We start from the raw sequence: 71,838 nt of genomic DNA, 5'->3' as shown, positions 1-71,838 counted from the left end.
CGATACGGGACGGTTCAATATCAGTTCGAAATACAGAACCAAAACAAACCTACTTGTTGGGACCGTTCCAGAACTGTTCTGTGACTGTAATGTTCTGCGCATTGATTCGGCGTCGATACGGGACGGTTCAATAACAGTTCGAAATACAGAACCAAAACAAACCTAATGATTACCGTTCTGGAATAGTTCCGAATCGGTTCGGAACACTTTGTGAACGATACTAGAACGATTCTAACTGAATCAAAACACTGCGCATGATCGAACTGTACAGAATTGTGAACCAAAACAAACCTATATTAATATAAAAACCACAGAACCCAGAATCATGGACAGATAATAATACTAATGTACGCACCAAGTAAGGTGATATTTTGATGCGCATTTAAATCCAAATTGTATCCGCCCCGGGAGGAAGCTATTTATTGTTTTCTATCATACAAATAATTTTGAAACCATTCAAGAAGATTACCTCTGATTCCAATATTGAACAAATTTTTCAACAATATACTATGGTCAACTGAATTAAAAGCTTTGCACAAATCGAGGGACAAGAGAAAACATTTTTTATATTTATCAATTTCCATTTGGATTTGCGACATTATATCTATTGCCGTTCTCTGTGTCGCTAGATCTGCGAAAACCGTATTGACCTTTATACATAGAAGGTTATTGTTTTCAAGATAATTCAAAAGCCTCGTATGTACCAGTTTAAGATTTTTGCAAAAACTGGAAGCACAGAAATTGGTCGAGATTAAATCGTTTATTTTGCCACTTTTATACATGGGCGAAACCTTTGCAATTTTCATTTTATATGTAACTCCACTTATTAAAAATTTGGAAATAATGAAAAATTAACGATACTTCAGTTTTGAGTGCTTTCACAATTTTTACAGAAATTTCGTCAAATCCACATGCTTTGACATTTTTTGTTGTAAGAGAGGGAGACATTTTATTGTTGAAGGTTTAAAAAAATCACTTCCAATTATCATTTTCTAGATAAATGAAGTAATTAACAACATTCAAAAAATTTAATGAAAAGTTGAATTGGTAAAAAATTTCAATTTTTGACTTCATTATGGATGTGCGGTATCCAGTCGGGTTGGCATGGGTGATGGTTTGCTCCACTCACTCAATCGACCGCTGTGTGGTTAAAGCCGCCAGGCCGGACGATCGATTTCTACTTCCTATCGTCCAACCTACGATAGGAATCGTACGTTAAAAGGCAAGACCCTTGTTAATCCCTAACTCGCACAAGTTTAGACTTCCGAGAATATCTTACCCCACAAACAATTCAATGGCGTCTTTATACAACGATTTTGTTTTTTTTTTACATATTATTGGGAGCCGGTACACGTGAAAAATTTCAAAAGGTATTGAAAAAAAAACTGGTGCCCAAAATGTCTAATAATGCAAATGCTCGAATATTTTTTCAGTATTTATTATTAAGAAAATGTTTCAGTGAGAAAAACATTAATATGATAGGGCTTCACATTACAACTTAACAGATTTATGGATTGGCATGAATGTTTTATCAATTTTCATTATGGAAGGTAGATGGTTATAAAATTTAGGGCACGAATAGAGAACTCCCGTTTTCAAAAGAAATTAATGAGGGTGTGGCATAAATGTGTCATATTCTCTCCCTCCAACCACACAAATGCTTATTCCTTCAATAAATAATTATAGGGGTCAGTAAAACTTTCTGAAATGGTGCCAGACTATAAAATACCGATTAAATGAATTATATTTCACCCTTCAAGACTCTTGGAAAATATACTGCTGAGTAAACTAATGCTTTCCTCAAACAGAGAAAGGGGGTAATAAAACACTAGTTTGGGTACACTTACATCACAGTTTATTTAGACAAAACTCTCCATGCAAAAAATTTAAACTAAAACAAAAGCTAAAAAGAACAATCTTCTCAAATTACATATCTTCTTCCGAATTCAATGAAAACTAAATAGAAAAAGGAACAAATATGAAATTAACTCATTACTTTATTGATCAAAAAATAAAACTTAAACATGTATATTCTTTATATATCATAATTATAAGGAGTAGTAAACATAATCTTCACTAAAATTAATAGTTCCACTACGGCAACTGATCGTCCAATTCTATGCACCTGTAAACGTGATTTTCTAGCGCTTGCTGCGTGCTAAATCCGAAAAAACATTTTGGACATTTCAAATAACGCTGAAAAGAAAAAAACCTGATGTTCAAAGCGATAGAAAAATTGTAACAGTGTGAGGGTTAGTTGAAACACATTTTTCGACGACATTTGCTAGCCAAAGGCATTGGGCAATAGTATATTGTATATTACTGGAGTTTAATCCCAACACATGTTGACAAGTGTTTCAATCACCAAGTGATCATCTTCAAGAGGAAGATCGAAAGTAAGAGATAATGTGTTGAAAGAAAGTTGATGTTCGAGATACGAAAAGTTTGATCATCACACTGAAAACTTTTTGTTGGAAATAGGTACGTTTTTTGAAAACCATATAGTAAGAAGTACATCCTTTCATTCATTAATTTTTCGTCAGGCAAAATATTTATTTATTTGACACTTTGGTACATTGAGTACATGTGCTAAGTCATAAATAAAAAACAAAAATAAAACTACAGAAGTTGAACAATACAAAAACAATAAATATGGTTCACGTCCACAAACTTTCACAACATAGAAGTATTATATAAAAAATCGGAGAAGCTCTAGCAAATACTCTCAAAATGTCATGAAAAAGTGTCGTGCAAGAATTCCTCAAGACTGTAGTAACACTTCTGTAAGAGAAGTTTCTTCACCTCAATTTTAAAAAGTTTATCTGACTCGATTTTCCTAATAGATGCCGGCAAGTTATTGTAACAGTTTGTTGTATTAAATAGTGGGGAGCATCTAAAGTGAGCCGTTTTGTGTGAGGGGGTTCTTAACAGTTTCCCATGACGGGTGTCTCTACCATGTATATCCGCGTTTGTGACAAATTCAGTTATATTGTTACGGGCAAAAGTGACACACTTCAAGATAAATAAAGAAGGTGCCGTCAATAGGCCCTCTCTTAAGAAAATTGGTCTACAACTATCTTGAAAATCTATATTAAAAATTAGTCTCAGCAATCTTTTCTGAGCAACAAAAACTCGTGGAAATTCCCTTGCACATCCCCAAGAAATGATATTAAAGCTGATGTCAGAATAAGCCACAGAAAAGTAGACATTCATCAATCCAAAATTATCTAATCAATCCAAAATTATCTAGAGTGTTTTTCAATTGTTTGATTGAGTAATATGCGGAATTGAGTTTATTGCAGACCTTCTGAATATGACCGCTCCAGGCCAAATTTTCGTCTAAAGACGTTCCTAAAAACAAGACTTCGCTGGAAGATCGAATACCATTTATTGTGGAAGAGTCACTGCTGAAATTTTTCCTAATAAATGATTTCATTGAAACAGATTTAGATTTATTCAGAATAAGTTTGTTGCGTTGATACCAAGCACTGAATTTATCTATTATTTTATTTATTTTGTCTGACAACTCAACTTCGTTTTTGTCGGCCACAGTAATTGCAGTGTCATCCGCAAACATGGTTATGTGACACTCAGAAAAGAATTCAGACAGGTCATTTATGAAATTGAGGAACAACAATGGTCCCAGGACAGAACCTTGAGGCACTCCTAGTTTTACATCTTTGGGACTTGATAAAATTCCATTGCAGCTAACTATTAGTCTACGGTTTTCCATATATGATTTCACACAGTTCAATAGATTATTTGGGAAACCTAGGCCTGCAAGTTTAATTATAAGAAATTCGGAAGAAATGGTATCAAATGCTTTTGACAAATCAAAAAAAAGTGTTACAACTAGTTTATTCGAGTCAACCTGTGTATAAATGAAATTTAATAAATGGTATGAAGCTGATTCAATTGATTTGTTCTTCCTGAAGCCATATTGGTTATTACTAAAAAGATTATTTTGATCCATGTAATTCAGAATTCTGCTCATTGCCATCTACTCAAAAATTTGACTTTGACATGTTGTCGTACCCGTTTTTTATCAAAAAAGTACTAAAAACGATTTCTTTATACAAACATTTTGCCCGACTTTGATATCATGTCTCTTTCAAAAGTTACAAGGGGGTACGCACTGTATGTGTATACGTGTATGTATTTATATCTGTATGTAGTATATTCAAAGTGAATTCATGTATATATGTATGTTTTATGCTTTGTCAATAACGATTTTGTTTTTTCAAGAATGAAGTATACCTTGATTGGTTAATTGATGTCTACCGCCATTGTAGACAAATCGTCAGGCATGAAAAACCTGCAGACTACCGCCAACAAACTTAGAAAATAGCTTTTACAAAGGTGAAATTTTGCACTCTCTAAGAAGATTAATTGATTTTAGGAATACAAAACTCGACAAATATCGTTTCAGTATGATTCCACAGGAGGCTTTTCAAGTAATTTTCAAGTTGGGAACTTTCAAACAATGCCAGTTAGTATGAATATAAATGAAATGATACATTCTTCGAAACTCAAACATGCATAATAAAGTACCATCAAGTTATTAGTTTCGATAAAAAATAGAATACCAAGTAAGGCTCCATACACTAGGGCATAACAAGACAGACGCTCTTAACGACTTAGTATAAATAGACACTTTGACGAAGATATCTCCAGTAAATAATACATACCAACACGCTAAGGATACTAAAATGAACCAGCTTTCACAATGTTAATCGACATTGCACTTCCATCTAACAAGCCAAATGTTAAATAAAAACTCGCAAAAATCAATTAGTCATACCGTTAATCAGGTTCTGTGGCCAACACACATATCAACATGATCTTCCAAAAGCCTCAAAGATCGGTATTGTAAGCTGCAAATAGGGCATGCATATCTCCTGGGAGGTGGAGACTATATAATAAAAATCAGAGTCATTTTACAAAAGTAAAATAGAATTTACCATCAACATCAAAACAACTCCAAAAATCAATATAATCACAGGGAACTATGAAAATCAAGATATCTAGCAATACTACTTTTCAATGATGATGTTGACTCGAAAAGTACATTTTTCGTACTTTTCAGAATATGTACTTGATGATAGTGAAATTAATCTATAATGGGGAATGTTCCTCAGCAAATGCAAGTTTGAACAAAATAAAGTTGAGTTTAATTCATGAGTTTTTCAAATTCACTTCGAAAAGTATTCAAATTGATGTTTCAAATGTTGGATTTTAATTTTTAAAGGGATTTGTTTCTAATTCACATACTGGCAACGGCGCCTATATCAAGTTGAAATAATTTATACGTACCTAGATATTCTACTTTAAAAAAGGAAAATTATTTTAATAAATCAACAATTGAGGCAAAATATGAATTATAGTTCAATACCACCTCCATAAGCCACATAAACAACAGTTGTTTTGTTATTTATTTATATAGTGGAAGATAGGTTAGGTGCACAAAATGTCATATGTCACAGAATGTCTCGGAACTCGGAACATAAGTAAACAGAACAGCACGCCTGTCAAATATGTCATCTTTGTTTGTCTCATACAGGTAACAGATTCATTGTCCTTTATTAGCTATAACCGATGTTGCCAAATGGTGGAATAGAAACGAATCCCTTCAAATGTTGAATGCATCATTTTATTCCATTTTTTTAAGTATTTAAATATTTTTTTAAATAAAAAAGTTGAAATGATAAGTTTAAAATGCATTGTTTTAGAGCCCTTTTATGAAAACTACTTGATTTTCGTCAGGAGGAACATTCCCCATTATCTGAATCAAATGGGAGCCATTCCTAGCTCTTCAATAACTCAAAAACCATAAAAACCTAACAGACGTTTGATATGTTTCTTGGAACACCCAATTTAATAATAAGAATGATATCAAGAAAGTGGCCACCTGAAATGAAATGAATTATAGTCAAATTTCCATTGAGTGAGTATGAATTATACTGTAGATTAAAAATGTATCAATAACTCGTAATACTTACGTCATGTTCCTGAGGAGCCAAAGGTGGGTTCGGTGTAGTACGTTCTCTCGAGTTCGAGGGGTACACCACATATTCTCGGTTATCGCGAATCATCTCGATTTCTTCCTGTAACTGCTGATTACGTCTTTGCAAATTCTGCAAATCTTCAACCAGCCGTTCTTTTTCGGCTTTAATGACCTCCTTGGCGCTTTTTTCGGCTTCAAAATCGGTTCTGAATACTTCCAGCTGGAAATAAAATTTGAAAAGCTCAGTTATTTTTCAGATTTTTTTTTAAATAGATGTGAGCCAAAATAACCGCTTGCAGGTTGCAAAATCTCAAAGACAATTTTCTCAGTTTACTGTATAAGGAGTCAATGAGCCGGTTCCATAACAATCTAGATTCAGTAAATGAGGCAGATTTTATAGGTAGAATTTCCCACAAGAGAACGAAAATACCCTCTCAATACACATTAACTAACCCTGCCTTTTGGATTTTTCTATTTCAACAGGTTAGGTTTTCCCGGTAACCAGCTGCTACCCCCCCCTTCGAATAACAAGTGTAAAATAGTGCGAGCTAAAGATTAACAAGGTCCTGCCTTTTAACGTGCGATTTCTTATCAACTCACAATGAGATGGAACATTTTCGAAACTTTCACATTTTAACTGACACAGACGATTGAATAACATAGTATCTTTGATTAATTTTGTAGTACAAGAAACATACTTCCACCTATTTAGATATTTGACATAAATCAAGTGAAAAGTGGCATTTCAATTCTTGCTTTGGTACATTGAGTACATGTGCTAAGTCATAAATAAAAAACAAAAATAAAACTACAGAAGTTGAACAATACAAAAACAATAAATATGGTTCACGTCCACAAACTTTCACAACATAGAAGTATTATATAAAAAATCGGAGAAGCTCTAGCAAATACTCTCAAAATGTCATGAAAAAGTGTCGTGCAAGAATTCCTCAAGACTGTAGTAACACTTCTGTAAGAGAAGTTTCTTCACCTCAATTTTAAAAAGTTTATCTGACTCGATTTTCCTAATAGATGCCGGCAAGTTATTATAACAGTTTGTTGTATTAAATAGTGGGGAGCATCTAAAGTGAGCCGTTTTGTGTGAGGGGGTTCTTAACAGTTTCCCATGAAGGGTGTCTCTACCATGTATATCCGCGTTTGTGACAAATTCAGTTATATTGTTACGGGCAAAAGTGACACACTTCAAGATAAATAAAGAAGGTGCCGTCAATAGGCCCTCTCTTAAGAAAATTGGTCTACAACTATCTTGAAGATCTATATTAAAAATTAGTCTCAGCAATCTTTTCTGAGCAACAAAAACTCGTGGAAATTCCCTTGCACATCCCCAAGAAATGATATTAAAGCTGATGTGAGAATAAGCCATAGAAAAATAGACATTCATCAATCCAAAATTATCTAGAGTGTTTTTCAATTGTTTGATTGAGTAATATGCGGAATTAAGTTTGTTGCAGACCTTCTGAATATGACCGCTCCAGGTCAAATTTTCGTCTAAAGACGTTCCTAAAAACAAGACTTCGCTGGAAGTTCGAATACCATTTATTGTGGAAGAGTCACTGCTGAAATTTTTCCTAATAAATGATTTCATTGAAACAGATTTAGATTTATTCAGAATAAGTTTGTTACGTTCACACCAAGCACTGAATTTATCTATTATTTTATTTATTTTGTCTGACAACTCAACTTCGTTTTTGTCGGCCACAGTAATTGCAGTGTCATCCGCAAACATGGTTATGTGATACTCAGAAAAGAATTCAGACAGGTCATTTATGAAATTAAGGAACAACAATGGTCCCAGGACAGAACCTTGAGGCACTCCTAGTTTTTCATCTTTGGGACTTGATAAAATTCCATTGCAGCTAACTATTAGACTACGGTTTTCCATATACGATTTCACCCAGTTCAATAGATTATTTGGGAAACCTGGGCCTGCAAGTTTAATTATAAGAAATTCGGAAAAAATGGTATCAAATGCTTTTGACAAATCGAAAAAAAGTGTTACAACTAGTTTATTCGAGTCAACCTGTGTATAAATGAAATTTAATAAATGGTATGAAGCTGATTCAATTGATTTGTTCTTCCTGAAGTCATGTTGGTTATTACTAAAAAGATTATTTTGATCCATGTAATTCAGAATTCTGTTACTAACAACTTTCTCAAACAGTTTAGAGAGGGAACAAAGTAAAGATATCTGTCTGTAGTTGTCTACCTCAGTTTTGTCGCCTTTTTTATATAAAGGAAATATGAGAGCCGTTTTAAATACATTTGGAAAACAACCTACAAAAAATGACTGATTCATCAAAAACAAGTGGCTCGATTATAAGGTCTACAATTTTTTTCACAGTAACTATTGAGATACCATCAGTACCTGCGGAGTTTTTATTTGCCATTGTTTCCAGAGTACCTAGAATTTCTGTCTTTGTGAATGGTAAACTAGTTTTCTTGATATACTAACCTGGGTTTGTAAAGCAAACATCTCATCTTTGTTTGCGGCCTGAGACTCCAATTCTATATTTCGCTGGTTCAGTTCAGAAACCTTTTGTTTTAAATTGGTGATTTCCACATCCTGTTCAGTCATGCGGTTATTCATTTGGGCGATATGACAGTAAGCTGCCGCTCTACTCTGTTCCGCTTGAGTCAGAGCTACCTGGATATTGGCGAGCTGGGCACGACTGTTGGCCACTTCTTCGATCTGTGGCAACCTCGATTGCAACTCATTTATAATAACCTTGAACTTATTCTCTTTTTCCTCCGCCATGCACCGGACCGTTTCAATAGCTTCTTCGCTCTGAAAAATCAAACAACAATATCGATAATTTTTTGTTAGTCTTCAGAAACACACTTTTTAGACATGATAATACAAATTGAATAAAAGTTGACAACATGGTAAAAGCTTTGTATAAATTTTTTTATAAATTATTAATAAAACGCATGGCTCAGAAACCCATAGCAATTCATTTTATTTGTCAATTAGTTGCAAATACCCACGTTGCTGGGAGTTTCCTCGAATATTAAAGATAAACAAGACTCTCCAAGATGGTCATTACAAAGGACAGATGAGTGCTTCATGATAGCACCGCTGATGAGACCTTGGCAGGTAGAAACAGCGCTGTCTGGAGTTGGATCACAAGTACATCTAGTTGCCTTGCAGTGAAAGCTGCAGTGGACAACAGAAAACAAATCTCACTTGACAGTTGATGAAGCTTAGCTTTGCAATCGACTGCCTTGGGGAGCCTAGGTAAAGGATTATAAGACTCAAAACGTGTCCATTTAATGAGTTTGTAAATTGTTGCCTACATGTTTAAAAATTTTCAATTGGTTTTCACCTGTTTCTGTGTTTCTCGATTTGAAAAGGGCTTTTGAGACAATTGATAGAAATATTCTTCTTGCTAAGCTCAAGAGATATGGTGTAGGCGGTAAGACCTTCAATTGGTTTTATGATTATTTGTCTAATAGAAAGCAGAGGGTAAGAATTAACAATACATTTTCAAATGAAATCACAAATGACAAGGGTGTTCCTCAAGGTAGTGTTTTAGGTCCACTGCTTTTCATAATATATCTTAATGATATTAACTTATTTGTGGACTGTGAATTCATAAATCTGTTCGCAGATGATACATTATTAGCATGTAGTGATTGGATAGAGCTTTTCATAAAATGAATTCCATCTTAGTCAGTGTTAAAAGATATCTCGATATCAATAAATTGAAATTAAATGTAACTAAAACCAAAGCCATGATAATTACTAATAAATTTAAATACAACAAAATTGGGATAAATAATTTAGACATAAATATTGATAACAAGAAAATTGAGATCGTCACAAATATAAAATACTTAGGAGTCCAACTCGACAATACACTTTCTTTTGATAGCCATTTCGACTATGTTCATAAAAAAAATTCAAAAAAATTATACTTTTTTTCAAGAATTGCTAGTAATTTATCAACAGCCACTAAAATAACAGTTTATAAAGCAATTATTCTGCCTCATTTTGACTATTGTGCATCAATCATATACTCTATGAACTTAAATAAAATTAATCAACTGCAGAAATTGCAAAATAGAGGCATATCAATAAATGTCTTCAAAAGACATTTGTTAAAATATATAAAAGAAACATAACTTACATTTAGATAAAGTTGTAAATCTATGTTTTATATGTTAGTTTTGATTGTGAAATATTTGAATTGTTTCGGTATAAATCTTCTAATGTTACCTATATAACTAGCATTACTAAGTAGAAATAATGAATATTATTTGTAAAATAATAGCACGGAGCGATAGAACTATTTATTGTTACTTGTAATAGTTTTAAAATTACTGATAGCATATATTAGTTACTTTTTCTGTTCTATCTTTTCCTATTTTTTTTTTTTATTGTATATTAAGGAAACCTATTTCTGAAATAAAGAAAAAAAGAAAGACTCAGTTGAAATTTTTAGTCATTAACTGGATAGAAACATATAAATCACAAATTGAGTAGAATTTTGTCAGTATGAAAATGCCTGAGAAAGTGAAACAGGTGTATGCAATTCTGAAAGCTGTGAAAATCTCACTATAGAGTGTTCCTTGACCAAGTTATGGATTTTCATCAAATATCAGCTAACTCCATCACATATTTAAATAATTTGATTTAAATGTATTCAACACTGATATTCAATGTGTTACAGGACCCTTTGTTTTCAATAAATAAGTACTTACTTGCTTTTTACAATGTATAAACTGATTGTTGCCAACTTACCGCTTTAATTTTTTCAAGTTCCTTGATGACAGTTTCGTTTTCTTTTGCCAACTGCTTCAACCTCAAATTTTCAGCAGAGAGATTCTCACGTTCTGCTATCGAAAGCTGCAGTTCCATTTCCAACTCCTTGATCTTCTTGTTGGCAACATCCACTTCGAACTCTTTCAAATTGTTGTCAGTGGTTCTCACGAGGTTTTCGTAACACTGGTGTTCCCTGTCACGCAGAATGGATTGCAGTCTGTTTATCTCCCCGTCACGCTTGGATATCTGGTTCTTCTGCTCGGCCATCTTTTCCTCCATGTTGGATAGTTCCAGACAGTGAACGATGCATTCGTCCTTCAACTAGATGGAATCAAATTTTAATTCAAAGTTTGTCGAAAAGGAAATGAACAACCTTACTTTTTCGATGCATTTCTTAGCTTCGATCAACTTTTCTTTGTGTGCTTGGTGAACTTTCTGCACGTCTTCTTGCCAAGCTACGATCCGATCGATTTGTGACTTCATGCTCATGTTGTTCTGAATGAGGACATCTGAAACATAATAATGATGATTTTTATTCACCATCATTGATCAAAAGCTGTGGGTCTTTAACTTTTTGAACTAACTTTATTTTAGCCTAAGTGATGGAAAAGCTTTCAGAGAAGTTCTGCGACTTCTCAAAAGAATTCAATTGTGGTAATCAGAGCCCAAAAAATTATTTTGTGATGAATTCTGAGGAGTGACACACAATTGGTTTGAAAGCTACCTTTCAGAACAATATCAGGTCGTCAAATCGAAGAATTGTTCTTCTGATCTTTCGAAAATTAATTGGGGAGTTCCCCAATGATCCCTACTTGACCCAGTTCATTTTCTTATTCATATCAATGACCTGAGTAAGATTTATATAAAGGGGACTTGTACTATGTTATTATATCAAACATATTCTATTATTCTGACAGGCATGGTACATATTTGATTTTGATCAATGTTGCTCAACAAACTGATGAAAAATGAAGGTTCAAGTGTAAAGCCTTGGGGTAATCCAACACAACATTCAATTAGATCCAATCTTTTTTTATCGAGGACAATGGTTTGAGAGATGGTTTGAGGGATATGACTCAACCCAATGATGAGGTGTAACCCATATTTCCATTAGCAGTAGTTTATGGTCCGCTAGGTAAAACACTACGAGCAACAGCAAAACAGAGTCATAGTCTTTTGTTTGTCATTTGAAGTTTCAAAAATGAAATACAAGCAATCAGCAGTAGATTTTCGTAACCATCTCTAATGCCGTTAGGGTTTCTTTTATCCCTCCAGCGAAGAATAGTTGAATCATTCCTCAGAATATTGCAGGTTCCTAAATTGAAAAAATCTAGGTTTTCCCAGATATTCTCTCTCGTATATAGTGATGACTGTGAGACCTTCGTCTTCTCTCGTAAAACGATCAGTAAATACTCATATCTAGATAGAAACACTGAAATACATCAGAACCTCACCTTTCAAATGCATATTTTCCTCAATTATTTGTGATATTCTCGACTGCACCTCATCGGGTGAAAGCTCGGTGGATATAGTTGGCAAACTTATTACATTATGGGATTCCTCCTGAAAATAGAACCAAAATAATAAGTAATAACTTATAATATTTTATTTATTTATATATTTGAGTGTTTAGTTGGAAGTTTACATTAATTTCATGGCAAAGTATTGTTTGATTAACATTTACAAGGCCAGTCAAAACATTTCATCAATGGGCCACTTACATTCAACTTCAATTTCATCTCTTGAGACTAATTTTAACAATACTGGAGGATTATCCCAACACTAAACCGTTATTTTAACACCTCGACCTGTGTTTCGATCACCAAGTGATCATCTTCAAGAGGAAGATTAATCTTCATTTGTTGTTGGGATTAAATGTTAATATTATTGAAGAATAATAGCTCCCATCTTAAATATTGCACATCTCTTAATGTCGGTAATGCAGTTTACTGTAAGAATGTCATGTCAGTCACTAGCAATGCTGCTTTTTGCTGTATGTAGTAGTTGTCTTTTTAGTTTAGTAATTAAAACGCTAATTCCACAGTATCATCAGATGAATATCATTCGAAAATGAGTTTAAAAACCGACATAGTTCAGGATATTTTTAATAACATTTCACAAAGAAACAGCAAGAAAAATGCAGTTGCTAATAGATCAGGTGTCTTTTACATAAATTAAAAATTCTCGATGATTTATTTGTCAGAAGCGACCTCTCATGGCAATGAAAAGAAACAGAAGAACATTGTGAACAATGTGAATTTTGAGATGTGGACCTTTTGCTTAAATGTTTGCATCCATTTATTTACTTATTTCATGTTATTCTACTTATATATTCTCATTAGTTAATTTCACTGTACACATTCAATATCATACTGTGTATGACACTTCAATGTATAAATCACATGCTCAAAAAAATCCACAAAGTAGCATTACTGACATAGTGCTAGTGATATAAAGCAATAAGATGAACTTTTTTATCAAATAACATTTTCAGATGCAACAGACACATAAACATTTTTCAGTATAGCACGCCTTTCCAAAAGCAAAAGTTTCACGTACTAAATTGTTCAATTCGAACTATTTCATAAAGTGAAACAAATCGGTCAAAATACTTACGCATATTCCTTCCTCAAGAGTCAATCCTGGCAAAGAAGATTTCCCCAACGACTTGGCCTGTGAGGTCTGCAAAGCCTCTCGTCCTTTATTTCCTTTCTGGGAACCCCCGATACTGTCCACGGAACAATCATTTCCTTCCGCTCCCAAACTCAACTGTTCCAAGGCCGAGAGTTCGTTGTTTAAGAGCCGTTTACTTTCCTCTATAACGTTCGTCACGACAGGAGTGAATATTTCTTCGCTATTAAGGATCTCCTGACTGCTCAGCGAATGGCCGAGGACGACGAAGGATTCCTCATCGGAACCAAGAGAGGGGAGAGGGCACGGTTCGGAAGGGATTCTTTGGAACTTTGCAGTGGATTCCTTGTAACCAAGAGCCATTATTCTAAAAAGGTATTGATTTGATTTGTTGGATCTATTGAGTGTTTTTTTATAAATGAGTCGGTGGGTTATCAAAAAAGGTTCGCTTTTCAAAAGATAAGATAAAATATTGTAATGATCCAGCTTGAGAGGAGACAAAAATTATTTCAATTATAAAAATACTTAAAATTATAACACGGTTGGTGCACGAGAGATTGAATGTCTGTAAAAAAGAATATACATTCAAACATACATACAAACATATACATACAAACTCTTAAAAAACACACCAACAAATAAAGACAAATGATATTGCCAAATCTTTTTGGACCATGGTCATACGGTTAATAAAGAGTATTATCTTGAAGTTATTTTCCGCTTGCGAGAAACAATACGACAAAAACGTCCGGTATTGTAAAAAGACAATTCATGACTTTTGCATCACGATAATGCACCTGCTCACTCGTCATTGTTTGTTCGTAATTTTTTATCCAAAAACAACACAGCAATCATGCCTCAGCCACCGTATTCACCAGATTTGGTCCCCTGCGACGTTTTCCTGTTTCCAAGATTGAAGAGACCTATGAAAGGACGGCGTTTTGCCACTATTGAGGAGGTGAAAATTGAATCGCAAGGACATACCAAAAAGTACATATCAGAACTGCTTCGAGGATTGAAAAAGACGCTGTATTATATCTGAGGGGGGTTACTTTGAAGGGGACAAAAGTGAAATTGACGAATAAATAAATATTTTTTGAGAAAAATGAGAATTTTACCAGTTTCAGAGTCAGGAATTGGTCTATTTCATTTCCTGAAGACGGCAACTTGATTGGTGAAACGCGTGTCAACAGAATGTTGCTGTTCTGGTGTTTGGCAACAGTGTTTGTATTGTACGAGATTTTAAATAGAAAAGAAACACGATTGGAAATATAATATACATATTAAAATAATTGGATGAAATTGAATTGAAAATGAATAATTAAGGTTCTGAGTCACATATAGTGAGGAAGAATTAGAAACAGTAGAAGAAACGGATGTCTTCAACATACATCATCGAAGTTCGATGTATGAAAAATAAATATCATTAAAATTAGTATTTATATAATTTATTACAAAAAAAAACAACTGTCCAGTACTTGATGAAAATCCATACAATGTAATCAAATGATTGTCAGTAAAATATATTGATTGTGAGTAATATTTTCCCATAAATTCCCAGAAAACTACTTCATAAATATGGTCAACGGCATGATACTGAATATAATCGATGACCCCGCATTTGATAAGAACATTCACCTAATTAATAAGAAACTAATAGATAATTTTTGTACTGTATAAATATCGATGGAGTTCAGTTCAAATGTTGGTACAGTGTAAGAACAACGATTATAAAAATCGAAAGTATGACCTAGTTTTTCAAATCTTTATAGGAACGAACAAGCCCACAAAGCGTTTTACTAAAATGGATAATTACATTCTACATTCACAGTTAGCAGACTTTTAATCTTTACCAGCAAAAATATATAAATAAAGGCTACCTTGAGGCCATTTCGTTTATTTGATGTTAATTTTATGGGGGAACATATTTTGATCAACATAATATATTGTTGAAGGTTGTTTTAGCAAGTAGCAAGTTACAATTATCAATTAGCAACGAATAGGTATAAAAAACGATAGCATTTATGCATTCCCAATTGAAAAGTCACAATAAAATAGTAACCTGACCAACGTCTTCAGTTCATTCAGGTTGGAGCCCAGCTCCCTTACCCTTTTGGCTGATTTTTGTCGAAGAAAGACAAATGGGTTCATAAAATAGTATGCACGCGCTTGAGCTTTTATAGAAAATAAAAGAGCATCGGTGATGACGTTACAAGCTCACGTTATGCTGTCGGAAAATAATCAAACCGAGCTTTACTTTCAATGTTTATAACTTTGTTCGTTCCGTGATAAACGTTAAGAAAACGAATAGTTGTTCGCGTAGCCATTCCTAATCTCGCGGAAGGCGGTATCGTAGTCACTATATTAATTATTCAACGATTTTCCGATTAATCGGCAAGCATTCGAAAACAGATTCGAATCAAAATACTAGATAAAAGATAACCAGAATATGAACATTCAATCACAGACGAGAATAAATCGCGAATTTACCTGATTACTTGCGAAAATTTCTCCAAAACCTCCTACCACAATCTCACAAAGACAAAGTAAAAAGTGACACAACTTGTGACTTTTATGCGTGAATCGGTTTCTCTGGGAACCCCAGTTTCAGAGGTTCGAGAACGAGAATCGAGATGAAAATCGTTGCGTTCGGAAATCCGTTGTTGGATACGACGATATTTATCGAAAACGGAATTCTGTTCGAAAAATATAACTTAGAAGAGGACGGTCAGAAAGAAATCTCCGAAAATGAAATGGAAAATCTCAACAGAGATATATCAGGGTAAAGAATATGATACAATTCAGATTTTGAATTTTAAGTGAAATATGAATGGAAAGTTATGAAACAAGTAAAAAAGTTAGGTTAATAAATAAGAAAAATCGTGAACAGGATCTGGAACATTAACATCAGCAGCTCTTTTATAAAATAACTAGATTGATTAATGTCTGAACATACTTGAACAAAAAACACAAGTTGAAGAGTTCTTGAAAAAATCTGCCAAAACTTTTATCTAAAGAAATATTGAGTTCAATTCTAAATCGAAAATATACCATTGTGTACCATTGCCTGCAGTACTGTCCATTTTTTCATTAGTCTGTTTCTACTTACTGGCGGCTGCCTGTTGTATCTACATTAACAAACATAATTTAGCCATTCACTTTGGCATTCATGTGTCCAACTAAAAATAGAACCTTATCGAATCTACTGAAATAGTACCAATTAGTTGGCAAAATACATCACAGATTGTGCCACTTTTTTGAATTAGAATCAGTTTTGGAGCTCTTCTGATCAAGAACTCATTTCATTCATGGAAGTGTGTTTTAACATGCCGAACTATTTGAACGTTACAGGAAACATTTTGTTTTTTGCTTTATAAATACTTTTAACCTACTTAGTTCATTTGACATTTCCATTTTTTTGTTTTAGTGTGCACAGTACGTGTATTATAATATTGACTAACAATAAAAATAATAATTATTATTGTCAATTGACCCTGTTTACAAGATAGTAACGTCACATTTAAAGTTCTTATTTTGGAATCAGATGTGAATTTAAAATTAGAAATTGAAAATTCAACATACAATGCATAATAATAATAATAGGCAAGAAATGGAAGTATGAGCATGATAATTATTATGAATTGGAATAGAAAAAGATAAGAATACAAAATCAGCTGCCGAACTGAATATTAGTAAAAAACTGTTCATTTGGACTTTTAAGGAGGAGGGGCTGGATATTATTAGAAAGTTTCATAGACCCTATTAAAGATGAGGTTGAAGTGGCCACGAAAATTGTAACCAGCATTCAAGGAAACATTTTTTCTACTGGGAGACTTGTTGGTTTTCATACATGTATGGAAATGAAAAACATTTTATTAAATATATTATGCATTGCAACTCTGATACTCCATTTATAGTTGGCCTTAAAAATAATCATCAGATGAAATATTGATAGAAGTTGAAAGAACCTTCAAACCTACGTCAATTTCTCTCTCTGACCAAAAACTGATAAAAAAGTAAAATGACTTTTACAAATAGACATATTGACAATTCCCAATTTGACTTACAAATGTTCATTTTTGAGCCCATACTCCATGATTTCTCAAAGGCTTTTGACTATGTTAATTACAGAATTTTGCAGAACAAATTATTCCTTTATGCTTTTAAGAAAATCAGCCCTAGATTAGTTTCGCTCTTGTCTCTCAGACAAAAATTAAATTGATAATGTAGTAAATGAAACGGACAGTCTCTCCAAAATATGCCTGGAGTTCTCCAAGCATCTATGGAAGATAGGTTCAATATTAACTTGCATAACTTGTAAATAAAACCGTTTTTGAAAAAGTAGAATTTAAGTATGAATCGAACTGATTATGTTTCAACTTTACTGTAAGCAATGTGTTCTCTATTTTCGAAATAAAAAATCCAAAATAATGTTTTTTCTTTTAGAAGTACCCAATACAACACCGCTGGCGGATGTGCCCAAAATTCTCTAAGAGTATTGCAGTGGCTGACCAAGAAACAGTGTGAAGCGACAATTTTTGGGTCAGTAGGAAATGACAAGGAAGCAGTTCTTCTGAAAAAACTGTTGCACGATGATGGAGTTGAAACAAGGTAAAAAATTAATTCACCAGTGATGAGATAATACGAATATTACCAAAGAAGGTACACTTTATGCAAAATGTATTGAAATCTTTTCAAAATCACACAAGCACTTGGTTCAAGTAAAAGAAATATATCCTCTATATGCTTTAAAAAACCTGTCTAGCTTCACTTTTGCAACAAAAATCGATCAATATATGCATATTTCCATATTACTTTCTGTCTACAAAATATGTAGTGCAAATCATTTTCACTTGAACACATTCCATAATAATTTTATCTTAAAACAAATGTTTGAGTTCATATCGTTTTAACTTTAATGTACTAATAATATTCTCAGTAGAAAATCTTCAAAAATTCCTGTTAGGCTCCAAAATTGTATCAACAGGAGATAACATTTAGATGAATTATCAGATAGAACCACTTTGGACCTAGATAAGTTATCAATCAACTATGTGGACCTTAAAATAATTGAATGGAGAGTGAATCATCGCTTATTGAAACTATCAACAGATTAATTTTTTAGAAAATGTATATCGTTATATGTTGATTTAGTGTAGTAGATTTGAAATCATAAAGTATAATGATAAAAGTTCAAACTGTTGAGCCACTGTCCTAGAAGGACAGAGCATAGAAGTATATTTCCAATATTTAATTTTTTTTAATAGATTTCAAATCTGCTGACACCTTTTTCAGACAATGAAAGTTAAAACTTATAACATTCAATGAGAAACATTATCATTCACATTCAAACAAACGAAAAATTTCATGATATGGAATAAACACAGTTTTCAATATTTCTCAACAGCTCATTTTTTTATTCATTGCAGATATATTGTACAAAATAATTTGAGAACAGGCAAGACAATCGCACTTATTAAAGGCCAGAGCAGATCTCTGGTAGCTTATATAGGAGCAGCTGAAAAGCTTCCCTTGGAGGACCTTCTCGCCAACAAAAACTTTCACGCTAAAGTGAAATCTTGCGATTTGGTTTATATCGAAGGGTTTTTTCTCACAAACCGAACCGAAACGGCAAGATACATCCTGGATTTTTGCAACAGGCAAAACTTAATAGTAGCATTCAATATTTCTGGGGAATACATATGTGATTTGCTGCCTGACACTGTGAGACACTGCATCGAACATTCTGACATCGTTTTTGGAAACAAAAGGGAGTTTGAGGCTATCAGAAAGGTTATGAAGTTGGACAGTATCGAAGATCTGACAAGCCGTTTGACTAAAAACGGTCTAGGCAGAATAAAGGAGCACGGAAACATAATAGTAATCACAGACGGTCCAAAAAGTGGGACTTGTGTTTCTAGAGAACGTGCGTTCAAGTTTGAAGTACCGAAAATTCTTGAACATGAGTTCAGAGACACGACTGGCGCCGGAGACGCATTTACAGGAGGGTTTATAGCGGGTTTTTGTAGTAATAAAGGCTTGTCAGAGTGCGCTAGAATAGGCTGCTATGCAGCTAACCAGATCATCAGGCAAGTGGGATGTTCCTTGCCTGAGTTTACGCCAAATATACTCGATTTCAGTAATAGTTCCAGTTAATGTAATCCTTTAGATGCATTTATTTATTATAACTCAGTTGTTCAAGTGATTTTTCTTATTGGAAACCAGTTATCAAATCAAACTGAAATTTTTTCAAAAAGTTATGAGCTACAAAAACAGACAACACATGATGAATACATTAAAAATCGGACTTACGTTTAAAATCAAAACTGAAAATGAATCATCTGGAATATACAATAATAAACAAATTGAGTGGTATGTCAAAAATGCCTACTTTGACAGTTGCTTTTGTTCTGTGCCTATAGTGTGACCTTTAACCTTACCATGCCCATGCACAGTTAATTAATCTGTATCAAAATGTCGGTTCTAAAAATATTCTGTAGATAACGCGTAATCTTCTTTTTCACCAGATAAATTTCATCCAATAATCGTAAACACTGTCTTAATTACGTCACTGATTTGATTTCGATAAACATTATTTTTGGTGAAAAAAGAAGTAGTAAATTAGTAACAGAATGCCATTATCATCAAAACATTTTTTACATATTTATTCATCTTAAATACTATATTGTACTATTATCTGTCAATATATTCTGAAGACGCAGCCATGCTTTTTGTGAATTGAATGGCTGCTACAAATAAGATGAAATTTTTTTTTGAACTTTATTGCGAATCGGATTAATCATGGGATACCAGAACATAGGTAATACATATTTTATTTACTTTGTCCAAGATATTAGGATGGATGCCTGAAATAATGGAATAGAACCAGAAACGGATATACCTGACGAAGTGATATACACTGAGGACAACGAGAACACAGCGTTTTGATAATGTCCACTGCAGTCTTTTGCGGAACGTCAGGCTTAAAAACCTTCAGACCACGTCCAACAAACCCGAAAAATAGCTTTGATACAGTTAACTCTGGCTGTGAAAGTTTACATTTTATTATTAATTAAAAATTCATCAAAGTGACATTTTGGACTGAAATTTGTACGTAGTATTTTACATTTATTATTTTAACAAATATTATCTCAGAACTCCTTTAGTGAAGATATTGTTGGCGGAAATAATACATGTTGTATGTGAAGCAGGTCAGTTTGTTTTACAAGTCATCATTACAATTAGCTCTAATATTCAATGTTGAGAACCTGGATGAATCTTCGAGAATAATTATACATGCATACACAGTATATTATCTGTTGGGAGTGAAATCTTCCCTGTCGAAATGTAAACAAATATATGAATTTATTCAATAATTTCTATTTCTTTGCTGCCAGTTTTGGATCTTCGAGAAAGCTGTCCATGGACATATTTTCTGATACATAATCATAACACTGACTCATCAAACAATAACTTTGATTTCATTTATTTTAATTTTTCCTCATTTGTTTAGTATACTTTACGTACGCCACTGCAAGAGATAGATTGAGGCAAAAACGTCAGTCATTTCTGAGAATTTAGTGTCTACTATTTTGAAATTATAGTATAGTTATTGTAAAAAGTAATCTTTAACATTTCTGTAAACGAATTTTGAAATAAATAAACGAAACAACGAACATTTGAATGCTTGTACGACAAAATTATAATTTCATCGCTGTGTTACTGGAGTTCTATTCCAACACCAAACCGTTATTTCTAACACTTCGACACGTGTGTCAATCACCAAGTGATCATCTTCAAGAATAAGAAGAATAAACCCTTAATGTTCCTTTCTTTAGAAGATTCTCACAATTTTTTTTTGTATCAAGATGGAAAATTAAAAAGCCAAAAACTTTCTTTTTGGAAAAATTAACCTCTCCTGAAAATATACCTCTTCCAATTTGAACATGAATCTGGTAAAATAAAGTTAGTTTTGTTGAAATGTTGGCCTAACAATCTGCCGATATTGCAGGCAATTAAATAATATATTTGAATTTACCGCTAAAAATGACATAAAACATCTCGAACACAGAATGCAGGCCAGAGAAGCTTCTCTCTTAAACATCAAAGAGCCACCCGATGAGTGTTTCTTCTTAACTCGAAGTATTCTGTGGCTGCATTCAGGACAAAAAAATCGGAAAGCTGTTGAAGTCGCTTATCCGCATGATATCATATTGAGGTCATATTCGAACAGAATTTGTATTGAAAGGAATCAATTTCAGTAACTTTTGATAAAAAGAAACAATACTGTCACATCACTTGCCGCCGAGAGGGCGCTATCTTTGTTTTTCAAATAGAAAGGGGGTCTTGTGATCTTTCATATGAAATGTATTTCAATTTTCTGTACAATGAACTCCATTAATTTCGATAACCGGCTGCAGAGTTAGTGATGTTCGAATTTCATTGAAAAGTTAGGTAATCACAAACAACACTGCATTCTTCTGTTACTTTCATCTTCATTCAACTCATCATGTTATATTTTTAGTTCATAGTATTGTAAATGGGATGGATTCTCATTTATTGTATCGCTTAAAAATAGGTTTTTGACTTTTCTTGTAATTACTTTTTATTATTCTTCTATTAACAATTGAATTCAACTGGATACAATAGATACAAAACAAACCAGAAAACAAAATTATTCATACAGGGAGAAAAAATATTAGCATCGAACTTATATAATCAACAATTCCAACACATAGGTGTGAAACTTATGTCTTTTGAAGTATTTCTTATCAATGGTTGTTGGTCACGAGCACTTCTTGGCGTGGACTGCAGGAGGTTATTCATTACAGTTTCAACGATATCTGTTTCTCGTCCAGGATTTTTTTCAATTTTGATCTAAAAACAATTCATTTCCGTGAACAATATCTTTCTCTTACTTATGTGCGCATTATATATTTCATTAATGTTTTTGAAATCAGACATTTGACATATACACCGTCTAGTCTATTCTAAAAGCTCTTAAACTTCATTCAGCTCAGCATTTTTTGTTCTAGATGCAGCCAAACATTTTCCATTTGGTTTTTCTCAATATTGTTAGTTGACACAGAATATTTGTTTTCTAAATAAAAATTACTAGTATCTTTGTATATAATACAATGCTAGTATCAATAGCATTACTTGGCAACTAGTGATGAGCATAATCAAAATATTTTGGTAATCGAATTATTAGTAATCGAATTGTATGAATAATCGAATTATCATTCGAATTATAAATCACTCGCAATGCGCAGGAGAATCACTAAATAGACATTGTTAATTTACGCATTTATAGATACGGTCACTGTTCGGAGTAATATAATAAGTATCGAGTCGTGCCGTACATTCGTTTAATTTATATCAATCAAAAAATGAGACCGAGTCCAAAGAAAACTCCCAAACATCTTGATGAAATTATTTTTTTAAATAGTATATGAAGTGTACCATTATATTGAACTGTGATTTTGATGTGATTTTAACTGCCTTAGAATGTTTTATTTTATTTTTATATTGAGAATTTATTTAATTTGATAAGTTTTATTTGTTAATCTATTGTTGATTCTTTTCATTCTGTTTTATGTTTGAACTTTTTATTAAAGTTCAATTTCAATATTTTTGAAAATATCTTAATGCCGACCCTGTTCATCCTTCCTGAATTATTATTCATATATTTCTTTATCCATCCTCGATTGGCTCTGGAACTATCAGTGGTTGAATTATATATATGACAAATAACCAAAGTAGTTGCAGTTCTAATACCATTTAACAATTCGTACTTGCAAACATAACCGCTTTAAAAATTACTGTCATTTTTACGTCAGCCGCCGTTAGTGTCAAACGTTTGATCTGTGATTGCGAATAATATAAAAATTAATTCGAATTATTGTGATAATCGATTCGATATCTCGAATTATTATGATAATCGAATTATCGATTATTTTTAATTCGAATTCGAATCACTATTGGCAACATTGATTTCAGCAATGTTGGCAAACCTTGCGTAACCTCGCCCTAATGTTATTATTGTATTTAATAAAAATTTACTGAATAATTATTATAGTAAGACAATATTCTATTCTCGGATCAAGTTCTAAAAGTCGGTCAAGTATTTGAAGTTGGAGGTTAACTTCTCAGACATTGAATTAAAATTTTTGAAAAACGGTATCCCAAAAATGGCAAGTAATGTTTATACATACCCTGTTCACATTTAAATAACCTCTTTTTTCAGTCTGTTTCTCAGTTTCTGGAAGGAATGCCCTCATATAACGAGAATAACTTCGCAAAGTTCCATGTAGATAGTTCCAACAGATCGCCTTCAAGACCATCAGTTTATGTACCTACCAAGGATTACCCTTCTGAGCAAAGTAAGTTTAAATTGATAAAATTGTAGATATATATATGGCTGATTGTCATAATAATTGGAATAAAATTGTTCAAAAATGAATGTTTTATGTTACTATCTTTGGTTTTTATTAAAGAATGGTAATAGACGAAAAAAAAGTATCTACAAGTATTACAAATGATGCTACCAAAAAGAATACAGTTTTGGACAAAATTAATGAAATGTAAAAAAATTTAACATTAATTATGGTTTCTTCAATATACATAATACGATTCAATCAACAAATTTACCTCTGGGAGGATCAGTTAAATCATTTGTTGATAATACAACAATTACAGGTAAACTTCCCTGACTCGAATGTCCAAGGAACAAGGAGTTGAATTTGAGTTACAGAAAATTCAAATTACGGAAAAAGAAACTAAATTGAGAATTTTAAAACTCATATAAGTACCAGTTACCATTACTACATTATGTAATGGTATACATAATCCCATACAAGTAATAAAAAATACAGTTAATACAATGTAGATTCTCATTTCAGTATAGGTGAGTTGACACTGAACAAATTGTTCATTTGTAATTTGGTTCAATTACTTTGACAATCACCCATATTATTTTTGACAAGATTTACAATATATAAAGAACTATTATTTTTTCAGTTATTGTAACAGAAAAGACTAGTATATTGTTGAAATATATGCACCAGCATTGGGATAAAAAATATGTGAGTATATTTCATCTTCATATATATACAGGTCGGTTTTTTAGTTGATATCACAATTGCTATGTCGGAATTGGCTAGACCCATTTGTTTAAAGGTGGTTGACAATGTTTCGTGGTGTATTTCATCAGTTCGGACTTCCATTGTCTAATATAATATAAATTGATTTGAAATCCTTGAAAGAATCTGTAAAAAAAAATGAAAAGATTTACCGAAAAATAACAATTTTATTAAACAAAAAACTGAAATTACAAATACAAGCAACAACTAAAAAAAATTGTAATTTTGGAATACAACGATTCGGGTATAGCTCAATATATGTATTCCTTGCCAATGGAGGATTTCTATTTGATTTTGCTAAACTAAATACCATATCAGCATATGATAAGCAACTACTGATATTCTCGATCTGAAAAAAGATAATTTTAGTTATCCAAAATAGAAAGCTTTTGTCCAATTAAACTGACCTTGTGAGTATTTCCATTTCCAAAATAGCAATAGTGGGGTCAGCAAAAAAAAAGCAGTGGGGGTACCAATAAGATATTTTTTGCGTTAAATTGCAAGCACTGAAGCAGCATTATACATTTTTCTTTCCAGAGCAGCAAAAAAAGAGACCTGAGCCCTCAATCTAGCGAGCCCCAAAGGAAACGAGCTCGAACAGAATACACAAGAGATAGCTCCCGAGACGCAAGGGGTGTCAATGATTTTTGAAATGCATTATTTCAATTTAAAAATATGGAAAGGTAACTGTCTGATAGTATAATTTCGATTAAAAGGAGTCAATTTCGTTCTTATCCTCAAAATGGTAAAGATACATACATACATATACATCAGGCTTATTGATTTTTGCAATCTGTCTTCGTTGTATATATGTTATGTTCATCTTCTATCTTCTCTCTGACAAATTTTTAGGTTATTAGACGTATTAGTTAATATTTTGTTTTTTTTGAAATATTTTGCAATATTTTAAATTTCTATTTATGTTCCTACTCTCAAGTGAAATCATAAAGCAAGATCCTCAACACATTTTGATATCACCATCTGAGATGATGGTGGGACATCGACATTCTAGGAACTCTGCACGGAAGAATACTCGGAAAAGAATTCCGCATATACAAGTTATAATAGATATTAGATGACCTGTCATATCCAAAACGTTCGTAGGTTTTGACATATTTTGAGCAACAATTTCATTTACAGTGACAGGAAACTAATGTTATAATTTTAAAATGTGAATGTACAAGAGGTCAAGTTACCAAGTTTTGGTAGCCGGTCGGTTTGACGTGTGTGCTTCGTTCGCTCACTCAAATCGACTGCCGTGTTGGTCGGTGGTTCAAGCCCCACGCTGAACGATCGATTTTCACTTGTTATCGTCCAACCCGTGTTAGGAGTCACACGTTAAAAGGTAAGACCTCGTTAGTCCTTACCTCGTACAAGTTTCGACTTCTGAGGATTGTCGCTCATAGTGGTGCGACAGCTGTTTAGCGGAAAAACAGATTCGCTGGAAATAAGGAGGAATCATTAGGAAATTTTCTCTTTTTTTAATGTGATTTGAAGTCTGATATCTTCATTAGATTTTTGTCTTCTAGGGATGTTCCCAGGGGGATGCAATCTCAATGGGATGCTGCCAGAGAATACGCAAAAGTCGTCTGTAAATTATTCATAAGTGTTATCATCTAAGCCTCCATTATTATTACCCTCCATATTAAACTTGGACTCTTCCACGAGTCCAAGTTTAACCTTAAGTCAATGTTCGTTTTATGCGTTTTCAATCTGTTTTTATTGCATTTATTGTTTCCAACAATAGAGACATGTACGTTGACTGAGTTTTTTAATTTTTGAATAAAATGTATTTTTTTTTTAATCAAGTTTTTCATTTTTATTCAACAGGATAAGCCCAGTACAAAACATAAATAATCATTACAAATATAGCAATTAGATGAATAGCTTGAATAAGCATTATAAAATTATATGAAATGAAATATGGTTGCTCCCAAGTATATTATATCTGAGGGGGACTACTTTGAAGGGAACGAAATAGAAATTGTTGAATAAATAACTTTTTTTATATATGTATATAGTAAATACAATCTTTCGTTTGTTCATTTTTCAGATTGTGGAAGGTTATGTACCCAAAAAAATGAAAAGAAGTATTGATTCCTTCACCAAAAAATGTCTTTCAAAAGTATATTAACTGTTTGGTTTTCATTTTTCACTTGTAGAAGAAAATAATGGCATATTTTATTAATATCGTATGTGTATTCTTCTGTTGAATGTATTATTATATTTTATGTATATGGAGGTAAGTCCCATTGAGAGCGATCGCAGAGCTATAGAATATTCCAAATAAATTTTCTGTTAGATTACGATGAGCCCCATGCCGGCCAGTGTCATACCTATAATTAGCTTTAATTAGAGTAGCAAATGGAACATGCCTTTTTGTAATTTCTTTTCATAGATAGAAAGATAGATAATTTATTAGTGTTTTTTACATTCATCAGTATTTATACAAGTTGATACATACCTATTAATAAAATTAGCATATGTCAGGCATCTATTAATATTTACATTAACAATAGATGCTCACAATTTTAAGAATAAGGTTTTTTTTATAAAAAAAAATTTATATTTTACATCTGAGTTACGTCGACGAGCACACTTAAAAACAAAGCAGTAAAATTTAAAATTGGATATTATAAAACAACGATAAACGTCTATATGGTTGAAGAACTTATATCACAGTGCATGAATTCGTTGGTTCTGAAGAAGGGGTTTTTTTATATGTTGTTAGGTAGAGATCTTATTTTTTTGGTAATTCATTGTAAAGTTTCACAGCCCAAAAATTTGGTCCAATTTGGCAATAATTTGTATTCAAATCATTTTTATGCCAAATATTGTGGTGGTGCACATTTTCAAAACATTCATATTGTTTTCATTTTTATAGTTAGTAGTACAGTTCATCAAAATGTTTTATCATGTTACACTTATCCTGACCCTTGGTGACTGGTTTTTTGTTAGGTGATGACATTTTTTCAGAAACAACACAAATTATTCAGACAATGCCAAACGCCAACAGCATTGGAGGATGATAAGCCTCTGTACAGAGTATTTGTATGTCTTGCAAGAGTTGTAGTGAGGGTTGCTTTGAAAATAAGTTTGTACACATGGGGACGAGCTCGCCATCACGTTTGGCGCTTTGTATACCTTACCGGGAATGAAGACGTTGAAATTAGCTGTTTGCAAACAATAGTTAATATAATACTTTGCTTTAACGTCTTATTGACAAAGCTTTGAAAAATATGTATAGTGTGTTTATTTCTGTTCTACTTTCGTGTGTGTGGCATATAAGCGTTTGTATGTGGCGTTGTATGGCGCGCGTGTTGTGCGTATTGTGTGGGAGTGTGCTTGGTGGATGAGTGTATGTGTGGGGGTAAGGGGTGTGTGTGTTGTTTTACTTTATATGTATGTGTGGATTTCTTAATAATAAAATGAAGCCTTCACTTATTCATAAGTATCAATTTTTATTCACATATCAGACTACTTGTTAAAATAGAGACGAATTGTTACAAAGAAAACTTCTACTGCAAAATTACAAAACTCTTCATATTACTCTTTTCTTGGTTTGCAACCATCAGTCCATATGTAGAAATGATTCAAACCAATATCAAGTTACTCCCATAGACTGTAGTAACATTTATACAAGTCCAATTAGATTATGTTGTGACTTGTTTTAACATTTGTTCAATGAAAACATTCTTCAAACACGTATTCCACTTAGCTAGGTGCTGAAAGGCGTCCCCGGAGATCCCACAACGTCGATGATTTCCCCGGTGGAAATCGTGGAAATTTTCACATCAGTTTCCGTGTTAGACAATAACTGCGGCGGGATGGCTAGACTCTGAAAAAAACTATGGTATTGAACAATTTACAGATAATTTCTAAAAACAGAAAAATTATAAAACTGAACACTTGAAAACAAAAGTAGACCATATAAATTCTCAAAGTATTGACAATGGAAGATCAAAATTTAGATATTCTCAGCATATCTGAACCAACAAACCTCTACCTTTGATTTTTTCACTCCCAATTCAAATCTGCACGTTAACAGATTAGCTACAAAGGGGCCAGTGGGTTTTCCATTGCTGTGCCTTCATGCTGTCGTAGAAACACTTTTTGAATTGAAATAAATTCTGCAATTTTCCAGATGGTACACAAGAAGAGGCATTACCATGGAAAAACACCAGCCAAAAAACGTTAAAAACTAAAAAATATTTTTTGAAACTAGACTAGATTGTTTGCATTTTCATAATCAATTTCAGGTAACTGTGAGTTTATTTAGATTGTACTTAGCTTTTAGGACTTGCCTCTGCATGTAATTACAACCTCTGAGGTGTTTATAAGAATTACTTCAATGAATAAAATGAATGAATATTCTCCCTACCTTTCCTGGGTTTTGAGCTTCGAACTGATGCCTGAGAGACTGCAGTTCATATTCACAAGTTGCCAAAGCAGCTTTAATTTCCATCAGTAACACCATATCGCTCCTCATTTCGTTGAAGTGCTGGCATATCTCTTCAGATGGAGTCGGGTTCAACTCTGAAAGTAAAGTAAAACAAAGTATTTTTTATATCTGCAATAGATCAAAAGTAAAACTTATTAATACAGTTTATTTTATGATTTTCACTATAAAAGATTTAAAAAAAACTGCGTCACGACTTTCGCTAGACAATAGCTTTCTCAAGTATAATATCATTTTACACATTATCATCAAGTATCGCCTTCAAGACTGAAAGTAATAAGAACATCAATTAATCAGTTTATTCAATGTAACGAAGACATTAATTACATCATAATTTTCATAATAACTCAAAACACAAACAGACACATTTGACTATTCAAGACACACATATTTGAAAAAATAGTAAAATAAATATAAACAAAAATAACACACATGCTGTGGAGCTGGGCATTGTCATATGATTCGACACTAAACTCATTGAAATCCTGTAAATTTTTTTCACTAGATCCTCATATTTTTGTTACTAGATATACCAAAAATTTACTAAAAGTTTATGGATCTCGCGATGAAATCGAAAGGATTTCATTGAAGCTTGTGATAAAATCAACAGGTATTCAATGAGTCTGGTGACGAAATTAACAGGATTTCAATGGATCTAGTGACAAAATCAATAAGTTAGATTCGTTTGTCATACTGTCACTATATGAATTTGAGGGAAATCTAGTGGCGTTTTGAGGCAATCTAGTGACTCTTTGGACATGCTGACCTGCTGGAGATTTACATGGGAAAACGATGATTTGGGTTGCCTTTCTCTCCTCACAATACTCACATAAGGAGTATTTTTTTAATACTCTTTCAATTTTCAAACGATATTCACAAAAATTTAGTTGATTGTTTCAGATTATTGTTCCTAGTTTGTATTAAAAAACTATGATCCAAATATTTCCGAGGTAGATAGAAACACATTGAGACAGTTTTTGACTCATTTATGATTTATTTATTTTGGAACTTGCATTGTTGAAATCTTGATAGCTTTTATCTAACGCTGACAGTGTTGACTGTAACTAATCTGGAAGTACCATTAGTATACATGATGCAGCTTTTGTCGACAAAATCACTCCGCTATGAGACAAGGGATAATCATCTGGGGCTCATGTCATGGGTTTAATGTCATGGGTTTCCTATGTCAAAAAAAATTATCAGAATAATCTTTAATATAAATACAAGAGATTCCTGCAGAGGAGCCTTTAAAATCAACAAACTACTTACTGTGTCAGCAATCTATATATATGAATCGATAAAATTTATTATCAATCATCCAGGCCATTTTGACATACATCGCAAAACGCATATTTACGAGACAAGACAAAAAAAAGACTTCTCATATCCCATCCATGCAAAATCCCTATATGAACGTAGCACTATCTACGCTGGAATGAAATTTTATAATAATCTTCCGAAAAACATAAAAGATATTGTTGTTGCTAACAGATTTCTGAAATCTGTAAGAAAATTCTTATGTAATCTGCAGCCCTACAATACTGATGAATATTTTCTGGCCTGTGGAAATTTATGAAACAAAATTTTATTCAAAATTGCGCTATGTATGAAGCAATTCATTTTGAATGCTTCATTTTTAGATTTATATGTACACATATTTGATATCTTTACAATTTTCCTTTTGACGTATTTCTCAGACAAAAATTTTCTGCCACTCCTGTGAATGATTATAAAATACTCTGTTGAAATAAATGTATCTATCTATCTATCTATCATTTTATACGAAGGTGGTAACAATGTCTATGTGGAACACCAGTCGTTATGGTCTGTTTGATGTTTGAAAAACACATGGATAAGGATTGAGAAAAGCAAAACTCACCCAATCCCATTTCTTGAAGCATCTGTTCGACACCTTTAGTTTTCTTTTGGCCTACGTTAGCGGGTAGTTTCATCCGTTGCGATCTCAGCGATACGCCGCTGTTTTTGAAATCGGGAAATTTGATGCCGGCGCTTTCGATCGCCTGTAGAATGTGCTGTGAAATAGGTCGGAAAAATTAATATATGAAAATAAAAATTAAAAATTTATTCTAAGAAAAAATGCAAAATTTTCGAGATTGTAACGCTCAAAAAAATTTTTATTTTCACAGCCATTCTAGAAATTTGAAGTCAGTTTTCAACTTTTGCTTGTTTACTTGAAGTTTGCTATAGAGTTGAATCGTACTCCTTGTTATGTACATGTATACAAAGAATTATATCATCAATTTATAAAAATTCAAGAGTTTGATTCAACTTGATAACTTCAGATACGGGGCATGTAATGAAATTTATGAAAATATCAAAAGTTCACTCAGTTGAATATTTCCTTGACAATTAGGAACACCCTGTAATCTATAATCAATGTATAGAGCAATTTCAAACTTGTTGAATGAGATGGGTTACTATTTTATTTACAAAGATTGAACAAGAAATAAAATAATTTTTGAGAAAAGTTTCAGGCTTACAGGGTGTTTTGTATAGGCATGACCGACCCATAACACCTTATATATCATTATGTATTCGGATGAAATAGAACAATTCACCTTACTCAAAGTAGTATCAAGTAAAAATCACCCTATAGATACTGTTACAAATATAGTTTGAATTAAAATGAAATTCTTAAAATGTTACTGAATTGCATGGCATATTCGAAACACTACAATATTTCAAACTGGGAAAGTCTTCAAAATAAAAACACTTACATTGGGGTCGACCCTAGAAGGCCTCAAAGGATTCGCAATTTTTTTCTTGGGTAACTTTTTATCAATCTTCCGAGGAGTTTCATTCTGATTATCGGCCTGACTGATCAGTTTTTGTAGATCCTGAGTTTTTCTGTCACGTTCCTTCTTGCGGGCCTCTATTTTCTTCAGTTCTCCCAGTAGAAATTGCTCCTCTTCGATCTGCAACCACAAATGCATCATAATTTACTAGCATCCAACAAAATCGAGTAAAATTACCTGTTCTGGCTTCCTTTCGTACAATTTTTTTAGCTGTTCCTTTCTCCTACGTTCGTGATCAGCATCATAAGTATATACTCTTTTTTCACCATTCAACTACGAAAAAACTATTGTTAAATATCTTTAAAGTATATTTTTGGGGATTTTCACAATCCGAAAAAAATAAACACAAAACCCAATAATACAGAAGAACAAAAATTGTTCTTGTGGTAAAAGTTATGTTGGTGAAACTTCAAGACCATTGAATGTGTGTTTGAAAGATCATTGGGATTACATCACACAATTAATAGAATTAAAATTGTCACAATTGGAATCAGACGATGAACTTGCAAGATGCAAATTTACATTTACCTTTGCCAGAGTTCCACAGATTTTATAATATCTGTCCTTCAAATCCTCAACAGATCGTTTACTGAACTGATCTGAATCGTAGCGATCAGCCATTACAATGAACCTCAGATCGAACCTTCTTGCCAAATCTATCAGATGATCCGTCTCTTCTTTAGTCCAAGTATCACATTTGAGGTGCTGCTGGTATTCTGCATCTGTATATGACACTATGTCCACTTTCTACAAATTTCAATTGGGTATGATTTACAGAAATTTATTATAAAATTTGATATAATTAATAATAGCATTTAATTTCCATTCGAGACAAACATATGTATAGGAATAATCAGTGATGAAAAATGAAGATTAAAAACACAATTTATAATATTCACATTCAGTGAAATAGTTAGAATACCAACAACAAAATAAATAAACAAATAACTAAATTTCTAAAAATTTCTCTATTTCATGGAAATTCTGTTCCAAAGATTTTTTTCAATCTTGATATGAAATCACAATCATTTTGAAATTTCTCGTAAGCCTGAAACCTAAAATTAATTTTGTTTGTTCCTGGAAAAATAACTCGCCTTGTTGAACTTAGCGAATGGATATTCTTTTGGTTCGTCAGACGGTCGTCTCCAGTGATGGAATGTTGCGTTATCCGTCCGAGCCGGGTTTGTAAAGGACATCCATTTCCACTTCCTCGGTTTCCTCATGCCCAACTTGATCTTAGTCTGCTTGTAACCATTGTTTCCAACTGAAATAAAACTCAAGATAGATTTAATGGAAACTGTAGGACATTCAAAACCATACTTGTGTCTGATGAGAAAAGTGGAGGAGCATCTTTGTTATCATTGTAGAGAAGGGCGAAGACTTCTCTATGCATTCCTTCAGGTCGTTTGGAGACTTTCGGCCCAGTAGAATTGCGTTTTTTGTATCTATCTGGACCTAATATTGTTTCTCTAGTTATTTCTGGAGTTGGTGGTCTCTCCAGTTCCATAATATCCCTTACGTCGGCCATTTCTGTTGGTAATTCTACAAAGATCAGGTGAAATATTGACGAAGACACTGATAATAAATGTATAAATGTTTGGTTTCTTTCAATCAAAGAGTACACCAACTATACTTCAATGTTTAGGTTGCAATTAATATTGAATTATAACCTGAAAATAAACAATCAGTTGACATTGACAGATAGAAACCATAATACGACAGTTGTTCCGTGGTAGGTCCATGTCTGTGACAGAAACCCTCATAGAAACCAGAAGCACAGAAATTTAAAGAATCAGAAGAGACACTCAAGGGAAACACTGATCTGGAAAAACTAATTTCGGCGACCTCCGCCATTTTTTAAGGACGAAACAGGGCCTCTACATCGAAGGGTTAGATCAGTTCATAGAAACAAAGAGTTTTAGTAAAAATATCGGACCGCCATTACTGAACTTCCAACTTTCTGTTCTTCAGATAGTATCTAATCTATGACAGAAAAGTTTATGTGGTCAAAATTTCTGAAACGGTTTGTTGTGTTTCGTTTGTTTGCTTTAACCGATGAGAAATTCGTACTGGCATCTGTGTAAGGAAAACGTACCAATTTTTCCGCGCTTGAGGGTGAAAATTTTGATTGCTTACTTTTCCGTGCCAGAGGTGCCTTCTTTTGCACAGTGAAGTACAGATTACCGAAGTGACATTCATCTTGCAGCTTTATGACGTTAAGATGTTTGATGTCATATTTAGCAGTAGATTCGAAATATTTGCCGAGCAAAAATCAAGTTTTGCAATTCGATCAGTTTCACACTCATTATCATGTCGAAAAAAATTCTAGGTAGACAATTATCATCCCCGAGATTAAGATGCATAAAAATACCACGGTGTAAAATATTTTGACGAGAACACTCGATCTACGGCACTTTTGAAAATAATTAATTTTTCGAATTTTATATATTGAGAAAATGTTAAACTGACATTTTGCATTGATTTTTCTACGAAATTCAGGTCATAAGATATCCTTTGGAAATTTGATATCGATTGGATGTCCGTCTAGGTATACTTTGAGTCATTAATTTTTCCCTCCTCTTTTTTGTTTTTTTCATGTGAAACATCTATAGCCGCACGTAAAACCGAATCTAACCATTCTCTTTCCATTGGTTCGGCGTTACGCTATCTCTCTCGCCACTCTGAGCTCGGATACCAATAATAATAATAATAACTAATATACTTCAGAGAATGCTGCTCTATATTCTTTACAGTATATAAAGAAAACATAAAATGAAACAACGTCATACAATTTGTACATAAATGTTTAAAAATTATCTAGATATTCCTGAAGTGAATAAGGTTCTAACTTGATCCGGAGCTCTTTGACATCTGTTTTGAATTTTTCCAGGCTCCCTAACATTTTAAAGTCTCTGTGGTAATATACTGAAAACTCTTATAGATGCATGGTATGGATGTCTTTCTGACACCGAAAATCTACTTTTATTTTTAAATATGTATACCATATCTCATAAGATATAGAGCGCATATACTGTCAACATAATATTTGCTTTGAAGATTTCCCGCCATAACTGACGAAATTTCAGTTTGAAAATGTGTGTATACAGTTTGGTTTAATACAATATACATAACCTGTGTTTTACTAAATGAGTGATTTTTAAAAATAATTAAAAATAATATATGTCCGACAGTGATAATTTAGAAAGTGAGCATCCTTCTGCAAAGATAGCAAAATCTAGTCATCAGTAAGTTAATTATATTTTTATTATATTCTATAATAAAATTGTGCTCTAAGCCCGCGTATATTTGGTCTGTCTCAAGGGTCAGTAAATGTTAACAGGAACACCAGAAAGTTAATCAATCATTTAATTTTCTAATGATGCTGGAATTTATATTGAAACATTTCTTATTGATATAACTTGAGATCTTCAGTATTATATTGCAATAACTAGCTTACATTCTTGAGTTTGCAGGTTAAACGGTTATTTTTAACACCTCGACATGGGTTTCAGTCACCAAATGATCATCTTCAAAAATAAGATTAAACAGGTTTCAACCGAAAGTGAACAACTGAAATGTATCGGTTATGTTGTTGATATCTCATGAAGGAAAGAAAGATGATATGAGCATTAACTGTCATTTATTAGAGAGAAATATCCAATCATTACAATTCAGTAAAATGTAGGTACTATATCTCACAACTTAACACAATATTCTAAATAAATATGGCATAATATCGTAAACCTAATGATAATCATTACATTTTCATAAATTACAATTAGACCTAGGTACACATATTTACTCACTCGATTGCTTTGAAGTTGCTTCTCCATTTCGCCCCAGCCCCCATACAATGGGGGCCATGAGGGGCTTGTATCAAAAGCTATGTTTTCTTAAGACACAGCGTGAATGGTGAAAAATACCGTACTAATCAAAAGGTGCACAAGAAAATAAAAATCGTGCGGCTCCGAATAAATAAATCTCACAGCAAAACTAGGTGGTAGATTCACTCTTAAGCTACAGAAAATAAATTTCTAAGTAATTTAAATCTAATTTTGATTTTTTCGTGGGCATTCGAAAGAGAAGTGTGGGAAAGAAAATAAAATTCGATTATAGAGTTCCAACAAAATTTACAACAAACCATTTAGAATCAAAAACAGTATCCCACACTTTTTTCTAGAATGCCATCTTTGGGCGTGGTATGTTACATGTTCTTATCCTAAAAAATCGTGTCACTCTAAAAATAAATGTATTGCTAGTGTACAGTGTATATCAAGGCGAAGAATAAGACACAATTTCGTGTAAGGCAAAAGTTCGTTAGAATCAAGTGTGTTGTATTCCGATGATTTCAAAAATCCATGCGTGAATACAAGAAATAAATTATTTTTGGTATTCCTAGACCGTATCATAATTTGTTATGTACAAATATAAAATATATCTCCATTAAATAATAAAAATTCCGTAAAATAATAATATGATACACTTTCAACTAGTCTATACTCATTTCAAAAATAATATTCAATAATCGACGCATCAAATGCTATTCTATTCGTTGGAATAAACCTGACTAGACTGATTATCTTTACAATTACAGATTCCATAACCCTAAAACAAATATAATACAAAATAATTTTCTTTGAAAAAACCGATTAGATAAAAAAATGTTTTGGCATATCATTTACTTTTTTTGGTTGGCAAACGTGATAAAATATATATTGGCAGCTTTGAAAAGTATCACAAAACCTTGAATTAACTTTTGATCACAGTTTTATTCAATAAAAACCGAAGAGATAGTTTTCCTTTCAGATTATCTTGAATTATTCGAGTTAATTTCATAAAATAAATTACTGAATATTAAAAAAGCACTTTAGTGTGAATTCTACACTAGAAAAGTAACAAAAATTTGGTTGAATGGTCCACTTGTCCACGTCCACAAATATTCGACAAGTAACCACGGTCAGTTCTACTGACACTCTGCTCTGTTAGGTGGTATAGATGGAATTATATTACAAGAACATATTCAATCACTCTTACCACTCACCATTCACACTTTCCAGGGAATGTTGTCCTTGCGAAAAATAATATTCCTAATTTTATTTTCATGACTCCATTAATAGGTCTATTTGCCTTCTAAATCATCTGACGTTATCAACCTCACCTATTCAACAAAAAAATATCACTTTATTTACTTTTCAAAGACTGCCCACAGGAATACCAACCAAGAAAACTATGCAAAACGTCTACCATCCAACAAGTATGGAATGCTTTCCAGAAATTCTTACCAAACTACTTCACTCTTTAACGCCGTTTTTAACACCTAGCAACTTAGCAGCGTCGTCCGCCGAAGCCGCCAGAACCTTATCGATAATCGACCTATCTCTCAAACCAAGCAAGTTACTGATCAAGTCACCTCCGCCTTCTGCGCCGTCAGACTCGTCGGTTTTCTGGAAAACCACCCTCTCCGCCTTGTAGGGAGGCGACGAACTCTGCACCTCCTCATCGCTGTTGTTCATATCGTGATCGAAGCTGACGTTGTGCTTCTTTCTGTGCCGCAGCATACTATGCTTCAGAGTGAACCGCCGCCTACAGATGTCGCAGCTGAATGGTCGCTCACCAGTGTGCGTGCGCATGTGTCTGCGCAGGTCCTCGGCCGACCAGAATCTGCGCATGCAGAATGCGCAGATCACCTTCCGGTTGGAGTAGTCGGGGAATTTGCCACGAATTTCGCTCTCCTCGTCTTCCTGATGAGCGGAATCGTCAGGCGTGGTGGCGCTGCTATCGAGTGCATTCTTCGACATCAGCAGGTCGTACTCGGAGACGTGCTTGTCGCGGATATGATCGAGCGCCTCCTGTCGCTCTCCGAACGAACCCTCACATAGGTGGCACTTGAAAGGCAGGTCGGAGTTCTGCGTACCAGGTTCGGCAACTGTCTTGATTTGGTTCTCCCAGTCGTGGCTTTGTTCCGCGTTAGGCACTTTTTCGTCTTCGGAGCTCCCCGCTTCGTATCCTTGGGCCTTGATGTCGTCACCCTGCGCGTTCGTCGAATGTTTGCAACTGATGTGTTTTTTTAGGTTAGAGTAGGTCGCAAATGTACTGCTCGGGCAGCTGGAACATTTAAACGGTCTTTCGGGTACGTTGCGCATCAGGTAGTTGGCGCTGTTATTGCCCGATTCGTTGGAGATGGTCGTGGCTGCGTTGCCGTGTTTACGCAACAGATGGCGGTCGCAGTTCGACTTGGTCGTGAACAACAGAGGGCAGTGGCTGCACTTGAACGGTTTTTGGCCGGTGTGAGTGAGAATGTGTCTGCGCAGGGAGGACGTCCAGGGGAATTTTCGGCTACAGTAGGGGCAGCTAACGCGGTTTGGTGCCAGGGAGTAGGCGGATTTTTTCTTGACGGGTTGTACTGTGTCGGACTCCGATCTGTAACAAAGAAAGTGTTTCATAGCACCATAAATACTGAAGATAATAAATGTTGATTATAATCTTTTTTATCAGTTTTTGAGACGAAAATAATTGAAGTTAAAATGAAATCTGTTACTCACTTGTTCTCATCAGTTCCGGAAACATTTCCTTCGCTCGTACTGCCGCTAGCCACTAGTCCCTCTTCGTCCTCCTCGCTAACGACCCCTACCTCCTGCTCCTCGTTATCCCTCTTGAAAAACTCCTTGAACTGCTGCTGCGAGGCATCGTCTAACAGCTTCGACACGGGAACCAAATCGGAACTCTCCTCGATCTTTGGCGCCCTGTTCTCGACCTTCAGCTGCTGAAGCTCTTTCAGCTTTTCTTCCAGAATCCTGCTACGACTATAGTCTGCCTCCGGCTCGGCCTTATCCTCGTTCTCGTCGATAACCAAGGCGTAATCTTCCTCCTCCTCTTCTTTGGTCTCGCGCACATTATGGTTTGCGCGCAACTGCTGTGCGAGAATTGCGAACTTGAGCTTCTCGTTGAGCACGTCTTTAGTGTCGCCGAAGTCGTGCATCTTAGACATCTCGTAGCTGGGGATGCTGAGGTCGCAGTAACCATGCTTCACGGGCAGTTGTGGCTTCTTTCCAGGATTGCCCACACTGCCGCGCTGACGCTGAGACCAAAACTGCGGGTGCTGCTGCTTGATGTGTCGCTCCATGTTCGATCTCAGCGTGAATCGTGCAGAGCAATGCTCGCAGGTAAAGGGTCGCTCCGTCCGATACCTGCGCTGCTTTTGTTTGGGCATCAGCACTCCGTTCTTAATGACCATCTTGACGGAGTTGGGAGACTGCATCAGGTCGGGCTTGGGGAGCTGTATTGGGCTGTGCAATTTGGGCATGCTATCACTGAAGCTCGAATCTATATTTAAGCTGAGAGGCTTCATCTCTTCAGGTTGATTCTTTGGAGTGCTGAAGCCTTCTGGCTTGGGAGTTTCCATCTTGAAGCCGTTAGGGTACACCAAGGTGGGGCTTCGGAGCGGCTGCTGCATGTTATGGAGATTTTTCAACTCCTCGGAGATCAATGAACCGCCGCCAAGCTGAAACCGCTGCGTTCTCTCCTTGAGGTCTTGGGAGTTGTGAGGAAGAGAGGCTGACATTGAGGAGAATAGCAGAGAGTTCAGAGGAAACCCGGACCAGTTGGGAAGGGCTGGGAAGCCGCGGCATAGGGCTAATTGTGTTGCGTACAGCGCGGCTGGATCGATCTTCGGAGGAGTCTTGAACAGGTGTTGAGCGAATATTTGCCCCATATTCGGGGGAACGTGTTGCTGGGGGATCCGGGACTGCAAAGGTGGGGACTTCACCGTTAAGTCTTGAGGCTCTTCCTCTTCTTCATCTTCGACTTCCAAGCGCTTAACGCTGTTATCGCTGTGCTTTTTCTTGCTCAGATCTAACACCAGATCTAGAGGCTGGTCCTCCTCATCTTCATACTCGTCTTCCGAGTCCTCAACGAAGCTGTTTTCCTTGAGGCTCTCAATATTCCTCACCTGTATTTTCGTAACAGGTGGGAAGCCGTAGTTCATCGCCTGCAGGTTCTCCCTGCGAATTATATCTCCCGGAAACACCCTCGAGGGTTTCAGCTGCTGCTCCGAAGCAACTGGTAGGATGGTGGTCTTCATTAGGTTGATTTCGGGAACGAACTTGGGGGTGGAGCAAGGAACTTTCTCGAATCCCACCTCGTGCTTTCTCGACTCGTCCTTGCCGCCGAGCTTGTTGAGTTCTTCATTTGTGGGATCTTCCGAAGGATGGTATATGATAGCTTTCTTCACCTCCTCCCTCGTCGTTTTTGAGTGCCTGTTTCTCAGATGCCGCTCACAGTTAGCTTTAGTCGTGAAGGCATAGTTACAGAGCGAGCACTCGTAAGGTCTGTCGCCATTGTGAGTTCTCATGTGTCGGATCAGAGCCGCCTTGTCGACGCTGGAATGGGGGCACATATTGCAGTGGTAGGTGCCGTTGGTGTTGCCGTTGAGATGCGCCCGATTGTGGCCCTTGAGTGCGCGCAGGTTTGGGAAAACAGCCGTGCAGAGTCTGCAAGGAAATTCGCCACGTAGTTTCATCTTGCGAAACTCTACGGCGAACACGTCCTGAGACTCCTCCTCTTCATGCTTCTGGTACTCTGGTTGCAGGTCCGGATGCTTGGGAGGCTCCGCTTGCTTCGCCTGGAGCTGCCGCAGGTTTATGTTGGAAAGAATAGACTGGATGTCGGCTAGATCTTTAGTATTGTCCATGGCTTTGGCTAGGTGTTCGCGTAGTTTGTTACCCGCCGTGGGAGGTAGCTGCTTCTCGGGCGAGTTATCCACCAGATTCAACCTGGAGAAAAACTCCATCCTACGAATCTCCGGCTGTGAAATGTTCGTCAGGTCCAGCCCATTGTGGTAGTCGGAAGATACACAGCTCTGCTCGTGGATGTCTAGTGAGTTGGTGCAAGGAAAAGCCCTGCCACACTTTTTGCATTGGAATTTCAGCCCGCCGGAGACCTTGTGCAGGTTCATCTCACATTCTCTTCGCGCGATATGGGGGAACTTCTCGCTGGAGAAGTCGACGAAGGTTAAGTCCTTGAACCCTACCACCGGCTGTTTTCCCACCGGGTTTTCGTGAACTGCGGCTCTGTGCATCGCCAGAAGTTTATTGTTGAGAAACACTTGCTTGCAAACGACACATTTAGCTGGGTATTCGGGGTGATTATCCTCAAGATGTGTTTCCAGCACCAGCAGCGAGTTAAAGTCACTTCGCTCACACACGGGGCACTTGAAGGCTTGAGAGAGTTCTACGTCTGCGTATTGGTCTCGCAGTCTCTTTCCTCCGCACTCTGGCTCCGGATTTTTTCTCTTGACGCTTTTCTCAACCTTGTTGTTATTAAATTCGGTGCTCTTAGAGCTGCTGCTGTCCGTGCTTCCGTCGGATTCGTAGCTGTTTTCGGCTTTGTGGGAGTGAGTGCGCATGTGTCTGTGCATGTTTCCATTAGTCGTGAACGTATCCCCGCAGTACTTGCAGTGGAAAGGTCTCTCCCCGCTGTGGACCAAGACGTGCCTGTCTAGACTGCTGCTGGAGCTCAGCACCTTGCAGCATATCCGGCAGGTGTAACCCTTCTCGTCCTGGGGCTCGTTCTCGTTGTTGTGAGATCGAATGTGGAGGGTGAACTCGTGCTGGGACGTCAGCATCTTCTCGCAAATCGGGCAAAGGTACTTCCGCTCCGGAGAAGAGCAGTCACTTCTGTTATCAGTTTCTGAAGCTTTGGAGATATCTGTTTGCTCTATGGTGGTGTTGGTGGCAGAGAATATTCCGGAGTCGTTTTGGCTGGATAACGATTCTTTGGTGAGGTGGCTTGGTGAAGGCAGTTGTTCCATTTCGGAGACTGAAACAAAAATGCCTTTAAGTACTTTTAGAATTGATTTCCTTTAGAGAAAAACTTAATAGGTAAAATTCGAACTTAACCAGAACAAAATATTAATATCTCCACGCTCGTTTCACTAACGAAGTTAGCACCTCCTGATGATGCTGTTGATGTTCTGGAGTAGAAAAGATGTTTTTAACAGATTCAGAGAATAATTACACAAAATAATAAAATAATGACCAGTTTAATATTCAACATTCGTGTGTTAATGTTCGTATGGAGACGCGATGGTTCGTTGAAATATCACGTTGTTTCATTCTTGACTTGATGCAGCTGGATTCTCAAAATACTAGGGAAAATCGTCAGTCGCATTTTTGTCAGAGATAAGAACGTTATTCAGCATCAAAAGTATGATGTACGATTAGTGCGTCTGACCGTTGTATTGTCACTTTGGCAAATGAACTGACGACCTTAACACTCACAAACATTCAGGTGAAGACGATTTTAATATTTGGCGTCGTTTCTTTTGTCAATACCCACAATCGTCTTCGGAAGATAACAGATCGTTTTCGGATGATAACTGAACATTCTCGAAATGAACAAGGCGGATTATAATGTTGCGAACCCATCAAATTGATAACCATATAGCACAGATGATAATCGATTGGATTCGAATATCTACTTAAACGGAACATAAACACAGACTCAAACACCTAATGATTAATCTCGAATAAAACAATAATCATTATGTTTGATAACAAACATTTGTAAATGATACCGAACTGGGCCAGACAAATATAAGCATAAAGAATGGGTTGTCTTCCGGCGCGTGTTGTTCAAAAGAAAAGGATCATTTGGTGATAAAAATACAACGCAAATAACTCCAAGAAAGGTTTATTGTTTAATTCAACTTATTAATCGATAATTATTTCGGAGAAAGAGCATGATTGGACATCAAATTTCGGACCAAAGGCCAAACATTATTATTGTTAGAAATTAGTATTTTTAATTCTATTATAAATTGAAAAATACACCTCCGTTCCGATAAAAAAATGGGGAATGATACATCTTTTTGAAGGGTGAAGATTTTGCAAAGATTATGTTCACCTTTGCGGTACATTTTCCATGATTTCAGTTGGTATAGGCGGGTACATTAGACCAATTTAGTCTAACGTAGTCAATATACGTTGTGAGATTAAGATCGACTGAGAAGTTTGAAGTGATCTAGAATGTACTGGAACGGATTAAGACTAGAATGTCGAAATATACAAGTATTGGAATTTTTTTTGTTATTATTCTGATATAGACTTGATATTCAGTAAAAAAGAATTACTATTACTATTATTACCCACTTTCTTACGCGTCTCCAAGATAAGAGAACGAAGAGTACCTGACATGAAAACGAAATTGTCGCCGATAAAATGTCTTTGTGTCTCTCGACACGATATTGGTAAACACGACGACATATTCGTCGACTTGACCCGATTACTATTGTTCGAAAGGTCTTACGCAAAACTATGGACAATGATTATGGAAATCAGCCGGAGAAGTGTTGATCACGTATCGGGCTGCGCTTTTAGCTGGAATTTTTCTGTAATCGCGTTAGCGCGATGGGAATGCGAGAGCAGAACGAAATTCTGAGAAAGCGGGCATCGACAAGCGGCAGTTTTCCAAATATCGACGGAAAGCGTCGCACGATGAATATTACGCCGGTGAAGAAATCAAACAGAATCGAACACATACAGTGGAATAATGTCTAAAGTAGTAGATTGAGTATTGGTCCTTCGAGCCGGATTCTTAAATCCGGCTATATATAATCGATAGTTTAAACTGTTGATAATTTCAACAACAAACATACCTCAAACTGACGATTGAATATAATCTACAGTTTTTAGTTATAAACTCATAATCAACAGGTCAAACAGTTTGTATTGTTGTTTAAACTATCGTTAATATATATTCCGCAGTAAATTGTCGATAAACGCTAATCGTCAGCTTAAATTTCAATGAACTTTCTATGGCTAGTATTAACATCGTATGGATGTTTTCATTAACTGTCAAATCTCAGCTATACTGTAAGCGTGTGGCCGGCCTTAGGATTTTACACGATTGTTTGAGATTTTAGGCGCCTTTCTTACCCCGATTAAACTGGTATAATTTTCTTTAATTGCTGAAACAAAAAATCGCGGTCGAGATAAATTGTGTAATCTCGCGAGTAGCGGATGCAATCTTGAAAGAGCGGAAAATGCCTGATTAAATGGACCACAATGAGATATTCGTACTGAAAAACCGCTTTCATGGTTTCATTTCCTTTCCTGCACTTCAGATTCGTCGATAAACGAGAACGTTTAGTTTCCTTCATCGAGAGAAAGGTCGTACTTTTTTAATTGCGGTTTCGGATACATCGCTTACTTTTGTTTTCCATCGAAAAACTATGTTTTCTCACGGTTAGGAACGATTAGTTTTTTCAAAATATGTCACATTAGAATGCTCAATAATAAAAAGTGAACTCTCTTATCATGAAATCATACCGGTTTGCGTCAAGACTCTCAAGACTCCCAACCAGTTTCATTGTCAAGCGATATTTTCTCTTCTGAAAATATTATTATATCTTATAGAAAAAATCCAATAAAAATATCGAAATAACATAATTTTTTTTGTGCTTCAACTCGTTTTGTTTGTCATTTGACAGTGATTTTAGAAAAAAATAATGTTAAACTATTGTAGAGCATCAAATTAGCTACAAAAATTTCCCATGAGCTAGAGCTGTAGGACCCACAGTTCTCAAGTTACAGCATTTGAAAGAATTTCAGTAAAAATAGACATTTATTATATGATTATTTCGATTTATTGATAATAAGTTGAAAAGTCTTCTTTTATTTATAGTAATTAAATTTTAATTGTAACCAATGAATATTATGGAATTATAACTTACATGAAATGAAATTGGAATTTTCGAGCATATTTAAATCAGGTTTTACCAGTTACATGAATATAATATAACAAATGATGTCAATGTTAGATCATATAAAAAAACATTTGAAAGATTCAGCATTAAAAAAATCTACAACTTTATTTGAAAAGTTTAGTCTTCCAACTGAATTTTTGAAACTACACTCTGTCGCACCTTGTTCACAGAGTTTGTTATTACCTGCAACGATCAACAATTAATCATCTCGACGAAAATTCCAATTCCAGACAAGATGATGTTACGAATTCTTGAGGTCAGATGTTGACAAATATGAATTTCAAATCATTTATCACGCAATGAAGTTCAGCAGTTGTAAATCATCATGATTCACGCTTGAGACGCGTCAAATTCACAGACAATTACAGACGTATTCTCAATTTACGTACAGGGTACTGTAAATTATCTCAATTCTTTCGAAAACCTCAAACTCACTTGATTGTTTCTCGATCTGTATTGAAAAAACCCAAATTGCAAAACTCATAAATCTGTTCGATATTCTTTTTTCTTAAACTTACTGTCAGTCACAGTCGCACCAACTTGTAAATAAAGACACAACTATCAATTTTGAAGTTTATAATAGGTATTTAAGTAGTATAGAATTTAACTGAGTTGCAAACAACTCTTATCGGTTTGTGAGTTCATTTGAATATATTTAGTCGCGCGATAATTTTAATTTTGCTTTTAAAATCTGTTTAGATTTTATCTCAAATTGTATGGTGTCAAAGACAATCATAATATGCATAAAATGCACATTATAATTGCACAAAAATGTATTATAGAAACTATTAAACAGGTTTCACAATGTTGTTCTTACCAATGGTATCTGATGGCGGGGGGAAGCCTTGTTGGGGATTGTGGGCCATGAAGACGGTCCCTTGCATCTCGAAACTACCTTGAACTGAAACAAATAATGAATATTTAGAAAAATCACAAAAATTAAAATCAAGAACAAATAATCGCTCAGTTTTTAGAACGATACATTTTTTCTGTATACTCTGTATTATTCTTTTATTCATTCATTCTTTAAATAAGTAAATAAATACCTATCTATTTAAAGACATCATAAAACAAAAATGCGGCCTCAACTGTGTAAATACTTCCCAGATAGTAGATTTTAGGATTCCGGTTGCTGTAATAACGGATGTTGCTCGTGTAAACATGCTTTCAAAATGAACGAAATAAACAGGTTCCGAAATTGTTGGATGGACCTCTTCGGTCACCCGACTCAAATCCTTTAGCTTTTTTTAAGGGAACATATTACGATGAAAAGTGCTCTACACTTAACTCAATAGGTGACTTGCGAGGGTGAATTGTTATACTATTGATTATTATAGAAACTGAACGAAGTTATCAGTAGGTTTAAACTCTCAAATAGAAGAGCAGTAGCTCGAGAGCGAAAACAGGAGATCTACTGCTAACACAGTGGACCTGGCAACACTGAACACGGCGCTCCTCGAGTTCGATTTCTTCTTCATCCACAGTGGATTGGTTCGCGATATTTCTCGGTTTTATTCAACTGCGGTTTCTTTTCGCTCGCAGCATTGTCAGTAACACTGTTATTTAGACATCTCAGTTCATTTAAATCCGTTGAACAGCTCCAATACATTTAATCGCCGTGAACTATGTTTTCATCGTTTTTATGCGTAGATGGAAATATTCGAAAAGAAATCAGTAGTTCTTGCGTAGATTTTGGGTGTGCGTTTTCCATCAACCATTTTCGTCAACGTACGACAATGCTTTGTTTCGATTCGACGCAGGAGATAATAACATCGAACGCATCGAAAACTATTCCATTGTGAGCGAGTCAGAAAGTATACACAATGATAAAAAAGACATCGCAAGCGGGTACCTACCTCTGTTGATTTCAATGAAATATCTGTCAGATAGGAGAGCGAGCATATGTTTGGTCCACCTGCCGGCAGGAACACCTGCCGCGGCTCGTGCTGCTGGACCCCTTTTTTATTCTCGCGGCACGTCACGATTTACACAATATCGCTGTAATGAGGAGAACGAGAGAAGTCTGTTATCTGCATCGATGATTAACGATTTTTTTTTGTAATTGTATCAAATGAGACGAGATTCCAGAAAAATCTCCAAGGGTTAAATCTGGAAATATAGGCGACAGCTAGGTGAAAGCGTCAAAATAACCGGAAAAAAAAAATAATCAAGTCAAATTAAGTTGAAATATCGGTTAGTTATATAATCATTCATCAGGAAGCGAATTACTGAAAATAAGCCTAAATCAACATATCTTATCTGTTTATCAGTTTTCCTAGTTTGATAAAATGCTTTGCAAAAACAAACAAAACTTTTCAGTCTACATAAGATGCACTTGATCTCCCAGATGTTTACAGGATGTAAACGCTCCAATCTGAAAGTCTGCCGTCCAAGGTTACATACAAGATATCTGAAATATCTTCAGGTTACTTCATGAAACTTGTCAATTAGTATTTCAAATTTTCATACGGAAATGCGCAAAAATATTATTTCAAAATGCCTCGAGAAATCTCAGTAAATTGATCTTCCGCTACCTTAGCAGGAAGGTCCAGAATGCTGCAAATCCATCATACCATAACACCAACTCAGCCCAATGCAACAGGAAAGAGCTTTGGAGAAAATATGGATGTCTGCGGAACACCCAAGAAGGGTTGTGAGAGGACCACCAACAAAAACTACCAACCAAGCCTGAACACCACAGTTTATTCATTAAGCAATCATGTCAGACTTTTCTTTTCGTCTCACTCAAAACTCGACCATCTATTGGGAATGTCATTTGCCCCATTTTATGGCGTATGCATATCGACTACAATTTCCCACTTGCTATTCGAGTTGTCACTTCTTTCAGTCGCTTGACTCACAGCGTGAGTGATCTGGAAAAAACATCGCATGTAGACACGGATCGATATTTCGCGCAATTCAATATTACCGAGAATCACTTTGGAGGAAACGTGATTTTCGAAAGGATAATTTCTGGCGGTCAACTTTATTTGGTGTGGCATGTGTCGAGTCGGATGGTTTTTCCAATAGGTCCTTTTATTCATCATCACATTTTCACGTAGTATCTTCCGAACAAAAATGTACATACCACAAAATTCTCATACAGTTTCTGCTTCTCTCTGTACATTTCACGTTGCCTCAAAAATGTTTCTGATTGGTTAAAGCCAAAGATCCCGAAATTCCTACGATACTCTGTACTTCTTATGTATGTGAAAGTATTTTCCAGCGGATTTGAATTCTTTGATGATAAATAATTTATTTTTACAAGGCCTACCCGCGCAAAATTTGCATAGACTCCTAATTTTCCCTGAGTTTAAGAGGAGCATCAACTCCAGAGTTGCTAGGTACACTGTTTTCACATTAAATCAACTCTTTTGGCTGTTGAGCTACCATGTAGTATCTATAAAACTTATTTTCTACAGTTTTTTTATATCAATTTATTTCTACTGACAAAAAATCTACTGCTTAAAATGATCTGGCAACACAAACACAATGTAAAAAAAGTTCTAATAATTCAGCTAATATCTTAACACAACTTTTATTAATCAATTCTAAAGCGATACGGATTGTGCCAAATCAGTTAGTCACTAAGGCATTCGACTACAAAGCTGTCAACATTTTACAGTGAATTTAGCAAGGAATCTTTCTACCGCAGTCGTACAGCAGGAATCCAGGTTGTGGGTGTGTCGCAGCAGGATCTCCTGAGAGCAACGAATCCAAGATGGCGTCGCTCGCGACCCGTATTGATCTGAATCTGTACCTGAGTTGTCATGGTTACATATCATACACAGACACCTGTCTACGGTTTTTCCCCTTGTCCCGATCCCCCTTGACGCCAACGAAGGGTTGCAGCAGGAGAGAGCCAGGAAATCAAACAATTTTAACGTGGAATGGTGCGTTTTGAGGGTGGACGTTTTTTTTATCATGAGCAGAGAGCGTGTGAGTCAGAGTAATAAATGAGATGGCTTTGTTGGGGTGATTTCTTTGGTTTCGAGTTTTTCGAAAGAGGCTTTTTCAGTTATCACATGAACATTTTGACAGGAACTTGTCATCACTGGCATGTGATGTGTTAAAAAACGTACCACTTGCTCATATTAGTATTGAAGTTGCAATGTTGAAATGTGAATAGTTTTTGAAAATTGAATTGAATCAAATATGAATTGAGTTTATCTTTCTCTGATAATCCTGAATGGATATTCTGAAAAGGAACAAAACTACCTAACAAGAAACATGCGAGTATTTTATTTTAAAAAAATTTGATATCTCTTTAAAAAATTCAATAAATTCAAAAATTTGTTCAAATTCCGATTTTTAAAGTTGAAAATTTGTTTTTGAGAAAACATGTGACCATTTATGGCTTTGTCGAGTGAGTAAAATATTTTTTTATTATAAACATAAATATATTTCCGAAGAGTGTTATTTGATTCGTTTTCACCTATTTTGAGTAACTGTATTTGAAATAAATGTCAAAAATATAGCACATAGTACAATTAAATGAATTTCAATATCAATTCCTATATTTCAACAGCTGGGACTTCCATTGTTTAATATAATATAAATTGATTTGACAACCCTGAAAAAATTGAAAAGATTAACCGAAAATAACAATTCTATTAAACCAAAAACTGAAATTACAAAGAAATAACATAAAACCAAACAACAACCAAAAAAATAAAAATTGAAATATTAATAAAAGCTGAAAATTAAAAAATTTAAAATAATAAAAAAATGAAATAATCAAAAGATTTCAAACGAAGTTATGTCACGACGTTTCGATTGTTAGTATCTACAATCGTCTTCGGGTGATGACTGGACTCATTCCTCCGAGATCTGACTATTTATAGGTCATTCGAGTGCTTTCACCAATCCCCTCTTTCCGCTTCATTGGTTTTAGCTGGAGATGGCCGTTTGGCGGGAGTTGGTCGTTTTTCGCTTGATTAGAGGTTTCCCTATGTTACGTATCTCTACGCTAGCTTGACTAAATGCGTTGTTGGACAATAAATACGCGGCTTCTTTGGATTTTCTCCTAAACCAGTGTTCCTCTTGGTGGATGATTTCACCTTGAGCCCACTTGATGTTATGTTATGTTGATGAGTCCAAACATGCTCTGCTATTCCGGATTTGCTGGTTTCTCCTCGCTGTGTGTGTTTCTTGTACTCAGCAATGCGACTTTTCAATGGCTTCATAGTTTCACCGATGTATGATTCTCCGCACTCGCAGGGTATCCAGTAAATGCAATTTTTGGAATCGCAGTCCGCGTTTGTTGGCCTGGTTTTCGTGAGGCTGCTACGGATGGTGTTCCCAGATCTGAAGCAAGTCCTGATTTTATACTTGGACCCAATTCTTCTTATCATTTCCGATAATCCTCTGATGTACAAGTACTGGTTGTGGCGACTTCTCTTCCTTGTGGAGTTCTTGCTGTCCCCTAGCTAAGGCCTCTTCTACCATCGCTCTGGAGTAACCATTCCGTTGAAGGCCATTTTTGATGATGCCTAGTTTCTTTTCGAGACCTCCCGTTGTATTACAGAGCCCAAAAGCACGGTCTAGTAGAGTCTTGATGATTCCTCTCTAAGTCGATTGATGATGGTTGAATTTCTGGTTCAAATACTGTCCTGTGTGAGTGAGTTTTCGATATACAGATGTTTCCCATTTAGTGTCGGTCGTCTTCACCAAAACGTCTAAGGAGGGCAATTCGTTGTGGATTTCCTTCTCCATTGTGAAAGTGATCGAAGGACTTATGTTGCTGATGTGCTTCAGGAAAGTGTCTAGTTGTAATTTCAGTTTTTGGTTTAATGAAATTGTTACTTTCGGTTAATCTTTTTAATTTTTTCAGGATCAGAATCAATTCATATTACATTGGACAATGGAAGTCCGAACTGAATAAATACACCACGAAACATTGTCAACCACCTTCAAACATCTATTCCTATTTTATCCCCTTCAAAGTACACTTCAAATACACTTGTGTCAGCATGTTTTTCAATCCTCTAAGTAGATCTGATATGCACTTCTTGGTATGTTCTTGAGCTCTATCAGCGATTCGCTTTTTATCTCATCAATCGTCGCAAAACCTCATCCTTTGATAGCTCTTTTCAATGTTAGGAACAGAAAAAATCGCAGGCGATCAAATCTGGTGAATACGGTGGCTAATGACGAGTGAGCAGGTGCATTATCGTGATGCAAATGAATTGTTTTTTCACAATTGACTGTACTACCATTTGACAAAAGTTCCTGATGCACTTCGCCACGGAATTGAAGAAAAAGTGAGCAAAACCTTGACATTTCATCTAACTTAATATTTTTGGTCTTGGTTTTTGTGGGCTCTTCCATTGGGACGGTTGAATTTCGTGATTTGTCACCAGTTATGACACTTTTAAGCAAATCTGGATCGTCGTTGTCGTCATTCAACAATTTCTGATTATACATAATAATTTTTTTCACTTTCTCAACATTTTCAGCGTCGTCATTCACATTTTTTCGACCTTCTGTGAAAAGCTTGTTTCTGACTCAAGAGTACAATCACCGTATGCTACTGTCAACATTTCAAATCTATTGAGCCGAGTACACCAACAAAAAATACCGCTATACAATAGTTTATTCAGGCGGGGCTATATACAGTATATACAGAAGACACAAGAATTAAAACGTTATTCCATCCGATGAACCGTATGGTTACAAGATCGATTCGCTTCTAGAAGCTGGCATTAATCACGGCAATCAATTTTAATATTTTCTATTAGGCCAAATTCCCGGTCTGCTAAACAAACTGCCTGCGTTTCATCTCGAAATCATGAAAGCGTGCATAACGCTGCCTCTTTTCTTTTTATTATAATCGCAAACAGTTGCGTTGTTTATATAATTGTTCGTTCCATGAGGAATTGGAAAACGATATATTATTATCATATGGAAGTGTGTCGTCGGCAGTTTCTCCATCCGATTGGTGGATGAATTTTTTCTCGGACGCGTCGCCGGTTTTTCATAACGACCGTTAGCCTTGGCAGATTCATTACTTTGCGACATAATTGATTTAATTACCATCTTGAAACTTGCATCTCAATCTGTGTTTTCCTAAAGACTTACGTTGCCAGTAAAAAAATCGATACATTGGGAATTTTCCATACAACAGTAAAGGATGAATATTTGTTTTGGAATTTTGAAAAATATATTTCCGTACTTACTAACGTATTTTTGCCCGTTTGAATATGACTCATCATTCTATTTTGGTGAATTAGAAGTGTTTTTATCCGGTATTCAAGAAACACTTCATTTGTTTGCTGACTTCAAACGTGGTTGTAGAGACACCGATGATGCAGAATGCAGTGGACGTCCAAATGAGGCAGTAACACAAAAAAATCCACGAAATCGTTATGAATGATTGAAAAGTGAAGTTGCGTGAGTTAGCTGACGTTGTAAAGATATCAAAAGAACGTGTTGGCTGTATATTGCATGATCATTTGACTATGAGAAAGCTCTATTCAGAGTGGGTTCCGCTCGAGCTCATAGTTGATCAAAAACAAGAACGTCTTGATGATTCTGAGCAGGGTTCGGCCATTCAACGCTCCCATAGCGTTATGGGAGCGTTTGAAGGCTGAAATCGCAAGACATGACAACGAATCGTGTCACAAGTAATCAAAACAATGGGAAAACTACATGAATTGGACTTCAAATTGCTCCCACATCCACCGTATTCGCCAGATTTGTCTCCCAGCGACTATTGGCTGTTCGCAGACCTCAAAAAAATGCTCACCAGTAAGAAATTTCGCTCGATTGAAGAGATTATTGCTGAAACTGTGGCCTTTTTTGGGGCAAAAGATAAATCGTTCTATAAAAGTGGTATTAAAATGTTAGAGCGGCGCTGGAATGATTTTGTGGCTCTTGATGAAGATTATGTTGATGAATAACGCGTTATTTCTTAGCCCGGGACTTTTCAGCCCATGTGTTATGTCTCCATTCGGGATAAATATTCAAAATGTGCCAATAAAGGTTCGCAGCATGAGAGATTTTAGTACATGCCTATCATGTTCGAATTTCGGGAATGTTTTCCTGAAGAAGTCGATCATTGGACAAAAATTGGTGAGTTTAATCAGAAAACTAGAGCGAAGACATGAGAGATAAAATACCAATTTCACCTGATTGCGTATCCGTTTCTCAGAAAGAGAGCATTCCCAAAATCTGCAGAAAGTGCACCCGATCAATACCTCCTCTCGAACACAATCAATAACTGCCACGTCACGAGAAATATCGCAATAGCTTTCAATGTTTAACATTTCCAACATAGATCCACACTTAAGTTACATCTTTTAATTTATATTTGTCGTTGATAATTTAAGATTTATCTATAAATACGCCTTGGGTATTAAATGACATTAGCTCACGTAGTTGGCCATGAAAATAACATGCGTGTAGTGTTTGTTTTCGTTTACTGGATGCCGGCGGGGAGTTATGTGTTCCATGGAACTGTTCTATGCCCGAATTCTGGGAAAACATTCAGTTAGATACAGTTCGGGTTAATTCATTCGGCTGGCAACAAGGATATAAGAAGTGATTTTTCATTTAATACCTAGATTTCTACAACCTATATTCGCATTGAGCTATCAAATGCAATGTCTATTTTCGAAAACTCGAGCTTAGACACCTCTCTTCACCGACCACATCTGACTCACCCTATACACCAAGTTTCTCCTGCTGCATGAATTAGTGTCAAAACAGGAAAGCACTTATTTTCGTCGAGTTATCAACTGATAAGGCTAAATCTATCAGGCAGACCTGTTATTTCGGTTTATGCGGTTTTCTTTCTCGATTGGTGTTCTTAGATTGTTTTCTCAAACACAGTCAAGGCTAGATACGAGGTAGGAATTATCGGTATTTTGTCTCCGAGAAAAACATCGATAAATTCTAATGGAAGAGGCAGAAACAAAAGAGAAACCATAAGGATAATGAAAATTGCGGACCAGCTTAACAAAATTTCACTATGACTGCGACAACCCTAGGAATTATGTAGAAGTCACTGTTTTTTTATCTTCGAGAGGAAATTACAATATTTAGAAGATAATGAGCATCTTGCAATCTGCCATGCGTGGATGATTTCTTTATTACCTTCTGAATCATAATTTCACTACACTTAACGGAAGATAATAGATGTGTTAAAGTATGAGATAAGTTCTACTTCAAAACTAACTGAATATATTAATGAATTATTTATTAAGTAGAATTTAATTTCTTTATTTGTTCAAAATGTTCGATTGAAAACATTTCATGTATACTTTTATACGGACGTTAGTGAATCACAAAACACCATGAAACATCAACTTTCTCTGAGTTTCATACTTTTTTTCTTATCTTTATGTTTTATCAAGCCAAATCCTGGAACACAAAACACAGAAATTCATGGAACACAAATAAGTGACAGGTTACAGATGATAGTAAAGGCAGGCAGGCAGGCAGGCAACTATCCAAAGAAACTAAAGTGACAACTAAGAATATATTTTAGGTACCATATTATGTATGGATACTCATTATACTATGGCCTCATTATAATATGGATGTTCATTTGTTAAAAGGCATGTCATCAGACATTTTTCAGATACCTACTGGATTATATATCATCCGTACATTTTTTAAATTAATTGTTATTTGACTTGGTGATGAAAATGAGTCGTTTGAAAGTTTACATCAGAAAGAATTTTTGCAGGGATGAATAAAATGAAACATTTGCAATGGAAACAGGAAAAAAATCATTCAGCATAAATGAAGTATTAGATCATTTATGTAAACTGTCACCATTCTCAGTATCCCAAGCAATGATATAATTTTACTCCACAGCAAAAGCATTCTATAAGTCTGAGCTCTTCCATAATAGCAACACGTTGTATCCCTCGAGTTCCGCTCGTTGGAGATGAACTATTCTCGGGGAAGATTTCATTAAAGAGAGCCACTTCCGTTACGCTGTGGTGGCCATTCTGACAGTCTTTCATAACATAGGTAGAGCATCTTTCGGTTTCGTTATATGTTGTGACGGAATTTTATTATGCACACTTACAGAGTGGATCGTTGGGTAACGCCAGTCCGAGGCAGTTTAATTGAATTTAGCAGATCGTTATCGGAGGAGCATTGCATCACCCGCCGGTTGGTAAAAGTTGTTAATTTTTTTATAGAGCTCGTTGAAAATTATGAATAATCAGTGATTTTCATAACAGTGCGAGTTACCTCTCCTTTTCTGTACCAATTAAGCATTCTCCAATTATACTGGCTGAAGGCAGCAGTGTTCTACTAAGGAGAAGAAAAATAATGAGAAGAATAAGAAGAAGAAAAACGGTTCCATTCAATCACGGCCTATCAGCCAGGATTTGGTTCTCTCTGACGGTAATCAATCTATTATTTATAAATATACCCCTGTGTTTTTGTATAACTTCCGTAGAATTCATTCAGTTTTGTGATAATTATAAAACATTTGAAAAAAGACAGAAATTACAGTTTTTAACCTATATAATCATCTTTTCGAAGAACTGACCAATTCAGAATTGCAACTGTGGGTATCCGGAGATAATAAAAATAGATTCGTCAACTCTGGAAATATAGTCGATTTTTGACTATCCCTGTACGATATTGAAAGAACGTGTCTTTCTTTTATACAGCTCGGATTCGAGCGAGATATCCCAACATTCACAACTCGATATTGAACATTTATAAATATTTATTTTATTGTAACAGACATCTGAGATTATTGCAATAAACAAAGGTGAATGTCTAATGCTTCGACGAGTATATTTTATTTTGCATATTTCACATATGGGTTTCGAAAAGATAAACAAGTTCTGCTGAAATTACCAACTCAAGGTTCTGACTCGTCAACCTCAAAGATAAATATTTTTTGGAACCTTTTTAACGAACGTTGATGAGAAACGAGAGGTTTCACACTTCAAAAGTATTAAAAATATGTATATTACGTACTAGATCTCTCAGAAGTGTCCTCACCAACTTAACCAAGGAATACATTTTATAAAATGAAAAGAAATATGGTGAATGATGTTTGCTTTGCATGTATTTGTATTTTCCATAGTAGAAAATGTGTCTGGTTCAAAACCAGAGGAGACAAAAGATCAAGAAAAAAGACTTATTCATTACCTGAACTATTTCGTATATACCAACTTTTAATGTAGTTCTCGCCGCGGATAAGTTTTTTATTTTGACTTTTTTCAGCATTAGAATTCGCAAATATTGACCATAATTAACTTCAATCGAGTGGCTAATTGCTGTTTTTGTCGTACAGAAATAAATTATAAATTTAGTATATCTCTGAAAACACTATACAACTCAGTTCGTTACCTCCAACAGAGGATGAGGTTAAGTAACACATCAGAAGAGTTTACTTGCGTGTTCAAAAATAGAAAAGTAATGTGCGAATACCTCCTGAAGAATGGGGTTGGAAAATGAAGCGATCTGCAACTGTTTTCTATGCATTTCTATTGTGTATATTATTTAAATATTATTAATAATTCTGCCACAATAAGTTTCTGATTTCAAATAATATAACAAAACAAAAATTTGAAAAAAAAAACAATGAAACTAGTAATTTTTTTTCCATTGACCTCGTGTATGATTCACACTTCCGATTTGGAAAAACTAGTCGCCAACATCCAACAGCTTCATATCGTTCACCCGATTAGGGAAACACCGTTGCAAATATATTTCCTGCTAGTGCAATTTTCTATCGATCTGTTTGAATAATTTCGAATAAGGAAATTGATAAGTTATCTCGCTGCTCAAACAGAAAATTGCATCGAACGAGAAAAACTTATCTGTAATATGTAATTGAGATGACGAGGCCCGTCTCTAGATATGTACCAAAAAAGGGAGTGTGCTCGAGATTAGAGAATTCTCGGAAGAATTTTGTGATGTAATAGTAAACACGAACTATTGACTGATGCGAGCAAATACGAGATTGGGTGCATACTGAAGTGTTTGGAAAACTTTCTATTCGATTCAGACATAATTTGATTTTTTTGTTGGTTTGTAATATTTCATCTGAGAATTGAAAGTTTCTGTGGCTGATTTGAAATGAATTTGTTGAATATAACAAAACTCTATGCAATATCGTTTTTACTACCAATGAAATTATTCTGTTCGCGGCGGCTCCGCTATCTCACCATCCTCCAAACAGAAACATAGTTCAAGTGTCTTTATGTGATGATTCAGACTACAATTACGTATAATTGATAACTTAGATTATATCCTTTCGCAAGTCTAACAATTCTTTAGTGACATTTATCGTAGGATCTATAAATCCCTTGGAATAGCAGTTTTGGTAGAATTGGCCAAAGTCTGAAATTCTTCTTGCAGTGTTAGAAGACAAAGCCTACAGTAAGCCAAAAACAAGTTCTGGCCTGATAAAACAATTGCAGTGCCTTTACTTGCAAAGAATTACTAGCTTTATTAACTTCCAGATCAAGGCGATTAGGAATCCAAATCAGAGACCAAATTTGTTTTTCAATCAAGGGTAGTCTAATTTGGTCAGCCACTCTTAAGTTGGAGGAGACTCGGTAGAGGCATGTGCTTCAAAGACCGCTTGACGTCTATATACACCTTTAAATAGAATCTCAAGGTGTTTTTGATCATTCAGCTACCTGATCTTGGTATTTTCCCCCCTGAATTGCTACATGAAAGCATCAAGTTAGAGGTAATTACCAGAACACTTTGAGTTCCACTATCAACCAGTAGTTGAAAACAGCTGATACTGTGTTAGATACTGGCTTGGAAAGCTTCCACATTATGATAGCTTCCAGCTATAAAACTTTCATTTGATACATTATAAGGACGAAGCTAAGGCCCACCCAAACATCGATGATATACCATTTATAATAGGGTTTTCCAACAGTGACTCCCGAAATTTGACAATTGATAACAGCCACCTTCTTGGAGCTACATCTGTCAAATTAGTTGTCATTTATTCAGTCTTTTTTGCCAAATCATCAAGGGCGAATATATCATTCAACATGGTGTTTTGTTCGGGCAACGTACCGCGCGCTTCCGCTTATTTTACGGTCGTCAAATACCTTTTCGGTATTTCGGTATTTGGCGATGATGTTATCCATTATTTCTACAGTAGTTTGTACCTGTTTTCAAAAAACCAAATTCCGCAATTAAACATCGATACATCACCTACTTACACGTCATAATAACCCCGATAATCCCTCATACAAGGGGTGCGATCTGCCGATTACCGTGTCAGATGCCTTTTTCGCACGGCGCTCATCCCCGTCGGGAAGTCAATGCGTTTATTGTGGTGGTGTTTACAAACTGTACCAGCTCGAGCTATTGTACGGGAATCATCTCCGCTCGAGGCGATCAAAAGGGCCCCCATTCATCACTTAAATTGGATTGGCAAAGGCTGAGGGATGAGAGCTTTTGTCAGAGGTGTTCAATCAGGAAGGTGGATCGGCGAACAGGAATATTGACTGGAAACAATAATTGGTGAATTCGGTGATTTGACTGCAGGAATGGAAATGATGAAATACTGGTTAAACGTCTAAAATGAACTATTTTTTGGAACAGATTCGTTTTTTTTTTCTTCTTTTTTTCTCTACTTCTGTTGGGCTTCATTCTGTATTCAAAAACACGGCATATTTTGAACAAAAGTAATTTTTGTGGAACGAACCAAAATAAAAAAATGTAATGGGGTTCTTTGTAAGTCGTTTGGGGGGCTAACTTTTTAGTTCATCTCGTTAAGTTACTGTGTAAGTTCAAGTTTTTGTATTACTTTGAAAATGTCCTTATTGAACGAAACTGCAGTGACGTTAGTTTCAAATAAAAGTGGTATTGAAACATAGAAAGTTTCAATTCTCATTTTTCATGATGATCTACCACGTAGTAACGACTACACCCATCAATTTATTAAATTGAAAGTATTTTTCAAAAAGAAAATTGTTCTTCACAAGCTTCCTCGACAGATAACATAACAACAAAGCGAACCGAAGAAAAATCTGGCAGTTTTGTTCAATTCAGCTATCAATGAGAAATGAAACCAATCGGGATATTTGGAAGAGAGTATTTTTTTCATTGATGATGTTATTAATTTTCTAACATCTTCCATTATTCTTAAATAAATGGAATATTGAAATTCTCTATTTTTTCCGGCGAAGATATTTCATAACCCTTTGAAAACAGCTCAAATAAAAGAAAAAAATTCCAGGTCTTGATCAAAACCACTCGTTTTCACGAGTATTTCCACCGCTAAATCAAAACTATAAATTTTCGTGCTTTGGTTTTGGATGGTAATGAATTTTCAATTTACATATATTCGCTAAAAATGAACACCATTTTTGTGTAACTAACTTATTTATAACTTTTGAATTATTTGGTAACGCAATAACTTGCCACAAATTTTAAATTATATACTTTCGAATGGCACCTCAATCATAATTTTCTGTAGAGGTGAACTTATATTTTGCGGAAAAAAATGCGAATCAACGTAATGAAACAAACGTTTATTTAAAGGAGAAAACCTCTGAAATAATTATAGAAAAGACTTAACAGTTATCAAACTGATGAAAAATTATTTTTCTCAATCGCTATTTTGAATTTTTTCTGAATTCAAAAACCCAACATTTTACACAGTTTCAACCCGCATATCGATTAGACTTCCAGTAATAGGATTACCAGAAAAACATCAGTGAAACAAATCAAGTGAAGAGTTTCTCGTCAAATTCTCCAAAAGGATCAGATTACAAAACTCCCGAATCGATTCCACTCTCCACAATCCTAGAAACTAGGAGAAATCAATGCCGAACAAATTGATATTTCTGAAACACGCAATAAAAATACCGGCGCTTGCATGCAATTTTTAATTATTATCATTTTTAATTTATCACTTGAGAAATGCTGGATTTCACGAAATGAATCTTTTTTTCACGATTTATTTAGATTTAATAGACGAACTTGTGAAACGCTACAGCAAATATTACAAAACTCCACTTAACGGCCAGCTTTCGAAGAAAAATGATATGTTTGTGAGTGTATATCGTCGATATAAATACTGGGCGTGATTTGCTATACTTGACTGTGATATAATAGTAGTAATATTACCGTTAACGGTTCTGTATTGATCCGTACGTAATTTAAAAAATATTGCCAGAAAATTTTCTCTCAGTTAATCCGAATCTTCCGAAAACAGCCTCAAATGAGCGGTTCAACTAAAGGGGCGTGACGTCATCAGATATACGAAATACAAAGCCAGTTATGAATCGCCATTAGTTTCAAGCGTTTCTGGTTGTAATGTTTGCCATTGTATTTTGCATGTCAAAAAAATAACCAGAAAAGGTTTTGAGATTAGAAAGAATTAGCTTGTGGTAACGGACCACGATAGAGGGATAAATATAGGGTGAGCCATCGAAAATGTAAAGCAAATTATAACTACCAGGGATGGCTGATACAAAAAGTCAAATTTGTTCGTGGGGAGAGGTTTTTACCTTAAAACTATTGCTAAACCTTTATGCCCAAGCGAATATATCATGCATTCTCAACATTTCTGACATAGAAGCGATACGTCATTGGAAACGGTTTTCAATTCCCTATTGATTGTTGATTCGCTTTCCAAAATCGATCCAGTCGTTTAGAAGATATGGAGCTTTGAAATTCCATACAAAATCCGAGAATACAGTTGAAAAAACGAAATAGTAAATATACATTTTTAAAAATGTATCTAAATCTTCTAGCAAGCGAAAACCCGATATTGTCTAAACAACAAAATCTGCAAATTGTCCCACAGGAATATGTTTTGAACATTTAGATTATTACGATAGGTTTTTTATTTAAAATACATCCAACTTTTGCATATTCAGTAAAAAGTTGACTGATTTTCAAAAGCTAAGCCCTTTTCAGTGAAAAAAAATTGTGGGTTGACTCTCCCGAAGGTTTTACAAGTTCATGCCGAAAAAACAAAACGCCGACAGTTGTGAATATTCTCTAGTTCACTTTCTTTTGTAAAAACCAAATTATGCTCGCTTTGCATAACTTTTTTCCGACCGCCCGAGTTTAATCACCCCCCTGCCAGTCTTCTGCAGGCCAGTAGAAACCTATGCCGTTAATATTTAAAAAAATAATCAGGAAATCATTTTGAGATACTACACACATCGACGTTGTGGTGATTGTTGGTTCATGGGGTTGGTATCCATGGAGATAACGACGTACACAGAGCTGAATAGGTGTTTTTAGGGAGGTGGGAGGGTGTCTATCAACGTTTTTATCACACCTGCTCTTGATGGACGTCCTGGGTTTATGACTGGATTTATTTCTATGATTTTTAGTGTCAAAAAAATTGCGTTTTGGAACTGAAATGTGGTAAAACTTTCAACTTTTCATTAAGAGAAGGTAACATCCCCCATTTTTTTAAAGGGGTTGAGAGTAAAGCAAATACCTAGTACCTTTATTCAGTTTAGGTGACAAATGTAGAAGCTTATTTGTGAAAACTCAACAAAAATGTGGGTATAAGAAAATGCATATCTGACTGAATCAAGGATTTAGAGGATCAAAAAAAGATTTAAATGAAATGAATAAAAACACTTTTGTCTAAATACCGCTGGAAAATTTTATTTTACGACCGGTTTCGGGTTTGATCCCACTATCAAGTATAAGGTTTTATACTTGATAGTATAACCGGTCGTAAAATAAAATTTTCCAGCGGTATTTAGAAAAAAGTGTTTTTATTCATTTTATTTAAGTGATGATGAATTACCATAAAGTAAACAAGTCATCAATCACACATACAAAAAATATTTGCTATCGAAACGTCAAAAAAAATGGAACAGAGATCGACATTTCAAAAAAGTATGATGAATTCTTTCAATAAATTTCAACTCTCATGATCAGTTCAATAAAATCATAACCATGAATGACTGTAAAATTTAAAAATTTCTTGGTAATTTCAGAATCATTACAAATGATGGCAGATGCAGATATAAAATAAAAAATATAATGAATAATACAATGAAAAATAATACAGTTGTTAATAATCTCAATATGGCATCTTAGCCAATACAGATGTCGAAATATAGGTGACTACTTCACAACTTGGGTGTTCTATAAAACCACTATCATAGATATTATCGATCACATTATGCCATGCGTCTCCTAGAATCGATCGGTTAAATCCAAGACATAATTTCGATGAAATAAAATTTATTTATTATAAAAATATACGCTCGTTTATAAATAGATAGCGGCTAAAATCAATCGACGAATAACACCGCGAAAAGATGAATTACAATCAATATTATTAGTAGTGATTTCATAAACTACACCTTACGATTTATCTTCACCAACTTTATTTTCAAAAATATATGACGACATGTTTCGTTATCACAGTAGCTGAAACTGCTGATATTGAATAATTGATATAATGTTAAGACAGTGTCCCTGAAGGATACCATTAGGAAGATGCAATGAATTATTATTTTCCGATATAAAGGATAAAACTGGAAATTCTGACGTAGAATAAATCCAAAACAAGCAGTCCAGTTTTCTGTATCTGCTGAAGGCGTCAACTATTGATGAAACGCGCGTCAAGAAGAGTGTGGCATTTCTGACGATTGGGAAAAGTGCTCTTTTTGAATGAAAAAGTTTACACAGAAGGCAACCTGAATGACTCGATAAATGAAAAATGGGCGATAAATTTGTTTTGAATTTATAATTATTATAGTATTTATTCTGCTCTAGAAAGGTAATGAATAATACCAAATGTTAAAAAACAACATATAATTATGAAAATATCCTGTTTATAATTCAAAAATTATATTTTCAGAACTGATATTTCGAGATTTTTTCATAAACACCAATTTAAAGAGATTTTATTGTTTTTACGATTTTTTTTGTTCAACTAAAGTACGACATTATTCCATCTCTACATTCTGGAAAATTTTAATTACTATCACAAGGCAGGATTTTAGTGTTTCTTGTTTTCAAGATGTAATATAATTTTGCGAACTCTCAATTATACAATTTTTTTTCAAAAAAAATGTAGATAAAAATTAGATATTCAACGCGTAGCTTTTTTGAGAACATTAAGAAGTAGAACATTATTTTCATACATCTAAACTACATCATCAACAAATGCAGTAGTTTACAGTTTGCAGGATACATTTGAATATTTTATGATTTACATGTCAGGCATCTGTATATGAAACTGGGCCTAACACAAAACCTTGAGGAATACCTAAGCTGGTTTTACTTGAACAGTAATACGTATTCTCGAATCTCAATAGAAAAAGATAATTGAAATAGAGAAAAAGTATTCACTAATCCTTACAGGAGTGATAGAAATTTTGCTCATTATTTTCTGAAATATATCTTGCCGTTTTTATTATTATTATTATTCAAAGCTGTCCCTCACAATTCAATAGTGGCACACGAAATTGTTAATTGGTAGGTACATTTGCTTCAAATTAAATGAAAATTGAAAGGGATATATTTTTAGGAGAGATTAGTTTTTGGGAAAAAAAGGTTTCGACTTTCTACTTCTCCATCTCCTTCTGCAAAAAATGTCAGAATAATCCAGAGAAAGGCGGGAAGCAATCAATTTAAAAAAATTAACTGGGTACATGAGTAGGTTAAACTCATTTGTGACATAAAATCGTAATTTGAGGAATCAATTGAATGTTTCATCTCCAAATGTTATCCAAATTGATGCTGAAGAAGCTATAAGGCAAGTGTCTTATTGTCCACCAGTGAGGACGACATTGTGTAGCAATCCTGTGAATGGTATCTGATTCAATTCCATAATGAATGTTTGAAATATAAACTGAATAGAAAAAAGTGTTGTTTGTATAATTCAGTGTTCATATAGAAGTATTTGTTTGGAAAGTATGTTTCTTTCGTGTAATTCAATGTTTATATGAAAGATTTCGAGAGGGTTGTTCTTCCAGTTTATGTCTGACAGTTACTTCTTTGCAGGATCTAGGTACACATTTTTGTTTGGAGTTACTTCCCACATTTTTTCATGTAAGATGGAGAAGAAGAAAGCCAAAACATTTCTTTCCCAATAAATGAAAATGTTTTTCAATACCCATGTAGGTACATAATTCTTAATTCACAAAATCAATGATCTGGATATTCTGACATTCAAAAATATCTACAGTGAATCGTATTCTTGGTATACATAATTTAAACAGATTAATATATAGTACTGTTAGGTATATAGATTTACTTGTCGTTTATAGTTAAGAGGCTTTGTACCCTTCTATGTTTATTATCTTTAATCAAAATATCATTTAGGTAGATTCCTGAAAATACTTCATTTGAACTTACAGTGGTACTTCCGAAATCTCGAGCGTTTCCAGTCGACTTTTCATGACGAATGGAAAATCCAAATACTGTGGACTGAAAGTCGATGGGATCCCAAAAAATCAATTAATAAATTGAATATAGAGGTCGGTAGAGTACAAAATAAAAAATAGATAGTTTCAACACTGAAAACTAGGAAAAATAATTTTCATTTCACACACTTTGAGGACTTTCTGCACACAGAATTGAAAAGTATCGAATACCTACATTCTTCAGAAAATATCATGAAAAATGTTGTACCTATATTCCTAATGTTTCATAGATTTTTGACCTTCCACAATCCGAAAAAATAAATAGGTACACTAAAGCATATCTTCTGAGGATCTGAATTTATTTATTTTTTCGAAAGCATCAAGGAGCATTGACAAAAAATATCTGTCAAAGAATATCTGATAAATAGGGACTCTTCTAACCCTCCATGGACATGCTAACAAAAATGCATGTTTTTTCAGATCACTGTATCAAACTGAGGTAAAGCCAAACATCTCGAATCTGCAAATTTGACACTGGACATTTTTGTTCCGAGTCCCAGATTTATTTCCACAACATACCTATTCGTCAATTCACAAAAACTATGTCTTAAACTATCTCTCACCTCAAGCAATTCGCCGAATAATCCATATCACTCAACAACGGAACATCAATTGACAGACAAAAACCGAACGTCACAGATCGTGGAGCGGTGCAAACATCACAAAAACTACAAACAATTAATAGAGAGCAAGGTGGTTTACGAGATGCTCTCTCGGTGTCGTCACATAGAATAAGAATGAGTTGAGGAGATCCGACTCTCCTTGCCGGCTCCCGGCTCTCATTGGCCGCGCGCGCGTGGTGGGGCAGGTGAGAAGACAGGTGATGGACGGAGAGAAGAGATCTATATGCGGCGGCGTGCGAGAGAGAGCGCTCGATCGCGGACCGATTCGCAGATGAAGTCGCTCGCGCTGGCTTGATTATTTGAAATATGGCTTTTGGAAAGCTGATTTTGAATTATTAATTGCGGGGACTGAGTTGGCTAATGGCTTGCGAAATTTAGCGTATGTGTGGGGCGGGTGTTGTATTGGATGTTGTCTCTAGCTGCGGTTGTTTTAATGAACCTGAGATGGGTTGTCAAGAGAAGTTTTGAAAGTTTCCGCGAAGATCTCTTTTGTTTCACGTAGTCTTGTACTTCTAAAAAAGTTTTAATTGAAACGTTGGGGTATCGGAAAGACTTACAGAGTCAGGGTCATAAATGCTGTATTGTCATAAAAGTTTTGGTTATGTTGACAAAGCAGGCTTGAGAACTAAAACAATTTGAGATTTAACAGTAAAATAAAGGCCACGAATTAACACAAAGTATACACATGGCTCAAAAACACTTCAAAAAGTCTATGGTAAAAATCTGTGAAAAATGTTATGGTAAATTTTCGTTATGTGGACACCCGGCGATTTTGAAAAAATTTTTTACTGTACTTACGTATTTTGATGCGGCGCTCTCCCTTATTTATAAAGTTACGGCCCTTCAAAGTTCAGAAAAGGGCAACTTTTCAGCCTTCTTTTTCACTAAATAAACTATTTAAAAACAAAAGCATTTATTCACTAGGTCACCTTTACACCTTATTCCTCCTTCTTTAACACTTTTCACTTCAATAATCAACATTTTTCTTATAAAAAACTTAATTTAAAAACGAATGCTTCTCCTGGTGACATTATTCTATTTTTAGGTTAGTTACTAGTGACATTTCAGAAAAAAGCGGTTGGTATTTGCCGTCGCCTACTATTTCAAATTCGTAATACACCACCAAAAACCAATTTACGATCTAAAGAATGAAGGTAAAAAACATTTGAATTACTTCAGGAATATGGACTGCATCAGTCGTACCAACCATATCATTAACCTTAAAAACGTAAAATACAGTGATATGTAACCAAAAAGCAGCTCCGTAAATTTTTTAACATTTTTATAAGAAAAATTATTGAAGTGAAAAGTGTTAAAGAAGGAGGAATAAGGTGTAAAGGTAACCTAGTGAATAAATGCTTGTGTTTTTAAATATTTATTTAATGAAAAAGAAGGCTGAAAAGTTGCCCTTTTCTGAACTTTGGAGGGCCGTAACTTTTTAAATAAGGGAGAGCGCCACTTTTTTCTTTCGGATTCGTAATCAACGCATCAAAATACGTAAGTATAGTCAAAAATTTTTTCAAAATCACCAGGTGTCCACATAACGAAAATTTACCCACTATTTTTCTGTATTGATTAGTTTTAATATGGATTTTCATTAAGTATCGGCCACTTCTTTTCAATTATAAATCGATTAGACATAAATTTTGAATAACAATTAAAATAATTTGGAATACAAAGCTGTTAAAGTTATATTAATATTCAAAGATTTTGAAAAAACTACAGTTAACTACACCAGCATTTTATTCACATCGAGAAGCAGCTGAAGAAGGTCCAAAAGGGCCATAGCTGCCAGTCGCTAAAAAATATCGTTTTTCAATTTTCCTCGCCGTTTATCATTCGTGGGAGGCCCTTGGTAGGTTGACAGATGAATAACAAAACGTTCAACGCCTTATAAGAGAGAGATTAAACGCTGATTTATGTTCGTCGCCATATCCGAGATATATTCGAGTCGGTATCTATAAAATCCTATCTCTTGAATCATAAGAAAACAATAGAGACATTACAGTTATTCTGGCCATCACGTATGAGCGGACAATACAAATGAGCCACATCGTACATCTAAGGATGAACGGCCATAGAATTTTTAACGGCGATTGAGGTGAAGGAGAGAGAACAGATTTTATTGGTTAGTCATTGTTCGCAGAAGGAAAACGATCGGGCGACACGTTTCAGGTGCTGACAGATTGTTTTCGTTAGTGCGATCAAGATATCTGGTGTCTCATCTAAGTTATTCTGCTATTGAAGACGGTTCCTTTTTTGGGACCTTTTTGGTGGTCTCAAATTCTAGACCATACCGACTGGGAACAGCGTTTTGATCTTTCAAAACAAGCGATTTACTTTGAAGGTGACGGTGCCATGTTCAGGTTTGGAAATAAATTGATATTGCAAAATATGACATGATGTTTCATGAATCAAAGATTGACTACGAGCTAATTGCCAAATGTCCCTACATAATTTCATTCAAAACGCGACTGAAAGTTAAAATACAAGTGTTGGAGGTATTGAAAGCCTATTTACATCTTACCACTTTATACTCAATCCAAATATGTCTCAATATTATCTCTAAGCTCATCAGCCTCTGTATTCACCAGATTTGATCCCTGCGACTTCTTCCTGTTCCCAAGATTGAAGAGACTCGTGAAAGGGCGGAGTTTTGCGGCGATTGAGGAGATAAAAACATTTCTTTGAGAAAAGGAATATTGCAAGTAAATTTTAATCAAATATTCTGTATTTTCTGTAGTTTGATCTTTGTTGCAGTTGGTTAAAAAAATACTATAACATACAGCAATAATCAACTTGTGGAAAAATGGGTGTTTCCTCTTAACTTAGTGTTTTCATCTCGTTGGCGATGATGATAATGCATAGTCTTGAAGAAAGTTGTTTTTATGATATAAATGTGATGCCACTATCAAAAACACTAGGTGTTTTGCTTTAGAAACCCAAATTACGGGCGAATCTCTCTTTAGGACTATATACAGATGGGCTTCGTGTCGAAATGATCCCGCATTGACCGTACTACTGAGCCCAGTTGAATTATCGTTTTCTCTTCTGCTTCTTCGACTTAATATACATACGTAACGAGCTCCTAATAACGACAAGTCATGAGACAGGAAAGGAGGTCTATACTAATTTGGAATTTAACTCGACGAGATAAAACGTCTCTTGCGAGACTAATACATCAATTTAGGTAATCACATACTAATAGCTGTGGAAAACAGACTCTACTTTCGAGAGATTTGTATGACGAACAAAAGGTTTTATTCGGACTCCTGGGTGCATGGGGGAGGATATTGCAGAATATTTTTTATTTAATGGGGCACTTGCTTTCGGTACTGAATTGATATGAGTTTCAAATATTCCTCGTTTTGAAGTAAACCCTTTGAATAATCCACTCTTTTCAAGTTGACAATTGACACAGTTGCAAAGTTCAGGTTAAAACATACGAAGGAACAAATGAAGAAAGGAACTTGAAAATGTAAATATTAAAAATATCACAGTCATCACAGAACAGGAAAAAGTCTCAACCTTCCTTGAAAAGCTTGTACCACTTTTAAACATTTTTGTGACTCGGAGTACAATTATGGTATGCCACTGTTAACATTTCAAGTATTTTCGGGGAATTAATTCCATTTTTCACACAAAATTTGATGCAAATTCATTCATCTTATTTTTTGAACAGCCCTCGTATACGGTAGGTTGCCTTTTATGTTTCGGGATTTGGCAACCCTAGTGTTGCAATCTGGCAACTGACAGCTCTATCGTAAAGTTGGACATTGTTGAGCTCATACGTTTTGACATACACGCGCTATTTGTGTTGTTTACAGTAAATTAAAAGATTCATCTCGAACCAAAAGTGGAATTAAATCGTGAACATTTTCGTGCGATTATTTTTTACAACTTTCGACGTGGATTAACTCAGCAACAGTGCATGGATGAACTTAATTCAATTTTTGGCGATGAAGCTCCATCAAGGACCAGTGTTTATCGACATGTCGCAACCATACCAGTAGAACAACGCAGAACTGTCAATTCTGAGTTATACACAACCATTTGTTTGCCAATTGTCTTTCAAGAAATCAGGAAAATCAACCGCCGAAGACGGATCACTCTTCACCACGACAATGCGAGCTCTTTCTCACACATCGGCTCAAACAACTGCATTTTTGAAAACCCAAAACATCGATTTGATGCGTCATCCACCGTATAGTCCTGACTTGGCACAGAATGACTTCTTTTTATTCCCGCACGTAAAAAACAAACAAAGGTCAACGTTTTTCGACACCTGAAGAAGCTGTTGCTGCATTCAGAATGCATGTTTTGGAGACACCTCAATCAGAGTGGCAAAAGTGCTTCGACAATTGGTTCAAACGCATGCAAAAGTGTATAGATCTTCATGGGGAATATTTTGAAAAACAATAAAGTGATTTTCGATGATTAATATTTGTTTTTGTTCTCTAATCCCGAAATATAAAAGGCAGCCTTCGTATTAGCACATATGCACAAAAAATGAAGAAAAAAATGAAAAAAACTGAATTCGGAAACAATTATCAAAAAATGATCCTAGTGAATAAGCTTCAATATTAGAAAGCAGATCCAAAACACAATTTTCAATATACTTCTGGTACAGTTTTCTCTAACCAGTGTTGGAAAATGATTATAAAATTTAGTGACTACAATCTGAATGGGAAACAGTGATTTTCGTGCAATATAATTAGTTATATTGAAAGGACTTTTTCTTTCAACTAATTCAATTTCCATGGGACGTAGGTGTTTCAAAAGGGCCCTTTTTCCATTTTCTATCTGAAAAACCTCTGTGAACGATCTACATTTATTTGTAAATGATTTTGAAATAAATTGCTTTCTTCGGAAGTTGTTGAGCGCTATATTTTCCCATCACAATTTTAAAAATATAATTTACTTCATAACTCCGGACATTTACCACCTCTTTCAATAAATAATGAAGAGCAAGTGCAATGTTTTATCTGAATTGATGCAATCTTCTGCTCAAGAATCCGTAGCAGCATTAGAAACCAGTGATTAGCATATAATTTTCAATTTTTACGCGCAAACGCTTGCGAGAAATCGAATTATTCATCTGATAGAGTAGAAATCTTCCGTTCGCCTCCGATAAATTATCTTCTTTCAACATCGATGAAAGAAGTGTGAGACTCAAACCTACGTAGAGGAATTATCATTATCATTCAGATGTGTTTCATCGACACTTATTAGTAATTTATTTTGTTAATTAGCAATAATATAAAACAAGGTAATGAATATTTCGAAGTAAACTGTCGAAACATTCATTTCTCCCAACTACACACACAGAAGGTTCTGGTAAATGATGTAAAAGGTAGTTTTTGAAAAGTAATTTTTTGTGAGAAACTGAACAATAATCGAATCGGAGAGTTCAGATTTGTTTGAAAAGACTATTTGCATGTACTTTCTGCTTTCAAGTAAATTTTTGGGTTTTTTTCTGCTATTTGGGAGCCTTCTGACTTATCCATTTCTTACAAGTCTCCGGACACTCTGCTTCTTCATATATACCCAATTTTTTTCATAAAACACTTTCTTCAAATCAAATCTCCATTAAAAGCCACACAATTATCCCATCATCGCTCAAACATTTCAATGCCACCTTTGTAGAACAATTTATCCTTTGCTTCAAAATAGGCCACAGTTTCATCAATAACTTCTGCTTTCGAGAAAAAATTTTTATCGGTGAGCATTTTTTTGAGGTCTGCGAACTGTCAATAATCGCTGGCAATCAAATCTGACGAATATAGTATACGCAGGAGTTATTCGAAGCCTATTTTATGCAATTTTGCCATCGTTTTCATTGATTTGTTAAACTGCAGCACTTTCTTTTTCTTCAAATGGGGTCGTTTTTTCGCAATGTCTGCCTTCAAACGCTATACATATAATATTCACTGTTGATGGTATTTCCCTTCTCAAGATGGTCGATGAATATTATACCACGCACATCCCAAAATACAGAGGCCATAACCTTCCCAGCGGATTGTTGTGCTTTCGGTCGCTTTGGACGAGGTTCAACAGTTGCTCTCCACTCAGATGACGATCGTTTTGATTCCGGTGTGAAGCGATGGATCCATGTCACATCCCTTGCCACATATCGACGTAAAAATTTCGGTTTGTTATATTCAAACATGGCCAAACACTGCTCAGAATCACCAAGACGTTCTTGTTGTTGGTTAACAGTAAGTTGACGATCCTTTATAAAGGTTTTCCCACTTTGATACCCCTACAGCTGATTGACTCATCAACTTCTCCGTTGCTTGTGATATCTAATTATCTTGGTACCCAGTTTTCTCGGTTCTTGAAGCCGAGCGGAAAACTGAATTGTAGATTTCTCCACGCACAGTATAATCCAGCTCCCGTCCCATGTTTGGTTTTTGTCTCGTTTGTATACCAGGTCGCTAAAGCTCCTCTAAGACACCTGCTGGAACGCTCAATTGGAAAAGGTTCTACCTACACAAAGCCAAACTGTCCCTAAGGTAGAGACATGTAGAAGGTCTGAGGAAAATATTAGGACTCAAGACTCAAACAGATCCATTGAGGATTGCCAGATCATTTACGTACGGATTAATTGCCTGGTGGTCAAAATCTTTACAGAAAAAGGTTCAGGCAAAGCACTCTAGCCTGCTTGACTACCTCCGGAGCTGTCATCAGCATCACTTTTTGTCTGAATTTCTATCCCCGCTGGCCTGGAAGGTGAAGAAGCTGCTGATACCCCTGTTAAGTATATCTCTGCAAGCAGTTTCACTGAACCAAATCTTGTTATTATAGTCGCTTTAGATTTTACCGAATATTGACTGCCTGATTTGCAATAAGAATTTTAGACTTCCACTAGAAAAGGTGTAGAATATGGTGCAGTAGCCGATGTTGTCGAAATTTTTACAAAAAATACAAGAGAATGCGAGAAAATGGTTTTGAAATGCACGAGCTGACCACAATGAGATTGATATATTTCACCCATTTCTTCGTTGTATCAGGAGATGTTGCTGACTTTTCATATCACTGATTTTGAGGTTAGCAAAAGCAGCATTGCCGTGTTGCTAGATTGTAAGGATTCCAAAATTCGTAGTAATTTGACAAATTCACATTGAATTTACATTCAATTGTAAATTAAACTTGATACTCGTAACAATAGATGTTAGTACGTTAAATTCATTGCAAAATTATTAGTGATCTGTGCTAGATTTTATCTCAAACGACACATTTTCTACAGACGGG

General features: G+C 35.0%; 5 protein-coding genes across 12 annotated transcripts; 2 read left to right on the top strand and 3 right to left on the bottom strand.

Moving 5' to 3' along the window:
- Positions 1-1,979: 1,979 nt before the first annotated feature.
- LOC111509232 (NF-kappa-B essential modulator kenny) lies at positions 1,980-19,889 on the bottom strand. 4 transcript variants are annotated; one of them, XM_023164952.2, is made up of 9 exons: positions 19,731-19,889; positions 13,404-13,785; positions 12,242-12,350; positions 11,166-11,296; positions 10,767-11,108; positions 8,478-8,810; positions 6,000-6,224; positions 4,802-4,912; positions 1,980-2,196 (listed from the first exon to the last, which is right to left on the bottom strand). In XM_023164952.2, exons 2-8 carry the CDS (start codon positions 13,779-13,781, stop codon positions 4,808-4,810), a joined length of 1,623 nt encoding a protein of 540 aa, XP_023020720.2. In that variant the 5' UTR covers positions 13,782-13,785; positions 19,731-19,889; the 3' UTR covers positions 1,980-2,196; positions 4,802-4,807. The 4 variants fall into 4 exon arrangements, with proteins under 4 accessions (XP_023020720.2, XP_023020703.2, XP_023020728.2 ...); XM_023164935.2 differs by lacking the exon at positions 19,731-19,889 and adding an exon at positions 16,528-16,577; XM_023164960.2 differs by lacking the exon at positions 19,731-19,889 and adding an exon at positions 15,909-16,038.
- On the top strand, positions 16,052-19,619 carry LOC111509257 (uncharacterized). 2 transcript variants are annotated; one of them, XM_023164973.2, is made up of 3 exons: positions 16,052-16,200; positions 17,865-18,029; positions 18,848-19,619. In XM_023164973.2, exons 1-3 carry the CDS (start codon positions 16,052-16,054, stop codon positions 19,572-19,574), a joined length of 1,041 nt encoding a protein of 346 aa, XP_023020741.1. In that variant the 3' UTR covers positions 19,575-19,619. The 2 variants fall into 2 exon arrangements, with proteins under 2 accessions (XP_023020741.1, XP_074042337.1); XM_074186236.1 differs by lacking the exon at positions 16,052-16,200 and adding an exon at positions 17,467-17,804.
- Positions 19,890-23,404: 3,515 nt separating the features above from the next.
- On the top strand, positions 23,405-29,039 carry LOC141487190 (DET1- and DDB1-associated protein 1-like). 2 transcript variants are annotated; one of them, XM_074185982.1, is made up of 5 exons: positions 23,405-23,611; positions 23,665-23,800; positions 24,438-24,502; positions 25,097-25,242; positions 28,704-29,039. In XM_074185982.1, exons 1-4 carry the CDS (start codon positions 23,609-23,611, stop codon positions 25,208-25,210), a joined length of 318 nt encoding a protein of 105 aa, XP_074042083.1. In that variant the 5' UTR covers positions 23,405-23,608; the 3' UTR covers positions 25,211-25,242; positions 28,704-29,039. The 2 variants fall into 2 exon arrangements, with proteins under 2 accessions (XP_074042083.1, XP_074042082.1); XM_074185981.1 differs by lacking the exon at positions 28,704-29,039 and adding an exon at positions 26,089-26,363 and having other exon boundaries at positions 23,407-23,611.
- DMAP1 (DNA methyltransferase 1 associated protein 1) lies at positions 28,001-33,534 on the bottom strand. Of its 2 annotated transcripts, none has more exons than XM_074185980.1 (8): positions 33,155-33,534; positions 32,929-33,098; positions 32,363-32,581; positions 32,012-32,107; positions 31,757-31,954; positions 30,898-31,051; positions 28,941-29,095; positions 28,001-28,407 (listed from the first exon to the last, which is right to left on the bottom strand). In XM_074185980.1, exons 1-8 carry the CDS (start codon positions 33,360-33,362, stop codon positions 28,366-28,368), a joined length of 1,242 nt encoding a protein of 413 aa, XP_074042081.1. In that variant the 5' UTR covers positions 33,363-33,534; the 3' UTR covers positions 28,001-28,365. The 2 variants fall into 2 exon arrangements, with proteins under 2 accessions (XP_074042081.1, XP_074042080.1); XM_074185979.1 differs by having other exon boundaries at positions 28,001-28,397; positions 33,155-33,533.
- A 1,923-nt stretch (positions 33,535-35,457) lies between these two features.
- peb (zinc finger protein pebbled) lies at positions 35,458-64,706 on the bottom strand. 2 transcript variants are annotated; one of them, XM_074186256.1, is made up of 5 exons: positions 64,525-64,706; positions 57,764-58,051; positions 45,415-45,498; positions 38,377-41,650; positions 35,458-38,254 (listed from the first exon to the last, which is right to left on the bottom strand). In XM_074186256.1, exons 2-5 carry the CDS (start codon positions 57,768-57,770, stop codon positions 37,126-37,128), a joined length of 4,494 nt encoding a protein of 1,497 aa, XP_074042357.1. In that variant the 5' UTR covers positions 57,771-58,051; positions 64,525-64,706; the 3' UTR covers positions 35,458-37,125. The 2 variants fall into 2 exon arrangements, with proteins under 2 accessions (XP_074042357.1, XP_023020750.2); XM_023164982.2 differs by lacking the exon at positions 57,764-58,051.
- Positions 64,707-71,838: the final 7,132 nt, after the last annotated feature.

The sequence above is a fragment of the Leptinotarsa decemlineata genome, unplaced genomic scaffold, assembly GCF_025532065.1.
Source record: "Leptinotarsa decemlineata unplaced genomic scaffold, Ldec_3_MD MMD2_tig00078422_RagTag_RagTag, whole genome shotgun sequence".
Classification (NCBI taxonomy): Eukaryota; Metazoa; Arthropoda; class Insecta; order Coleoptera; family Chrysomelidae; genus Leptinotarsa; species Leptinotarsa decemlineata.
The sequence above is the reverse complement of the archived record's forward strand: the minus strand, read 5'-3'. Positions and strand labels throughout refer to the sequence as shown.

Bases quoted from the DNA above. Each gene is read 5' to 3' on its own strand.
- LOC111509257 (XM_023164973.2), top strand. From the start codon at position 16,052: ATGAAAATCGTTGCGTTCGGAAATCCGTTGTTGGATACGACGATATTT. The intron at 16,201-17,864 runs GTAAAGAATATG...TTTTTCTTTTAG, and splicing joins CTCAACAGAGATATATCAGG to AAGTACCCAATACAACACCG. The intron at 18,030-18,847 runs GTAAAAAATTAA...TATTCATTGCAG, and splicing joins GATGATGGAGTTGAAACAAG to ATATATTGTACAAAATAATT.
- LOC111509232 (XM_023164935.2), bottom strand. From the start codon at position 16,562: ATGTTTGTTAATGTAGATACAACAGGCAGCCGCCA. The intron at 11,297-12,241 runs GTGAGGTTCTGA...ATTATGTTTCAG, and splicing joins GGAAAATATGCATTTGAAAG to ATGTCCTCATTCAGAACAAC. The intron at 8,811-10,766 runs GTAAGTTGGCAA...TTGATTTTTCAG, and splicing joins AACTTGAAAAAATTAAAGCG to AGCGAAGAAGCTATTGAAAC.
- LOC141487190 (XM_074185982.1), top strand. The intron at 23,801-24,437 runs GTAAGTTTAAAT...TTATTTTTTCAG, and splicing joins GGATTACCCTTCTGAGCAAA to TTATTGTAACAGAAAAGACT. The intron at 24,503-25,096 runs GTGAGTATATTT...TTTTCTTTCCAG, and splicing joins AGCATTGGGATAAAAAATAT to AGCAGCAAAAAAAGAGACCT.
- DMAP1 (XM_074185979.1), bottom strand. From the start codon at position 33,362: ATGGCCGACGTAAGGGATATTATGGAACTGGAGAGACCACCAACTCCA. The intron at 33,099-33,154 runs GTATGGTTTTGA...GTTTTATTTCAG, and splicing joins ACTTTTCTCATCAGACACAA to TTGGAAACAATGGTTACAAG. The intron at 28,398-28,940 runs GTAGGGAGAATA...AGTTTTTTTCAG, and splicing joins AAGCTCAAAACCCAGGAAAG to AGTCTAGCCATCCCGCCGCA.
- peb (XM_074186256.1), bottom strand. The intron at 41,651-45,414 runs GTAAGAACAACA...TTTTTGTTTCAG, and splicing joins CCCGCCATCAGATACCATTG to TCTCCGAAATGGAACAACTG. The intron at 38,255-38,376 runs GTGAGTAACAGA...TCTTTGTTACAG, and splicing joins TCCGGAACTGATGAGAACAA to ATCGGAGTCCGACACAGTAC.